Here is a 71,241-nt window from a genome sequence, read left to right as displayed (position 1 = left end):
TTTGAGATGTATATACCTATTAACCTGTCCTCTAGGGGACCCTTGTCTCTCCTTATATACTCCGAAGAGACAAGGTTACAAGTAAAGTATCCAATTTGATACTATTACAATATCTAGTACAACTTGTAATCTTGATGTGCACGCCTTGATCTTACGGGCCGGGCCACCTCGGATGGTGTGGCCCATGTACCATCTTGTGGTACCTGGGGGTATATCCCCCACAGCTAGTCCCCGAGCGCCATGTATTCTGATGCGACACGCCATTTTAACCTTCTCCGAACAATGAGGCTTGAGTTCTTAACATCTCCGACCACCATTGTCGCCGGAGAAATAGGTTGTCCGAAGAATGTATGGTGCTCTTAAGAAGAAAGAAAAAGATTTCTATCCTGGGAAGTGTGCCCACTTGAATTTATGAAAAGAAATGTAAGTGCGTCTTGAAGCGTAGCGTCTTTGATCATCAAAGGCGTAGGGGTCAAAAAACAAACACATTCACCGCAAGGTGAAGTGTGCCCACTTAGTTCCCGAGCCTGGTAGTAGGTGACATAGGCACGTGGTGCCAGGGTCTAAAAAGAATTCTCAGTTAAGTTGAGAATCCAATCGTCGTACAGGCGATACGAGATGCACCGGCAGGTGCATCGTACCGATGTAGTCCCTGAGCTTGCTGGAAGGCGAGGTATGAGCCTTGTAGCAAGGTCTAAGTGAGAAAAAATACCCCAACTGTATGCGAGTCGACAATCGTATGTAGTCGAGACGCAAAGTCCCCGAGCCGTGGTCGGAGAGTGGTCGAGGCAGTCCCCGAGCATAGGTCGAGGAGCGAGCGATGAAGTCCCCGAGCTGTGGTCGGAGAGTGATCGAGGCAATCCCCAAGCGTAGGTCGAGAAGCGAGCGACGAAGTCCCCGAGCATAGCTCGAAATTCCTGCAATATAAATATGTAGAATGGTAGTACATGATGTACAAAATAATAAATTATGGAGAAAAATCAGCGGTGAAGAAATAGCGTATGACGCTCAGTAGTCATTTGCAAATGAGCATGATGTGATAAAGCAGTTGGTGCTTTGTAAACATCAGTGTTAATGTGAAGTTTGTGTTTATACTTAATATAAACTGCCCGACCAGTTAGTATGTAGCTGAGTCTCTAGCCCTAGCTAGCTCGTTAACCATAACGCGGGGCGCGGAGCCCGTGCACGTGTAGGAAGAACAAAGCGTCGCTAAGGAGCCGCTGCCGACCACCCATAACGCAGAGGGCAGATGCTCGTGCACGTGTAGGGAGGAGCCAGAGACAGGGCCGTCTCTGGAGGCATCGAGCGTCAACATGACTGGTCGAGGATTTGCATTAAGTATAGCTGTATGTTATATTTAAGATGGTATACATGGACAAACGTTATTTGAAGAATGATCATGACAAGGACGTTGTGGAGAAACGTCGTAATGAAAATTATATTAAATATAAATATTAGAAGTGTACTTATCTTTGGATAGAAATCTGGTCGATGGCGATAAAGTTGTCCGATCCTCGTACTTTTCGGCCTGTTGTGATGGTGGTCGCGGTTGTCATAGCGCCGTTCTTTGTGGCGATCATCATTGCGACATGGTCTGGTGGTCTGGTGGTCGGAGCTCGGCTGAGCCGCTCGCGACGTGGTCGACGTGGTCTGGTGGTCGGAGCTCGGCAGAGCTGCTCACGATGTGGTCGACGTGGTCTGGTGGTTGGAGCTCGGCGGAGCCGCTCGGGACGTGGTCGACGTGGTCTGGTGGTTGGAGCTCGGGATGTGGTTGATGTGGCTTGGTGATGGCTTGACACGAGTGGACGTCTTGCTTCTAAATGCTCCAGCGGATGTACACACATGCACATATATCCATATACGACGATGATTACATCACTGCTGTTAGCAATAAAAGGCAGGTGTACATATATCCAGAGATACATAAAAATATTTAACCAAAAGAAAAGTCGTGACTTAGCTTTTAGATCACATGAATATGCATCGCTCCTTGCATGGGAATGCAGATTGTACGAGCTTCTAGTTTGTATGTGTACATGCAAATCCAAATCTTCCTTGTTTGCATCTCGACGACACGGCGTTGCCCAAAAATCCATCAGGTGGTGTTGCCGTGATGGGTTGAGACCTTCCCTGACATAAGTGGTGCTAGCGAGGTTGGGGAGTTGTACGCCGCTTCTTGAGCTGGTACATGCCGATCTGATCTGCCTGTGTGGCAGACGCAAGAAGCACAACGAGCCCCGCTGTAGGTCATCGTGGATCGTTGTTGAAGGATGTCGCAGATTGTCCATCGCCAAGATGTCACAGTAGCAGATTGATTCCATCATGAAGATGTTGCACGCGAATATATCGCTGAGTTGTCATAGAAATTGTTGTTGACAGACGTCTGCTTTGGGAAGCAGTCGCTGTGGATGATGTTGATGAAGAAAATCGCCATCTGGCTTCACCAAAAGATCAGCACGCACAACCCCTAAAGGGGATAACCCCTAGAGAGGACCCCTACCTGACGCGCCACTGTCGACAAAATATGGTCGGCAGTCCATCTAGGGGTATGCCCATGATGGTAGATTGTTGGCAGACAGGTGCGCAAGACACGAACCGGATGGTTACAGAGACACAAGACATAAGATTTATACAGGTTTAGGCCACCAGTGTGGCATAAAACCCTACGTCCTGTGCTCTGCTATTTGTATTGATCTGGGGTGAGATATGTTGTCCCCCCTGAGGGGACCCCTGCCTCTCCTTCTATAGTCTGGAGGAGGAGGGTTACAAGTAAAATATCCTATTTGGTACTATTACAATATCTAGTATAACTCGTAATCTTGCCGTGTATGCCTTGATCTCATGGGCCAGGCCACCTCGGATGGTGCGGCCCATGTACCATTTTGTGGTACCCGGGGGTATATCCCCCACAGCTAGTCCCCGAGCGCCATGTATTCTGATGCGACACTCCATTTTAACCTTCTCTGAACAGTGAGGCTTGAGTTCTTAACATCTCCGACCACCGTTGTCGCTGGAGAAATAGGTTGTCCAAAGAATGTATGGTGCTCTTAAGAAGAAAGAAAAAGTTTTCCGTCCTGGGAAGTGTGCCCACTTGTATTTCTAAAAAGAAATGTAAGTGCGTCTTGAAGCATAGCGTCTTTGATCATCAGAGGCATAGGGGTCGAAAAACAAACACATTCACCGCAAGGTGAAGTGTGCCCACTTAGTCCCCGAGCCTGGTAGTAGGTGACATAGGCACGTAGTGCCAGGGTCTAAAAAGCATTCCCAGTTAAGTTGAGAATCCAATCGTCATACAGGTGATATGAGATGCACCGGCAGGTGCATCGTACCGATGTAGTCCCCGAGCTTGCTGGAAGGCGAGGTATGAGCCTTGTAGCAAGGTCTAAGTGAGAAAAAATATCCCAACTATATGCGAGTCACCAGTCGCATGCAGTCGAGACGCAAAGTCCCCGAGCCATGGTCGAAGAGTGGTCGAGGCAGTCCCCGAGCGTAGGTCGAGAAGCGAGCGACGAAGTCCCCGAGCTGTGGTCAGAGAGTGATCGGGGCAGTCCCCGAGCGTTGGTCGAGAAGTGAGCGATGAAGTCCCCGAGCATAGCTCGAAATTCCTGCAATATAAATATATAGAATGGTAGTACATGATGTATAAAATAATAAATTATGGAGAAAAAATCAGCGGTGAAGAAATAGCGTATGACGCTCAGCAGTCATTTGCAAATGAGCATGATGTGATAAAGCAATTGGTGCTTTGTAAACATCAATATTAATGTGAAGTTTGTGTTTATACTTAATATAAACTGCCCAACCAGTTAGTATGTAGCTGAGTCTCCAGCCCTAGCTAGCCCATTAACCATAACGCAGGGCGCGGAGCCCGTGCACGTGTAGGAAGAACAAAGCGTCGCTAAGGAGCCGCTGCCGACCACCCATAACGTAGAGGACGGATGCTCGTGCACGTGTAGGGAGGAGCCGGAGACAGGGCTGTCTCTAGAGGGCATCGAGCGTCAACATGACTGGTCAAGGATTTGCATTAAGTATAGCTGTATGTTATATTTAAGATGGTATACATGGACAAACGTTATTTGAAGAATAATCATGACAAGGACGTTGTGGAGAAACGTCGTAATGAAAATTATATTAAATATAAATATTAGAAGTGTACTTATCTTTGGATAGAAATCTGGTCGATGGCAATAAAGTTGTCCGATCCTCGTACTTTTTGGCATGTTGTGATGGTGGTCGCGGTTGTCATAGCGTCGTTCTTCGTGGCGATCATCATTGCGACGTGGTCTGGTGGTCTAGTGGTCGGAGCTCGGCGGAGCCGCTCGGGACGTGGCCTGGTGGTCTGGTGGTCGGAGCTCGGTGGAGCCGCTCTGGACATGGTCTGGTGGTCTGGTGTTTTGATGAAACTCGTGTCGTCCCCTTGATCTTGATGAATGTGTGGTTCAACGGTCCATGTAAGCTGAAGGTGTACGTCGTCCTTCCTTGCTGGGTTGCATGTCCGTCGTGCATGAATACAATGCATTTACTAGTTGACGTCACCTCTTGCATGGAGTTGTAGCTCGATACGTCTGCCTTTGTCGATTGCTTTCCTTGACCGCATGTTGTGATGACATGAGGACCCGGTACAGAGAGGTCTTGCATGGCAGTCGAAGTCGGTAGATAGCACGTATGTCCGGTCTTCTTGGTTTGGCATTGGATCGGCCAATAAATAGACACATGACCAATTACGTCTTGCGCGTTGCGGCATCATCGGAGAATCTGATATTTGCCTGCTGGTCGGAGTTTGTAGAGGTTAAACGCAGGGATCGAACGAACTTGTTTTGAGATCTTGAATTGTCACCATGGATGATGTTGATGAAGAGGATCGCCATCTGATTCACCTAGGAGTCTGTACGCACACCCCCTACCTGGCGCGCCACTATCGACAAAATATGGTCGGCAGTCCACCGAGGGGGGTGCCCGTGGTGGTAGATTGTCGGTAGACGGTGCGTGTAATCAAGAACCAGATGGTGACACAAGGCACAGAGACAGCGATTTAGACAGGTTCGGGCCGTCTGGTCGACGTAATCCCCTACGCCTGTGTCTTTGGTGTATTGTATTGAGATGTATACCTATTAACCTATCCTCTAGGGGACCCTTGTCTCTCCTTATATACTCCAAAGAGATAAGGTTACAAGTAAAGTATCCAATTTGATACTATTACAATATCTAGTACAACTTGTAATCTTGATGTGCATGCCTTGATCTTACGGGCCGGGCCACCTCGGATGGTGCGGCCCATGTACCATCTTGTGGTACCCGGGGGTATATCCCCCACAGACGTGTCCGGTCGCAATTTCGCCGCTCTAGAATCTTTCTGTACTCGATCAGACGTTGTTGTCCTGCATCTGGTCAATTTGCTGCCAGCATCCGGTCTAGCGTCTAGTCGCTGTTGCTGACGCCTGTTGCCGAGCCTCTAGATTGGAGCGTCCGGTTGCTTTTCGCCAGCGTCCGGTCCAGTGTCCGGTCACCTCTGTGACCTCGTTTCTTCGTGATCTTGCGTACGGCTTGATTTCTATTTTTGTGCTTGGACTTTGCTTGATATCTTGGGTCTTCTCTTGTGCTCCTATGGTCTTGCTTATGGTGTTGATCATTGGATCATCACATCGCCTTTGTCCAAGTCATGTCTTGCATCCTATTGAACTACAAAACAATCACTTGCAAATTCATTAGTCCAATTTGGTTGTGTCGGTCATCAAACACCAATATCCCAAGTAAATGGGCCTAGGGTCCATTTTTCTTATAGGTTAAGGGGGTGTAGTGTTATAGCTCAATTCAGTAGTCTTTGAAAGGATCAAGATGCCCAAGAGGGGGGTGAATTGAGCTAATTCTAAATTTCTTTGCAATAATTAAATCCTATGGTTAGCCCAATTAACCCCTTGTGCCTAGATAATGTTTCTAATTGTTCTACCGCACAAAAGACTTGCAACCTAAGTTCCAATCCTACTCTAGCATTGCAATTCTATGAATATAAAGACAAGAATTGAATTGCACAAAGTAAATGCTTAAAGTAAATAGAGAAGGAGGAACACGGCGATGTTTTGCCGAGGTATCGGAGAGTCGCCACTCCCCACTAGTCCTCGTTGGAGCACCCACGCAAGGGTGTAGCTCCCCCTTGATCCGTGCAAGGATCAAGTGCTCTCTACGGGTTGACTCTTCGACACTCCATCGTGGTGAATCACCCACAACTGCTCACAACTTGAGTTGGGTCATCCACAAGCTCCACCGGGTGATCACCGAACTCCCAATCACCACCAAGCCATCTAGGTGATGGCAATCACAAAGAGTAATAAGCATGAACTCTCATTTGACTACGAAAAGCCTAATGAGAAGGTGGATGCACACTTTGCTACTCTTGATCTTCACTAATGAGGGCTCTCTTTGAGATTCTCAAATCTCAATCACCTCACTAGGACCTTGCTCTTCTTGGCACTCTCTAAGGTGTTTCTCAGCTGTTGGAATGAGCAAAAGTACCCCCCACACGAGCAGAGGTTGTATTTATAACACCGGCTGAAAAACGAACCATTATGTGCCTCTGCGGGGTGACCGGATGCTCCGGTCATGTTGACCGGACGCATCGGTCAGTATACCCTGAGCTCTAGTGGTTATGAGTTGACCGGATGCGTCCGGTCACATTTTCTCCTCACTAGAACCTTACTGATGTCGATTGGACACTGGACCTTCAGAGTCCGGTCACTTGCTGAGCAGCGTCCGGTCAGCATTGACCAGACACGTCCGATCAGGATTCTCCCTCTTTGGGACCTTACTGGAGTCGACCGGACGCTGGCCCTCAGCGTCCGGTACCATGACCTCGCAGCGTCCGGTCATTTCCACATGATTTCACCTTGGTCAAATGAACTGACCAGACTCTGAGCCAGCGTCCGGTCACACCGGAGCCAGCGTCCGGTCAATATTTGACCCTCCATTGACTTCCTACTCTCGAACATATGTGAATGAAGTTTGCTCCATTAGATCAAAGGGCTGTTGTGGAGCTACCTAGTGCTAGTTTTAATAAGTGTGCACCGCACCTAACTCACTAGACTCACCTAGGTCAAGCTACCCGTTCATACCCCCCTTAATAGTATGGCCAAAGGAAAAACAAAGTCCTAAACTACTCTAAGTGTCTCTCCAACTCCAATCGACACTTAGAACTAGTCCATCCTTAACCTTGTCGTCCATCCTTTGAAAACTAAAACGATTTCCATCGTAGGGGCATGACAACTTTGATTGCCCAATTGATCTCCATTACCGTGACCTAACTCAATTGTTTCTGCAAAACACACGTTAGTCACAGTAATCACGTATTGTCATTAATCACCGAAACCCAACTAGGGGCCTAGATGCTTTCAATCTCCCCCTTTTTGGTGATTGATGATAATACTACCTCGAGTATGTGAAAGAGATGAGGTTTTTAACATGCTTGGATCATATAAGCTTTAGGCAATAAGAACAAAAGTGTTAGACAAGCTTATATGACCCAAGCCATCATGATGTACTCAAAAGATATGAAATATGCATGAGTATAGGTAATAAAGCTCATTTGCATCGGAGTAAAGCACGGAAGCAAAGGCAAATGAGCAAAAAACAAGTGATATGACATATAAAGAATTCAAAGTAGAGAGCACACATGTCATATATCATGATCACATAGATATCACTATCACATAGATATAGTAGTAAACATGAATGCATAATGTATCACACACACAAAAGCATAATAGTGTATCTCACAAATAGAAACTCCAAATATAAATAGATAAGCTAATATAATAACTAAGCTCCCCCTAGATAAGTAGCTCCCCCTAAGCCTAACATACTCGAACCCTCTCCCCCTTTAGCGTCAAACACCAAAACCTACGGGTCGGTCGGCAGGGCTGCAGCGGACGAGCTAGGCGCTGAGGAACGAGGAGCGAGGTGGAACTAGGTGCCATCATCGTCTGATCTATAGCTCTGAGCTGTTTGACCCTCTGTAGTTGGTAGTGATGCTAAAGTAGTCTGGGTCAGATCAGGAACTAGTGCTGCTGTAGGCTGAGCTGGTATAACTGAAGTAGTTGGCTCTAATGATGCCACGGAGGAGGGGAGCGTCTCTATCATCACTGTGATAGGTGCAGCCATAGAAGGACCTGGAACATGCAGGTATGGAGGAGTGGGCTACCCTATCAACTCACTGAAGGAAGCTCCAAGACTCCTGGAGACTGAAGTGTCTGGCTCAAGTAGCGATGATGTCTATGCCGGTGTGAAACCCATCTGGAGTGGTGTGAATTGCGGGGCTACCATGGGCAAAGCAACCACTGGGACACCTGCTCTATCGGTGAAGCATACTGTGCTAGTGGTTGTCCCTGACTCTGAAGCCCACTAGGCTATAATGCTGGAGTCATCGAAGTGGTAGCAGGCTAACCAAGCTAGGGCGAAGCCTGTGGCGGTGGGGCCCCAATTGCCTACACTACATGCTGCATGAACTCGAGAAGCTGCTGCTGCATGAGGATCTACTGCTGATGCATAGCCTGTTGTTGCTGCTATAGTGCCTGTGTCTGCTGCTGAATAACAAGCTGCTGGTGCTAGAACTCATCCTACCGAGTCTAGAACTATGCAAGTGTAGCAGTTGTCTCCTGAGCCTGTCTGGCCTGGTCCTGCCTCATCCGCTCAAGTATAGCAAGAAGAGCGGGGTCAGTCTATGGGGCAAGTGGTGCTGAACTAGAGCTACCGGCCTCAGCATCATGTCGTCATGGAGGCATCTATGGAATGGGATGGTAATCATCATTCGAACTGTCACTGGGCTCGCTAGTGACCAACCCCTCCTACTGAGCAAGCTCCTCCTCCTCTATAGCTGTAATACCCCTGATAATATCATCCTGCTGGGCTATAGTCTCTGGCACCTCTGGATAACGGCATGGCTGACTCGGTGCCTATGGGGTACTATGGCGGATCATCTAAGACAGGTTATAAGCAGGGAACTCTGTTGTGGCACCACTATACTCAGCGATCATCTTAGGTGACTTAACAAAAATAGCTTTATGGATAAGGAATGTGACCTAGTGAGCGTAAGGTAGCTCCCTATGACCTCTAAAGCCCTTAGCTATAGTGTCCTCCATATCTGATAGAAGAAGATCCCAGATGTTAAAGACTGACTGCTGCATCAGAGAGTTGAGAAGCCATAGCTGAATCCAAGTCAATCCTTCTCTATATCCCATCCTCGGGAGTAAAGTCCTCCTCATAACAGCCTCAAGCACATGAGCAGTGGGTGTGAGATCACTGGGGTTCCTCCTTGACCCCTTGCCAAAAGGCTCAGTGAAGCAGTGACGTACCAAGTCTATAGGGGGTACCATGCCACCATGAGGACGTCTAGGGGGTGTAGTCTGTCCATAGCACACCTCATGGAGCCTGACTGGCTGCTCTTGAAGCCTAAGAATCTCCCTGACCCTGGTGCTCATCAACCAATAGTCTCTGCCACCAAATGCAAAGTGAATAAACCTGTGGTGGGGGTCAATCTAGAGAGATGCATAGAACCGGCGAACCCAAGATGGAACATATAATCCGGTCCATCCAATCAGATCTATCAGCCTCGGTAGATATGCAAGGTAGGGGCAAATGTGCTCTCTAGCTGCTACAATAATAGACTCTATGTTGCACACTCTTTGTGGTCTAAAGACTGCTCCGCTGTTGAGATAAGCATTATAGAAGTCCTCCTGTAGGGGTATATAGAATCCCTCTGATGCTCTCTCGTCCCTCCTAGGTGGAAACCACACCTCAAACTCAACAAACCTCAATTGCTGCACCTGCTTGGCCGTGGTGGCCCTCAGGTCAAGATGGGTCACTAGAGGCGGACCCTGTGGTCAAGGTGGTGGACGAGAACCCCTCCTCTGAGTGACTGGCCTCGGTGAAACTAGGACACGAGTACGACCAGAGCAACGTAACTGTGGCTGAGGTGCCGGCTCTATCTCCTCGGCCTGCTGGATCTACTCACCCTCCTAAGACTGCTGTGTCGGCTATGGCTCCTGAGTCTGCTAAGCTGGCTGAGGCTCCTGAGTCGGCTGTGTGGGCTGAGGCTGCTGCTATAGCTCCCCCTGAGGCTGAACCTCGTCAATGGCAACACGCCATCCTCCAATCATGAGGGTCCTAGCTGGACCACCATGAAGGTGCTCAACTCGCTAAAGTGAAGCCATCGCCTCTGGTGAAAGTGGATCAGCAATCTGGACTCCACTGCGAGCACCTCCTCTCTCGGCATGCTCTGTGGCCTCTGCAACTACGGCGGCTCTCGCTGTATCTGCATCTGGATACTTGCGCTTCTTGACTGCCAGCTTCTTGGTCGCCTTGCCTTTAGGTTCTGTAGGCTGGCGATGCGGGGGCCTTGGATCCTCATCACCAGGACCACCTCTGACATTCTTTGTATGAGCCATCTGAAAGATCTAAGATGAATCAACTGCCCCTAACAAAGAAACAACTGCCTCTGACAAAGATCAACTGTCGCTGATAATTTCGAGGCTTGGCCTTGTTCCGTACTCGCGAGCTTGGCCCCGAGTTAACTGACAACTGCCACTGACACCTCAATGGAACTGGCTCGCTGCACGATGGAATAGAAAGGATATACAAATAAATACAATATATCTAATAGATGTGAAACCCTAGGAAGCAAGCAATTTAGAGACGAGATTGAAATGGAGGCTTGCTACTTGTCAAAACAACAAAACGGCGAGAGGAGGAATGGATCGGGGGACACTAAATCGGCTAGGGTTGCTGGTCGGCGAGGATCAGCAATCCGACATGGTGAATCGACGGCCGAGGGTAGCAGTAGCTAGGGCACTGGAATAGGGGCTCAGCGGCGACGTTAGGGTTGCGCGATAGTGGGGAGCAGAGAGATGTGGGGAGGCACTGCAGGCGGCGGCGAGGCACACGGCGGCTCTGGCTCAGCATGGGGGACAGCTGCTGACGGTGGCGCTAGAAGCTAGAGCAGCGGCGGCGTGGGGAATCGCTGCACGGTGGCGTAGAGGCGTAGTGCGGTGCGCGGTGGTGGAGCAGGGAGCTATGGGCAACGACGCAGGGAGTGGCGCAGCTGTGCGGAGAGCAGGGCGCAGCGATGCTGGTGCGGTGGCTAGGGCATGGCTGTCGTAGCGGTGTGGAACAGCGGCGGTGGTATGGGCGATGCGGTGGTGCGAGGAAGATGGATTAGGTTAACACGCGCTGTGATTAGCTTATAAGGTGGCACCCCGAACGGAACATAAAAGGAAACAGAGAAGAGTCCTGAAACCGCACGAAATCTACTGACTGGATGCTCTGATGGCAGCGACCGGACGCTGCCACCCAGCGTTCGGTCGATTCCAAAGAGGTCTAATTCCTCTAGAATCGCAACCGGACGCGTTCGGTGGACACCGACCGGACGCAGCCAGAGTCCGGTCACCTAGCCTTGACGTCTTCATGATCGACCGGATGCTGAAGCTCCTTCTGACTGAATGCTGGCAAAACACTATTCCAATATACGGCCACTCCTACTCGGTAGCTGTTCACCTCCTATGAACTGACCAGACGCTGGACATTAGAGTCTGGTGCAGCGCTCGGTCACTCCTTCAGCGAATCTTCAAATTCCTTCATGATGCCTGTTCCCAATCAAGTCCCAACTTGAATAAGATCCAAATAAACACCAATTGGGACTGATATGAGTGACCTCTCTCAAACCCTCAAGTTTTTCAAAATATTTTGCCTTAGGCTATAATTCTTTTTTAAGAAATTAGGCAATAAGAGGGCAATTTAAGATAAACGACAAAACAACATTCATGCATATGCAATACTTGGATGTAAATCTAGTTGCTTGTCAAGTTTGATCTAAGGTTAAGCTTCTTCACACGCTTTACGGCAGTTATCTTAACCATGTTAGACAAGCCCTATATGCATTATAAATCATTAAACATGTTGTATAATACAATGCAATGCAAGGGACAACACAAGCTCAATTTTTAGTGAAGTTACTAAAATCAAGCACATTTAGTTCATTCCGCAATCTACAAATTGTTGCCTCATCTAGCGGTTTAGTAAAGATATCCGCCAATTGATCCTTAGTCCTTACACCTTCTAGTGATATATCATTTTTAGCAACATGATCTCTAAGAAAGTGATGGCGGATATCTATGTGCTTGGTGCGAGAGTGTTGAACCAGATTATTTGCAAGTTTTACCGTACTTTCATTATCACACAAAAGAGGTACTTTATCTAGAACTACACCATAGTCTAGCAAAGTTTGTTTCATGTAAAGTATTTGTGCACAACAAGCACCCATGGCAATGTATTCCGCTTCGGCAGTGGACAAAGCCACACTATTTTGTTTCTTGGAGGACCAAGACACAAGTGATCTACCAAGCAAATGGCACCCTCCGGATGTGTTCTTTCTATCAACTTTGCAACCGGCATAATCCGAATCAGAATAGCCAACTAACTCAAATATAGCTCCTTTGGGATACCAAAGGTCAATGCTTGGTGTGTGCTTAAGATACATAAGGATTCTTTTTACGGTAATTAAATGAGTTTCCTTAGGATTAGCTTGAAACCTAGCACACATACACACACTAAACATGATGTCGGGCCTAGATGCGGTCAAATATAACAAGCTACCAATCATAGAGCGGTAAAGAGTTTGATCAACCGGGTTACCTCCCTCATCTAGGTCGATATGTCCATTGGTTGGCATTGGAGTCTTGATTGGCTTACATTCATCCATCTTGAATCTCTTGAGAAGATTATTAGTATATTTCTCTTAAGAGATGAAAATCTCTTCTCTCATTTGCTTGACTTGAAAATCAAGAAAGAATGTAAGCTCTCCAATCATTGACATCTCGAACTCCTTCGACATCAATTCACCAAATTCTTTGCATGAATCTTTATTTGATGATCCAAAGATGATATCATCAACATACACTTAACAAATGAAGATATGCCCATCAAGCTTCTTGGTGAATAGTGTGGTGTCGACCTTCCCAATGGTGAAGCCCTTCTCAATAAGGAAGTCCCGAAGGCGCTCATACCAAGCTCTTGGGGCTTGTTTAAGCCCATATAATGCCTTCGACAACCTATAAACATGATTAGGATATCTAGGGTCTTCAAACCTAGGAGGTTGATCAACATAGACTAGTTCATTAATAAAGCCATTTAAAAATGCACTTTTCACATCCATTTGATAAAATTTTATTTCATGATGTGATGCATATGCAAGGAGGATATGAATAGCTTCTAATCTTGCAACCGGGGCAAAGGTCTCTCCAAAATCCAAACCTTCAATTTGAGAGAACCCCTTTGCAACTAGTCTTGCCTTGTTCCTCACAACAACACCTTGATCATCTTGCTTGTTTCAGAACACCCGCTTTGTTCCAATGACTCTTGCACCTTTTGGTCGCTCTTCAAGAGTCCAAACTTCATTGCGAGTGAAGTTATTCAACTCTTCATGCATGGTATTTATCCAATCCGGATGTTGAAGAGCTTCTTCTACCTTAGTAGGCTCAAAGCAAGAGACAAAAGAGTGATGAGCAATAAATGAAGCAAGTTTTTGAGATCGAGTCATTACACCCTTTGATGGACTCCCTATGATGAGATCTTGTGGATGATCTTGAAGTAGGGGTGTATTTCTTCTATTGACCACTTGAGGGGGAGGTTGTGGAGCATCAACATCTTATGCTTGTACCACTATTTGTTCATGGGAGACATGAGTATCTTCATTTTCTATTCTCCCATCTTTTTCATCATCTTGTGGCACACTTGATGAAGAAGGTGGATCAATCACTTGTACATCATCTTCATCATCTTTAGGCTTGATGTCTCCAACCGGAATGTTCTTCATAGCCTCCCTCAATGGTTCATCACCTACATCATCAAGATTCTCATGTGCTCCTTGGGAGCCGTTAGATTCATCAAATTCCACATCATATGTTTCTTCAACCAAGCCGGTGGCATGATTAAATACTCTATATGCTTTGGACTTTGATGAGTAACCAACAAGAAACCCAATATCACAACATCTTTGAAACTTCCCTAGGTGTTGCCGCTTCTTGTAGATGTAGCATTTGCAACCAAACACCCTAAAGAAGGAGACGTCCGTCTTCTTCCCATTGAGCAACTCATAAGGTGTCTTGCCAAGAAACTTTTGAAGGAATAGGCGGTTGGATGCATAGCATGCGGTGTTGATTACTTTTGCCCATAGAGCTTCAGGGGTGTTGTACTCATCAAGCATTGTTCTTGCAAGAGTGATCAATGTCTGGTTCTTCCTCTCAACTACACCATTTTGTTGAGGAGTATACGTTGTGGAGACTTCATATTTGATTCCAACTTCATCACAATAAGCTTCTATGTTTGTGTTGTCAAATTCTTTCCCATTGTCACTTCTTATCTTCTTGAGCTTCACTTCAAATTCATTTTGTGCTCTCTTGGCAAACTTCTTGAAGCAAGATGCAACTTTGGATTTGTCATGAAGGAAGAATACCCATGTATACCTTGAATAATCATCAACAATCACAAGAAAATAAAGATTTCCTCCCAAACTCTTGTATGTTGTTGGTCCAAATAAATCCATGTGAAGAGTTCTAGCACTCTTGCGGTTGACCTAAAAGCTTTTGTTGGATGGGTATTTGCAACTTGTTTGCCGGCTTGACATGCACTACAAAGCTTGTCCTTCTTAAACTTCACATCCTTCAACCCTCTCACCAAATCATTCTTCATAAGCTTCTTGAGTGAGCTCATCCCAACATGAGCAAGTCTTCTATGCCATAGCCACCCAAGTGTTGTTTTGGTGAATAGGCATGTCTTCAAGTTTGCATCTTCGGAGGTAAAGTCCACTAGATATAGGTTGTTGTATCTAAATCCTTTGAATATCACATGATCATCATCCTTTTTGGATACAACAACCTCCTTCTCGGTAAATAAGCATTGGAAGCCAAGATCACACAATTGTCCAATGGATAGCAAGTTGAAACTCAATGAAGCAACATATAGCACATTGGAGATGGAGTGATCATTTGATATTGCCACTTTGCCCAATCATTTGACCTTGCCCTTTGAATTATCTCCAAATGTGATTCTTTCTTGTCGATCTACTTCTTCATCTAGTGAGGTGAACATACGAGGATCACCGGTCATATGTTGTGTGCAACCACTATCAATAACCCAATGACTTCCACCGGTCTTGTAGTTCACCTACACACAAGAGATCAAGCTTTAGGAACCCAAACTTGTTGAAGGTCCTTCACCTTCTCAACAAGTGACTTTGCAACCCAAATTTTCTTAGGCCTATTCTTATTTGGAGGTCCTAAGAACATCACTTTCATCTTTCCACTAGAATCCTTTCTAAGCATGTAGTGAGCATTGAAGGCAAAGGGTCTAGCATGCTTGGGCAAGGGTTGTGGTGGTGGAGTTTGACACTCATGAGCAAAGTGGCCTTCTTGTCCACACTCAAAGCATTGCTTTGGCTTTGGCTTTGGCTTTGATTGTTGTTGTTGAGCTTGAGCCTTCTTCTCTTTGTTTGCCATGTACCCAATGCCACTTCTATCCATCTTCATGATGGTGTTCATTAGAAGCTCACTTTGAAGATACTTGCCTCTAGTGAACTTGCTCAATCCAATCTTAAGATGCTCTTTTTCCAACTTGAGCTTCTTGTTTTCTTCCTTGAGAGCATCACTACTTTTATCTTCCTTGAGTGCAACATTGTTTCTCTCTTCCTTGAGTTTCTTGTTTTCTTCTTTTAGCTTCTCATTCTCAAGAGCCAAGTCACCATCAGGATCAAGAGTTTCTAGCACAATGGTGTTGTGGATTTTGAGCTCTTCAAACTCTTTCTTTAGCTTTTCATTGTCATGCTTGAGCTTGACATACTCATCATAGTCATTGCACTCAACCACTTGCTTGCCTTTGCCACTAGATCCCTGCTCAATGCTCTCATCAATTAAATCATCACATGATATAGCTATATCAATCTTAACAACATCGTTAGTAGCATCATGTGACTCATTGGGTAAAAATTCTTGAGCAATAATAAGATTGTCATGATTAATCTTGAGAGTAGTATATTCATCTTTTAGCTTATTATGGCTAGTGGTGAGCTCTTTGTGCACCCACTCAAGTTTATCATGTTTATCTTTAAGCTCTTTCTTAGAAGATTTGAGCTCCTTGAGTTTGGATGACATAGCATCATTTGCTTCTCTAAGCTCAACACTAGCCTTTTCGGCTATCTCACATTTAGCTAAAAGAGAATCATTCTTAATCTCAAGCTTTTCATTTTTAGCTCTAGTCTTTATAACGATCTTAGTGTGTTTCTTTAGCAATTTAGCAAGATCATCATAAGTAGGTGACTCATATTCATCATCATCGCTATCACTATCACTATCATCATTATGAGCATGATCATCACCACTACTATCATCATCATGTGATACCTTTCGTTCATCTTTGGCCATAAGGCATAGGTGTGTAGAGGATGATGGTGATGGTGGCGGTGAAGATGATGAGTCAATAGCAATGGCGGCCACCTTCTTGTTGTCACTATCATCATCGGATGATCCACTAGATGAATCAATGTCCATGACCCAATCACTGACGATGTAAGCCTTTCCACTCTTCTTCTTCTTGTGGAAATCCTTCTTCTTGCCATCTCTATTCTTGTATGGCTTGTTCTTTTTCTTCTCATCTTCATCTTCATTGCTTGAGTCATCTTTCTTGCCCTTGTTCTTGTTCTTGAACTTGTCTTTCTTGGGCTTTGTGCATTGGTGAGCTAGATAACCAAGTTCTCCACAATTGTAGCAATCCATCTCGGAGATTGGCTTCCTTCTAGAGCTAGTGAAGAACTTCTTCTTCTTGCCATCAAACTTGATGCCACTCTTGTTAAGCTTCTTTAGCATCTTGGCGGTCTTCTTCACCATGAGAGCAAGACTTTCATCATCAACTTAATCTTCACTTGAGCTCTCATACTCAAGTCTTGCTTTGCCCTTCACTTGGCTAGCTTTGAATGCTAAGTCATTATCTTTCTTCTTGGTAGAGGATGAGCCATCTTGTGGCGTGATGTGCATGTACATCTCATGAGCATTGATCTTCCCCAAGATTTGTGTCGGTGTAGAGGTGGAAAGATCACCTTGATGTAGCATGGTCACAATATGCCCATATTTGTCAATGGGGAGGACACTCAAGATTTTTCTTACAACATCAGATGGTTGCATTTGAGTGAGTCCAAGCCCATTGACTTCCTCTACAAGAACATTCAAACGTGAATACATTTCATTAGCACATTCCTTAGGAAGCACTTCAAAAGAGTTGAGCTTTTTCATGACAAGATGATAGCGTTCCTCACGCTCACTCTTAGTTCCCTCATAGAGCGCACAAACGTCCGACCATAGTGCATGGGCGTCTTTGTGATTCCTCACCCGATTGAACACATCTTTGCAAAGGCCTCTAAAGATGGTGTTTCGAGCCTTTGTATTCCACTTCTCGTAATTCACCTCATCGCCTTATAGGTTAGTAGCATCCTGAGGTTTTGGGAAGCCTTGTAAGGCGGCTCTAAGTATACCAACATCTAGAGCCTCTAGATACACCTCCATGCAAATTTTCCAATAAGGAAAGTCATCTCCCTCAAAGATAGGAGGAGGTCCATCCCCGTGAGACATCTTGCTCTAGGCGGTTAAGCCTAAATATGTGAGCACAAGGCTCCAATACCAATTGAAAGGATCAAGATGCCCAAGAGCGGGGGTGAATTGGGCTAATTCTAAATTTCTTTGCAATAATTAAATCCTATGGTTATCCCAATTAACCCCTTGTGCCTAGATAGTGTTTCTAATTGTTCTACCGCACAAAAGACTTGCAACCTAAGTTCCAATCCTACTCTAGCATGGCAATTCTATGAATATAAAGACAAGAATTGAATTGCACAAAGTAAATGCTCAAAGTAAATAGAGAAGGAGGAACGCGGCAATGTTTTACCAAGGTATCGGAGAGTCGCCACTCCCCACTAGTCCTCGTTGGAGCACCCACGCAATGGTGTAGCTCCCCCTTGATCCACGCAAGGATCAAGTGCTCTCTACGTGTTGATTCTTTGACACTCCGTCGCGGTGAATCAACCACAACCGCTCACAACTTGAGTTGGGTCACCCACAAGCTCCGCCGGGTGATCACCGAACTCCCAATCACCACCAAGCCATCTAGGTGATGGCAATCACCAAGAGTAACGAGCACGAACTCTCACTTGACCACGACAAGCCTAATGAGATGGTGGATGCACACTTTGCTACTCTTGATCTTCACTAATGAGGGCTCTCTTTGGGATTCTCAAATCTCAATCACCTCACTAGGACCTTGCTCTTCTTGGCACTCTCTAAGGTGTTTCTCAGCTGTTGGAATGAGCAAAAGTACCCCCACACACGAGCGAAGGTTGTATTTATAACACTGGCTAAAAAACGAACTGTTATGTGCCTCTGCGGGGTGACCGGACGCTCCGGTCATGTTGACCGGATGCACCGGTCAGTATACCCCGAGCTCCAGTGGTTATGAGTTGACCGGACGTGTCCGGTCATGTTTTTTCCTCACTGGAACCTTACTGATGTCGACCGGACGCTGAACCTCCAGAGTCCGGTCACTTGCTGAGCAGCATCCGGTCAGTAACCGGAACCTGATCAGCGTCCGATCAGCATTGACCAGACGCGTCCAATTAGGATTCTCCCTCTTTGGGACCTTACTGGAGTCGACTGGATGCTGGCCCTCAGCGTCCGGTACCATGACCTCGCAGTGTTCGGTCATTTCCAGACGATTTCACCTTGGTCAAATGAACTGACCAGACTCTGAGCCAGCGTCCGGTCACACCGGAGCCAGTGTCCGGTCAGTATTTGACCCTCCATCGACTTCCAACTCTCGAACATATGTGAATAAAGTTTGCTCCATTGGATCAAAGGGCTATTGTGGAGCTACCTAGTGCTAGTTTTAACAAGTGTGCACCACACCTAACTCACTAGACTCACCTAGGTCAAGCTACCCGTTCATACCCCCCTTAATAGTATGGCCAAAGGAAAAACAAAGTCCTAAACTACTCTAAGTGTCTCTCCAACTCTAATCGACACTTAGAACTAGTCCATCCTTAACCTTGTCGTCCATCCTTTGAAAACCGAAATGATTTCCATCATAGGGGCATGACAACTTTGATTGCCCAATCGATCTCCATTACCGTGACCTAACTCAATTGTTTCTACAAAACACACGTTAGTCATAGTAATCATGTATTGTTATTAATCACCGAACCCCAACTAGGGGCCTAGATGCTTTCAGTCTCATATACCATCTTAAGTGTAGCTAAGACCATTTAGGTTTTGTAGCAACGGTTTAGTCGCGGTGGGAGCTTTAAAAATCATGCACAGCACGTCTTCGGCCTGTTTCCCTGAGAGGGCGCAGTCATCGCGCCTTAGGGTCATGACATCATCGCGTCGGTGCATCTTGAGCGCGCCCGCGCGCTGTCCATGCTCAGCTAGCCTTGCCGGCCGGCCGATCCGTCAGGGGCGCTGTGGTGTGGGGCCGCTGCTCGTGCGGCCATGCGGTGCTGCCCCTATCCCGCCAAGGCGCGCACATGCCAAGCCATCGGCCATACCCCACCACCCTCTCTATGTTTCTTATCTCTCTACCACCATCGAGCCGTGCCCATGTGTGAGCCAGAGAGTGGTCACCTCTACTCAATTCCGCCCGTCTACACCTTTGCCCTCCCATCTTCTCACCACCCGAACCCACACAGCCATGATGACGCCCTGGCCAAGCACCAATTTGGCTCCTTTCCACCGGTGTGCTGTTAAGGCTGCTCCTCGGCCATGACCGAGGGTAGACCTCCATTCCTCCACCGGAGCCCAATTACTTGTGCCACTACATTCGCTTTGCTCTCCTCTTAGCCCTGCGCACCCCAGTCCAGTCGCTACCGCCTCTACTCTACCGTTGATGCGACCATGCCACCACGGTACGCTCTCACATGGTTCGGCAGCACGTGGACGGCCTCTCTCCGTCGCTTTCCGCTCCAACCCTTACTGCGGCTTAGATTATTGTAGTCCCTTGATGCTCTCACGGTAGCTGGTTGGGACCGTAGCAGCTCTAGTTTGTCGGGGCAGCTACACCACCATCGTGGCTGACCATGCACCACCGTAGCCATCTCCATCTCGTCCCGTAGCCCTATGTCGCTGCTAGGTGTAGGTAGTGGAACCCTAGATGAGGGTGGGCCCGATCAACGGGATGGAGTGGACCTCTGGTGGCCAGCGTAGCTTCTCCATGCCGCCACTCGCCGCGCCGCCACGCACGGGGTCATGAGGGGGTGTGCATGGGAAAATTTCTAGAATTCCAGGGGGTAAGCGAGAGTAGCTGTGAGTAATAGGAATAGTGATAGGACTCTAGTGCAGTTTGGGAAGAATCTGAGGTGTTGGTCGCAAAAGTGCCTCATGCGCGGGCTCTCTCTCTGTCGCGGGCCGGCCTGCGTTGCGTGGGTCAGGTCAGAGGGCCGCGTGTGCGTGCGCACGCTGCACCGCGCATGTGGGCCACGTGGAGAGATTCGTTTTTCATTTTCATAAGGAATTAGAAATAGTTTTCTAATTTAATTTTTGAGCTGATCTTTGGTAATTAATACAAAATCATGTAGGTGTTCAAATATTGTGAAACAAATTTTGTTAGGTTTCTAAAATTGTGCTCTATCTGTTGGTGTATTTAGTTTATGTTTATATGTGTTGACATTAGGGGCTATTAAATCAATCAAGGATGCTTAATAATATTAAGTTAATTATTGTAGGAATTTCTGAGATAAATTGGTGATAGCTTAAGTCCTAGAATTTTTATAGTAGCTTCATTATATTATTATGTGCTCACTGTAATTTTTATGGCTTTAGAATAGACTAAGCATTTGGATAGTTAAATGCTCTTTGTTTCAATATACATTAAATCATCAATAGAAATAAAGATATATCCTTCATTTGCAAAGCTAGGTGTTTGTTAGTTGAACCCAACACTTTGCTTCGTAAAGATGATAGTTAGCTTAGTACCTTGGTCATTAGAGCTAGCTTAGTAGCTTGGTATGCGTATTCTTAGTCTAAGAGTTGTTGTTGCCTAAATGCTAAGTGTTGCATCATCATCGCATGCATGTAGAGAACGAGTTGGCGGAGATCGTGACCACCGGCGATCATGAGTTCAAGGAGATCATCGAGGAGTACGAGGTGGAGATTCTCGTGCAGGAGGAGGTCCCAGAGTAGCCATTGACTGACTCAGCTGACACCGCGCCTGCTCAAGGCAAGCCCTGGTGCATAACCCCTTATTTTTTATAATCACTATTTATATATGTTATGTGCATTTACATTAACACAAATTTTATGGAAACCACATGCATAGATATACATGTCCTAAGAGTCTTACTAGTGCAGGTTCGAGTAGCTACTATGCTTAGGTTTTCGGAAGCGTGAGTAACCTGTCATTACTCACAATAGGTGATTATTATTATTACTCTCATAATAAAATGATGAAAAGAAAATGGGGACCGGTGTAACACCTCTGGTGTTACGAGCTCGCTTAGCACTAAGATTATGGCCTGAGAGATAGATCTATAAATATAGTGAGTTGGTTACGTAAATGCCTGTATGTGTTAATGAAAAATCCTAACGCGAAGCGTAGAATAAGTAGTTTTAATTGTTTGGCACAAAAAGCAAAAAAAATTATAAACAAAATAGAATATAACTTGTATTTAGTACTTGAATAAAATCTGGAGTGCAAGTTTAATATATGAAAATGCAACTCTTGTTTTGGTGAATAAAAGTTGTTCAATACTATATCTGATAGCTCAGAAATAAGAATCGGACATTTCAACTAGACTTTTCATGAATCGGCCGGAAGTTGAAATTATAATTAGGATGCTATTTTTGACTAATTATATTAAGCAAAATAATTAAGAGGTGTTCAAATGTTTTGCTCCTGTGGGTTAGTATGGAGTATGGGCTATGTCTTGCTATGTTTGTTAGTTGAAATCGTCGAGGTTTAGACCTTGCAATAATTACGGCAAAGTGCTTAGGAATGTTAATTCTAACTGAAACCTTGAATTCTTTTAAGTATGAAATGATAGTAGACAATGTCATTTTGGCAATTGATTTCTGAAAATTCAGTTAAACACTAGTGCCATGTTTTTATTTAGTGATTTACACCAAAGTGGGTACTTTGTGATGATGTGATAGTTAGTGTTGTTAGAGCTTGGTTTAGCTATTAATAAAATGCTTTTAAGTACCTAAAATGTGCTAGGTTTGGCAGTTGAGCCCTTTGGCGTGGTCATCGTGCCCATGTCGTCACGTGAACCGCGTAGCAAGCTGGTCGGCTACGGCCGTCCACGTGTTGGCCGGTCCCGGCCTAGCTATGGTCTGGCGGGTCGTGTGCTGCTATTGTGCTCAGCTACGCCACTGCCCGGCCTCACCCCACCCTGTTGCACGCGATCACAGCCGCTTGTCTCACCTACCCCCTTCTGGCTCCTGTGTCTGGCTTAAGGATAGGGTGAGCCCATCCACGGCCCCTCGCTCGCTCTCGCGCTCCTCTACCCAGCTTCCCTCTCTGCCTCCCCTCGCGTTCTCCCTTGCTTTGCTGCTCGCAAGCATGCCATGGCCGCCACCAGCTAGGGCTCTTGCCGTCGTTGCGCTCCTAGTCGTCCTTGCCGCTCTGCTTACGTCCGGCGTGGACGTTGGGCGCAAAGCCTGAGTCCGGCGTGGACGGGAGATTCAGGAGCGTGAGGCACAGGGTGGTGGTGAACAGCGAGAAGTCCCGGGTGTCCATGGTCTTCTTCGGCGGCCCACCACCCAGCGAGCCACGTCGGCCCAATATGGCCCAATAGCATACTAGCGATGGGCTTACCGTCTCTTCTCACCTTAGCCATTTCAGTTCCACTTTCCTAATTTATAGAATCTCAACAACCCGCGTCCCTCTCTCCATTCTCAGTTTCTTTCGGTGGCACAGTTTCTCTCGGTGGCACAGGAGAAAGAAGACGGCACAGTAATTCATCGCCTGCAAACGGCACCAGGATTGAAGGTAACTGATATACATCTCTCCTTCATATTCATTTGATGTATGCATTTGTGCTACTACGACGATCTCCACGATTCAAGGACGAAAACCATGTACTGCTATTGTGCCACATAAACATCATTGCAATTAGTACTAAGATCTACTGCTATTACACATGGCTTCTGATTTGTGAGACTACGAATGAGCATTAGTGTCAACATATAGAGACGAACAGTAAAGAGTAATTTTCCTGATTTGAAATAGCAATGGCTACGGCAGAATATAGAGGCCAGCCGAGTCCATCGTCTGGAATCGGCACCATGGATATGGCGGCAGATGGAGGCCAGCTCCGTACTCCAATCGGCAACCGGGTTCAAAATGAGTCAAAGATTACTGGTAAGTGATGCATCCCTATTCCAGTGATTAGATGTATGAATTTGTGTTTGTTCGGGCACTAGGATAGATCCGCGCCCACTTCCAAGTTTGTCCTGTTATTTTCCAACCAATCACTATTAGTTGCTGATGATGGAGATGACGTAGTGCAAAAAAGACAACAGAAAGAAGTACAATTTCAGACTGCTCACACGATAGCTGTAAATCATGACATAAATAAATGAAATTCACCTGGTATGGCTGGAAAGATTTTCAGAATCGTCCTTCTCTACAAGCACGAGATCAAGCTTGTCAATGTTGACCTCAATTGGCTCTAATTGCACATTTGATACAAATGGTAACTGCAGTGGTAAACAAAAGAATTCAGTTACCAAAACTCACAAAAGTAAGGTTATTAACCACACCGTATATGTTGTTGTTAACTGCAACTCAGGATTCACTGCAAATTGAACGCCAAGTGTCAAAATCTAGACGAGATGACCCCCAGGCCACTATAACCGTAAAACATCTAATTTAGAAAAACACCAAACCCGTCCTTTACGGCCGTAAATGCCATAATTCTGAAAACAGGTCAAAATTTAACACAAGTGCAGGAAATGTAACATGAATGCGGAGCTAATACAAAGGATAACTTCATGGAACCATCGTGTTAACACAACCGCGACTGTACAACTCTAATTTGCTTAGCTGAGAAGACAATCTATCGTGACTGTCAGTCAGAATCACAAGTTCAACGCAATTACCGCATTCTACTGCCCACGAAGTACAACTAGAGTAGGGGGGAAACAAAATTCACTGGAACATATCAAACGTTGGCAACTTGACTGCAACGTGGGCAAGCATCTGCCAACAATGCGGCCCATAAGCCCCGACTCCTGAGAGAGAAACAGCAAGGCAGCTGATATACAGAGAGTTACAAGCGGGAGGGTGGCGACATCTTATCTTACCGTGATCTGGAGCTTCCCGACACGCGCTGTGTCGACGGCGAGCACGGGAGGCAGCCCCAGGCTCGCATGCAGCGCATCACCATTGATATCTGGGACGCCCGCGCTATGATAGTTAGAAGGATTAGCATTCCTTTTTCCAGGCACAAACATTGCAGCGAACTCTAAATGGTGGAATAAATTTAAGACAAACAAACAAGAACCAAGATATGCAAAGGAATATAGTAAAAGGGCACCAAAATGCTGAAATATAGGTAAATACCATGTTGCATCTCCTCGACGGCGAGCCCCTCCATGTGTTTCCAGTAGCAGTTTAACAATCCCTACTTGCACTGTCGTTCCATCTGCAAAAGAATTGATCTTTACAAACTGAAATCTATAAAGTCAAAAGATTAACAAAGTCTGAAAATTTACATGCGGGGCGTTCATAATATTTTATATACTGGCATGGGATGGAGAAAAAATGGCCTTTCATTTCACAAACGTGAGTCTTACAATCCTTGTTAATTCCAAATATCTACATACTCATTCAATAATTGTTATATGACAGTGCACTATTTCACTTGTATAGACACAAATGCAAGGATTTAAACGGAGAATATGCACGAGGTTGCTCATTTCTGATCGCAACATGAGACGACAACAATCGTACCAAAATCCTATCACGGTCTGAACTTTTAATTCATATTAAAAATGATCCAAATGCATCAACTTATACCAGACTGTACAAAATATGCTGGGTCTAACATTTTCCTTGATGATTCCTAGGAGGAAGAGTACTATGCAAACAATCTGGATGAACAACGCCAGCACGAACAGGCTGAAAATTCAAGCGATGTTTAAATAATAGAGACTAAAACTCCAAACCCTGAGGCCAGCACGAAAGAAGGGAAAGGAACGAAAGGAGGGAAATGAACGAAAGGAACAGGATCTGAAAAAGGAATAGGAGCTCAAAATAGGAAAAGAGGACTACCGCCAATAAAATTAGTTGTCAACACTCCTCCTATTGTCGCAGATGAATTTAGTAGCGAATCTATCGCTAAACGAGTTCAAAGGGCCAAGCATCTAGGGAAACAGCAGACCACCCTTTTAGGCCTTTTTAGAAGTAATGTGCTGTCTATTTAGTAAACTATATTTTATCTTTATTTTGTCCAGATGGCTAGAACGATGTGTGTTCAGACCTAAACGATGTGCTAAACTAAATTCATGTGTGTTCAGGCGCAAATACTTAGTCAAACATTTTCTTCAGCAATTCCTGCAAATTTTTGCAGCGGTAGACAAGGCTACCCTCTACAACAAACATGTGCCCCCATGGGAAGAGGTGTAAGTAGATGCAAACTGTGCACAATTGCAAGCAACACAGCTGTATAAGAAAATATATTCCCAGCACAACTTCTAAGCTGTGTATAATTCTAGTGATACATTCAAGGCAAACAAAGTACTTCAAACCTTTGTAGCTTTCGCTGGGGCATGATCACACTTTTGGTCTGGAGCTTGACCACAGTCTATACCATGCTCCAGTTCCACGGTAGCCTTTTCTACAGCGGGTTCACATCTTTCAGATTTCTGGTACAGTTCCTCAAGCTTCATTTCAGAAGCAACCTAAACAAGTATAACCGATTTGTCAAGTTTCCTAACAACGACATTCATGATACAGCTGACTTGGCTACAGAAATAAGATGGAAAACTCAACCTGAGAACAATACATGAACATTGTTGTAAACTACCCTCAAGCTAATTTGGGAACTGGCTGAGAATAATGGAATAAATAAATTCATTCCTTACCGTTCCAAGCAAGGATGACTCACTGGAGCTGGTACCTTCTGTGTCAAAGATCACTTGCTGTGAAGAGCTCCGAGATTCAGGATGCTTCTCTTCTATTCAAAGATCCAATAAAATCATCACAAAATTGCATCAGAGAAAGAAATCATTCAATCTATTCATTGAGAAATCCAAAGAAGCTTCATGTTTGAGTTGCATAATTCAGTAAAATTAAATAAGCAAGTACTCCATCTGTCTTAAAATATCAAACAAGCTAACTATATAATTATTTTCATCTACTTATCTTGTACCAAGTAGCTACCGCTAGTACGTTATTTCAGTTGTATGCGGTCTCGGAAGCTAACCATTGTACGCACAGCAATGTGTTTAGGCTCTATGGGCTACAGTATTGACAATCATTGGCAGACAACTGCTAATGAAAAAAAAAGAACACACGATCAGTCAGTTATGAGCCAGCCTGCCCTGACATGGTACCAATCTACTATCGTATTGCCCACAGATCATATCATACATTCAACCATGAATTTAAGAGGTCTGCTACCAAGATAGTGCCAAAAGATTCATTGCAGACTCATGACACAATACAAAGAAGTTCGCACTTGCATAGTAAACTGCATCATGATGAAACAGAATGAAATAGTAAGCATAGTATAAAATGGGAAAGAGAAGGTCACCTCATCTTCCTAACAACATTCGCCATCTCCTCTCTCTTCTTTGCTCTCTTGTGAGTACCAAGCTTCCTCTTAGCCAACTTGAGTGCACGCTTGTCCTTCCCAACTTTGAGAAGCTCAGCGATGCGTTTCTCATAGGGAGCAAAACCAGCAACCTCCCTAGTCAAGCTTCTGACGAATGTCACCCTCTTGGTAGCTTTCTGAAATAAAAGGGCCATGACAAAGATATAAGACCATGATGCTAAAAAATAAAAATAAGAAGTCATTAACAAACAGAAAACATTAAGAAAAACTAAGATAGCATCATGTCAAAATTCCATCAACTGATTCAGGAAGTTGCATTTAGCGAGATGTTTTAGAAACAAAATCAAAATGTGACTTAGCTTATATGTCATGTCTCGCCAATAAATATTTGCCTCTAGAACTAGCGACATGAAGTAATGAAATCCTCCGATTACCAAAGGTGAGATGAGACATGATGATCAGTATGAACTTTGGGGCTGCTTATTAGTTACAGTAATGATCCTGGTATCATTTCCACAAATGTTTTAAAACTATTCCCAAAGCACCACACATAGCTTAGTAGACTGGCCAATTCAGATCATTCAGTGGCAAACTCACATTATGCCTCAATTTTACAACCCAAACCAGTCATAATGTAAATTAGGTAAAACTTCTGCTTAGGAATCATGTGCTAAAAAAGTGCATTTAGTAAGAAGTTTTAGAAACAAAATCACAATGTGACTAAGCTTCCACGTTATGTCTCACCAATTAATATTTGCCTCCAGGACTAGCAACTTGGAGTATTGGAAAATCTCCAGATTGCTAAAGGTGAGATGAGGCAAGAAACACAACAAAGCTGTTTAAAAAAGGACTATTCAATGTACAAATGTTTCTACGCCCATAGTTTTTTCGTCCAAAAGCAAGAGGCTTGTTTGACCTAACAATTCGAATTATTCAATCATCAAACCTCATTTATCTAACATTAATGATACACCAAAAGTAACATTGCAGTTCAAATACGCAAAACCAAGCAAGTCATGCACTAGAGTATGTGATCCAGCAGAATCCACCATACCAAAATGCCAATCTCTTACCAAGTCAAAAATAAAATTATTGCACAAAACAGTTAGCGTTCTTTTATGTCCAATACACAAATCATAAAATCATAACCTGCAATTCAACTAAGATATATACAAGAAGCACGGCACAAAATAGCAGGATTTTGCTCCTTTAGGCTGGATTACACCTGCAATTGAGATCGCAGAGCAGTATTAAGAGATCGGAGGCTTCAAAACGGATATTCTTACCCCTTGCGATCGGACGGGTGAAGCGGCAGCTCTCGCTTGGTGACGACGTGTCCCTTGTTTATGCCAACGAAGAGACCTGACTTGGCCTGCGTCGGTGCCATGGCCGGTCTCAAGCTAGCTCTGCTGACCTGAAACTAACGCAATCGAAGAAACCAAATCGAATTAGACACAAAATGAAGCTGAGATGAAACGAACGCATTCAAAGAAACCAAATCGAATTAGACACAAAATGAAGCTGAGAGACTTGTAGCTTCAGGTGCAATTGGGATTGAAGACGACGCTTGAGGTTACCTAAGTGGGGCACGAGCAAAACCCTACGTCGCAGGGCCCAGATCTCGCCTCCTCCACCGCCATCGCCGGATCTACGCGGTGCCGGTGTAGGAGCCTGGCAACCCTCCTCGTCCTCCTCCATGGTGTCGATCCCCGCCATGGCTGCTGCCCGAACCGCCACGTCCGCAAGTGCACCTCGCCGCCCGCACCCTCCCGCAAGCGGGGACGGTCACCGCCGCCACGAAGGGGAGCGCAGACGCCGCCGGGCCTGGATCTCGCCTCCTCCATCGCCATCGCCAGATCTATGCGGTGCCGGTGTAGGAGCCCGACAACCCTCATCGTCCTCCTCCACGGTGTCGATCCCCGCCATGGCTGCTGCCCGGACCCCCGCGTCCGCGAGCGCACCTTGCCGCCCGCACCCTCCCGCCAGCGGGGACGGCCACCGCCGCCGCAAAGGGGAGCGCGGACGCCGCCGGGCCCGGATCTCGCCTCCTCCACCGCCATCGCCGCCAGATCTACGCGGTGTCGCCGTTCGCCAGGGACTGGTGAGGAGGGATGGCATGCCCTGGAAGCAGCAGCCCTGCCCTCGCACTCGCCACCGCAGCCACCGCCCTCGTCCTCACCCCGCCCGCCGCCGCAGCACACAGAGAGAGAACAGAGCGACTGAGAGAGAGGGGCCGGCCTGCGTTGGTCCGAAGAGAATTATACGTGAAAAGACGGCAGTACTTCAATCATCCCTACTACTCTAAACATTAATTTTCTACCATTGATTTACTGTTCTACCCTCAATTACGTAAAATAATTTTAAAAATAGAAAATTTCCCATTTTTTTCATGTGCTGATCCGATCAATTTTAGTATGCACCCGGTGCATATGGTCCCACCATTTAGTACGCACTTGGTTCCTCCCGGTACCTTTTAAATTGGTTCCTCTTGGTTCCTTTGCCTTTTTAGCCGTCGGATCGGTCCTCGTGAGCCGTCCATTTTATGACAACCATTGTAAAAATTCTCACATCAACTTACAAGATGAACGTGATCAGTTCTTCTTGGCTTCTTAAAAAAACGGACAGTTCATTGTGAATTCTATGTATAAAGACCTTGCCAACACTGGAATTAAAGTTTCACAGGATATTTGGCATCTAAAGACACCACTAAAAATAGATTTTTTTTGTGGTTTACTGTGGCTTCTTAACCAAAGATGAAGAAACTGAAACAAAAATACGTCTTTTTTTTTGCGATAGGGATGATACAATTCAACACCTTATGTTTTGAGCTGAGTGCTTGTACGCTAAGCTCCTTGGAGGGAACTTCATCTTAGTTTAGGTTTCAAATCCCCCTTGAATGTCCATGATCTTTTTCATAATTGGCACAAACAAGGTAACAAGGTGTTAGATCAAATAAGTTCTTTTTGATAAGAGGTGTAGCCAATTAGCCATTTGTTGGATATCATGTCTTACATGAAATTATATGGTTTTTGATAAATGCCAACTCAAAACTACTTTGCCGGTCTTATTCAGAGAAATACATGGACTTTGACATTGAGCACAATTACTACGGTGTGATGACAACAAGAGCACGTCTCCCAAGTTAGCTGACGCTAGAAATTGTGGCAAGGCAATTCTTTGTTTAGTTTGGATGACCAAATAATTTGAAATTGAATTCTTAGTGAATTTTTTTTATGTGTGGTGTTGCTAAACCTTTGTAATAAGTGGTATGCTTACCTTGTTTCTTTTTCGTTTCTCAGAGATGAACCCGTAATCTTCTCTTAAATTAAAGAAACGGTTAGAGCATCTCCAAGAGACATTCTAAATTCCACACTCTATATCTTCATTTGGCTAGCCATTCCATAAAAAATTCTCTTATATAATTGAGCATACTCCAACAGACTAACCATCTCTCACACTCCATATTCTAGGAAAGGAGGAGAAAGGAATGGAATTTTAGAGCAACGCAAACATGATCTAGCCGTTAGTGTCACATACGCTACATATAGCAAGGCACACCAGGCCAACCAAATTTGGCTTCCGACCCTCACAACAAGCGCATCAAATGGAATAGCAAAGTGTTGGCTAATCTATTGGAGACCTGATTTCTTATATGATAACTAAAAATAAAAATAGCAAGTTGGATCCTAAATTCCTAACTCTCTTGAAGACACTCTTATGTATATATTATTATTATTGTCTAAACTGTGAAGGAAACATGGCCACGCGCAAGGGCCAAGGCCCAACGCCTGCACTCGGCAACCACCTCACGTCCTCAAGGCTGGGCGCCTGGGCCTGTTTTGCGCTCCCGCACCGACGACCAGACTGGATCAACGCCTAAAAAAGAAAAAAAGAAGAAGAAAAAAAAAAGACGCGTGGTGGATGGTGGTGCTCCAACGGAAAGGCAATGGGGAAGGAAAAAAATATCGGAACTGCTGGTGCTCCAGTCCGGACGCTCGTGCCAGCTGCGCCTACGCGCGCGGGCCGCGCGCTCGCTCACACGCCTGCGCCTGCTTTAGGTGGAGGTTCACGCCACTCCATTCCCGCGCATGCGCGCCCCCACGCGGGGCCAATCTGAGTCACGGCATTGCAAGTTTTTTTACTCTCTCTCTCTCCTATCAAATTTTTGACATATACATAGAGTATTAAATATAGATAAAAAAATAATTAATTACATAGTTTGATTATAAATTACGAGATGAATCTTTTGAGCCTAGTTAGGCCATGATTGGACAATAATTGTCAAATATAAACGAAAGTGCTACAATGTCCAATACTGATTCGTAACCTCAATCTAAACAAGGCCCACATCTCGATCTGCGCTCGCTCTCATTTGTCATTTCCCACGCTTGCCGCTCGTGCCGCTCCGCTTCCACACGCGTGCACGCGGGCTCAGCAGCCGCAGGCAGGTGACTGTGGCAGGTGGCTACAACATTCAAATATTAAATTTATTTTTGCAACATCTAGATAAAACATTTACAATATACGTTTAAAATAGATAAAATATTTGGGACATACAGTTGAAAGATCATTGCAACATATGCAACATCCTGATCTACTTTTGAAACATCCTGATGCAACACTTGCAACATACAAAAGTAGATAGATGAAACACTTGAGATGTGCATATGAAACACTTGCAATATACATGTACAAAAAATAGATGAAACATTAGGGATAGACGCTTGCAACATACGTGTACAACTATTGCAACATATGCAACATTCCCATCTCCTTTTACAACATCCGCATAAAATAATTGAAACATACATCTGAAACAACCGAAACACTTGAAATATAGGCTTGCAACATATCTGAAAAAACGTCTAGAAACACTTGAAACACACCACCACCGCACGGACATGACCTACCAGGTGGGAAACAACGATGGCGCAGGTCTCCCCTTCCTTCCGGCGGCGCGAGGTGGATGGGGGCGCAGGCGTAGGCCTCCCCTGCTTCCCCTTCCGCGACGGGAGAGGTGGATCGGCGTGGCACTAGGTGGTGGCGCTCCTGATCTCGTACTGGCACGAGCTGTCGCCGCTTCGGTGGAGAAGGCCGTGGCGGGTCCGGCGCGAGCTGTCGCTGCTTTGGTGGAGAAGGCGGCCGGTGAGCTGGAGAAGGCCGTGGCGGGCCGGAGACACAGTGGAGAGGGAGGAAGGCGAGCAGCCTGGAGGCGCAATGGAGAGGGATCAAGGAGGGCGGGGCGGCGCGGCGAAGCGCAATTGTAGTAGATGACCACCATGGAGAACGTCGGGGCGGCACGGCGAAGCGCAATTGTAGTAGAGCGCGTTTGCTTGAGCTACGGTGATTTTTATAGTTAGAGGCTTCTGGACGAGAGACTACGACTATTAAATCATTGAGCTGGTGTCGTTACGGCCACGAATGGGAGCGTCTAAAGGATCGGACGTCCTCACCTTGGTATTTCTGAAAAAATATACGTGGTGTACGTGCGCATGTGCCCCTGTGCAGATTGGATTAATGAAATTAGGCTATTGCTCTATTGGACTTGGGTCTTCTTCACTCCAGGTCCATGATCAACCTACTATATTATACCTAATCAGGAGAACTAATCTGGTGGTATATATGACTTCGTCGGCAGCTCCATCAGAAAGGGTTGCATCCCCGGTGACGACGACCTAGCAGTGGTTGCACTCTTCAGTTTCATGGAGTTCTCTGTAGATCAGGTGAATGCTTTTCTAGACTTAACAACCGTGCATTATGTATATTATCATCTATAATCCTTCAAAAGAAGTTGACAGCAGATTCTGAAACTACTCATGTGTCGTTCTCCATGTGGATCGTAGTCCTACTAGTCCATCACATGTGCCCTCGCGTCGGTGGTAAAATAAATAAAGCAGCATCATAGGCACACGGTTATATATACTGAAAAGGTTACAACAGCAGCATAGTGCATAGAGACATGCTTAGATTTTTTCTGCCGGAAACCTTGAACCTTATGCACAAGCAAAATAAATCCATACATACAGGAAATGAAATTAAGGGATCATCATGAGAAATATAAGGTGCCAAAGAAAATAAAGGGGATTTTTTTAGGTTACCATACCAAGACCAAGCAAGTTCAGGGAGGAAGAAATAGAGCATAGCATGGATTTACAGAGGTGCTATCCATTCGTAGATGTACCGAGATGTGTTCCCATTTCAAGGAAACGAATGGATCCATTGATACGTGCATCTGTGTTTAATAAATGGAGAGATGGGATGGAGATTTAAGCAAACCATGTAGGTTTTCTTGTTGAATCCGTCAATCTCTATCATAGATCAGAAGAGAGCCCATCAAAAGAAGGGACAGAGATTAAGGGAAAGCAACTACCTTTTCTTCTCGAATCCGTCAATGTCTAGCACAGATCAGAAGAGGGAAATAGAGGCGACCGTAATAGGACTAATAGAGGAGAGTGATGTTCTTGCTTCACCTAGGAGATAACAAGCGAACGGAGCAGAGGGAACTGTAGCGGAGGCACCGGAGGCCATAATCGTCGGGGCTAGGCGCGCCGCCGCAGCACCTGCCGGGGGCTCACCGCCGCCCCACCCGAACCCAGAGTGGGGAGCCGGCCATGGCGGGGGGGGGGGGGGGGGAGGGGGGTGGCCGCGCCCACGCCGTTACGCCGCCGGGCCGGGGAGTGGCCACCGCGAACGACCGAGCCATGGGCGTCGGCCCGCCCGCGACGGTAGCCGGCCGGCGTGCGGCACCGCGTGGGTAGAGAGAGAGAGAGAGAGAGAGAGAGAGAGAGAGAGAGAGAGGGGAAGAGTAGAGGGAGGGAGCATCCCCGTGGTTGGGGCGCACGGAGCAGCCATGGCGGCGCTGGCAAGGGCGGCTCGGGGAGGGGAGGAAGAGGCTGCTGGCTGGATGTGGAAGCGAGGACAAATTTCTGGAGAGCCAATATTTTTTAGAGCAACCACCGATAGGGTAACACGTTGAGCAAACAGGAAAGGGCGTTGAAAGTAAATCTGGACCGTGAAATTAGAATCTGACGGATGAAATCTTTTTTACTACCGTGGATGTCCTGAACAGCGGCTAAAAGCCGCCTGCTTTGATATATTAGATGCTATTTCCTACGTTTTGCTCCAACAGTTGATGCCGGTAAAAGGAAACGATGTAACTAAAATAATGTTTAATTTCATATACTTTTTATTTTCTCCTGCTCTAATATTTTTTAACTAAATTGGGATAATTTTGTACAATGGTTCTTTAAAAGGTGGGCCAGTAAAATGATGTTACTCTTTGTCGTATCCATGGTATTATACATTGTTTATCTTAATTTATCCCTCAAAATCCCACAACAACGTATTGTAGTCCCTTCATAAATTCTTTTCGTGTACAGCACAACAAAATTCTCGCAGCAACGCGAGAGGCATCGTCTAGTTTACTTAAATAACTAATTACACTAAGAAACCATTACTACCACTTCAGTTTGCTTCAATAAAGCAACCAGAATTTTTTTTAAAAAAAATAAAGCAACCAGGAAACCGATTCTTCTATACATTTCAGGCTATTGAATACTGACACGATTACTACCGGCGATAAGAAACTCAAGAACTGCTACTTGTACTTGGAAACAATTGAACAACTGCCCGAAATTACACTCCACCGAGAATTGTTCATCTGGTACCGAGTATCTTTCATGCTTCTATTTGAGTCAGTATGCAGTCAACTTTTATTTCTTTATCTTTTTCGCAGGTGAGCCGTGAGGCATACTCCTTTCACTAAATTTGTATTGGAAAGCTTAGATAAACACGTCTTCTTGTTCCAGCTCTGCTAAATTATCACTTCTTTCGCAGGTGAGGCATAGCCCTTTTTTTTCTGGTCGCAGTTATAAGACCGGTGGTGAAAATGTGGCAAACTGGCAACTGACATTGAAAGCGAAATGCAGGGACCGGACTTTTAGGGGTCGAACTCTTTCTTACTTCGTATGCCCGTGTCGTCTGAGGATGCCGACGCCGACTAACGCGAAGTTGGCACCGACGAGCACCTTGTCGCCGGAGAGCTCGGGACTGGAGTACGGTGGCGCGGGCTCGGAGAGGTGTCCTCTGCGACCAGGGCTGCTACCATGACTAGGCGACTAGCATTACTCCTGGCTCTCTTCTCTATTATACGACTAGCTGACACTGTTTCAACAAGGAATGAGGGAAGAGATGCTAGTACCAACTCACCATACGGTTTGCATCGAACAGATTTGCGAACTGGCCTTCTTATTCTTGCTTCCATTTCTTTTCATTTTGCAATAAAATACATATTCCTTTTGTTTGTCCTACAATGTATCGGATATTGATGCATATTTTTTGGGTCTTATAAGCAAAATAGCCTCCATAGCACCTTATAACAGATGAAACACGAGCCAAAGGCAACAGGTGCTTTAGCCTTCTGCAACTGTCGAGATATAAACATAGTGATTCCCAGAGCTCCATGGCGCCGTTGTCGCTAGAATCCTCGCAACTCACAAGGTAGCCGCATCTACCCCTGCTCCAGTCCAGTATGCCGTGCCTACTCCGGGAAGCCAGCCGGATCATCCCAGGGGCTCGGGGCAAAAACCTAGAGAAGATCTATTTGCTTCTGCACAATTTCCCTGACGAATCTCATCTTGCTGGCCATTCTTCCTGCCAATTCATCCAGGAAGGAACAGGCAAGCTAGTTCACCCAAGAAGGAACAGGTATGCACTGAAGAGAGTGTAATGCTTTTCTGATGCTTGCAAGCTCCAATTTTGAAGACATGAACTGTCGTGGGAATCAGGTTTCATGTGCTTGGCCAACATCACTCACAAAGCAGCAGCAAGTGGGGCATCTTTCAAACAAGTATTGGTTGATGACCTATGAATTCTCAGGGAAGACGGTCTGGATGAACTTCAAGAAACGGTCCGAGTAGAACTGGGGGTCCACAGCAGAGATTGAGACCGAATCATATTGCATGGACTTGACAGCATGCTCGATTTTCTTTGTCATGTTGTACTCTTGCAATATGTCAATGATGCCTAGGTAGAGGACGACATCATACACCTCACGAAATGGTTTGCTTTCATCTTCCTTAGGGATTTGCTCTGCCCTTGCAGGCATGTTAACTCCTAGCTGGATCTGAAGCCTGACAAACATAAGAAAGGCATTAAAAAAAGAAGCTGCTGTAATTCTCCCCCTTTGAAACTACAAGCACTGTGCCAGTGCAACAAAATTTCCACAGGCTACTCAGAGTATTTGAACTACAAACAATTACCTGGCTGTACCAGGCAGCAGAAGGTCTACTTCACCAAATCCAGCAGCTGATGCACGCAAACGGCTGCCTCTTATGTGAGGACCAACAACAACACTGTTCTCACCACTGCTTTGAACCAAGACTAATCCTTCTGGATAGCTAAGGGCATCATCTTCTTGAGCATCTGTGCCAACCATTTTTGACCAAACATTAGCGCACCAGTCTTAAAAAAAATTAACATGGAAATGCACAAGTTAAAGCAATAAAAACAGGCATTGCAGATCAATAGCAACTATCAGACATATTTGTACATCACACAAGACAACTTAAGGCTGCCTAGCTCAAACATGATTTGGAAATTAAGAAAGTTTAGGACTACGCAACATGCTAAGGATTTCCAGGTAATTTTGGATGTTGGGATGCATAATTCGAGCTCCTTTTGAACAAAAACTAATTTAAAATGATCATTAGCTTGGCAACTACAGCCTACAGGCTCCAGCTGGACACAAAGAGTAGATATACTTCACTATTGAAACGAATCAATGAGTATTTTCCTTACACTCAGGGAGCAACATTTTATGGAAGGTGTTAGGCATGTCCTTACTCCTCACCTTCTTCTGAAACAACAGTCAACCTATCTGCTGCCATGCTCCGGTGATAGGATGCACGTGTCCGCAAGTGCTGTGGAGCTCTATAATGAACACCAAGCAGTAGGCTGTAATCCATTATCCGCTGTGTTCTCAAAAAATCACTGTCTGTTTCAATCTGCCTGAAGAATAATCAACAGTATTTGAGATAAGTGTAATGTGATCACATAACAGAACACACAAGAAGCATGATTTCTAGAGAAAATATGCTCACTTAAGTAGAGCCTCACGCCAGGAAGGTTCAAGATAAAAGGAATAGTTAAGATCCAAATCCTTCAGAGTTGTGTTCTCGTCAATTTCAATTTTCTCAGTAGAGCGGCCTAAAGATGAGCCTTTCAAATCAAACCTCCGGTGAATTCTCAATTCAGTGCAAAACATGTTTCCCATTACAACAAACCGGAACTGCAATTTGCAGATATTAAAGAAGGACCGTTACATTAAAAAGGAAGGGAAAAAACTAAACTAAAGAAACCTTAGATGAAATCGGTGCTGATGTCAATCATTACCTTTTGACCACTAGAAGGTTTCACCCTGTGGAGGCCAAAAAACTTAGTTATGAGGGTGTTCTCATAGGTACGGACATGATCATAATAGTTTGGAAGCATTCGTAAAAGAACCTACAGGATAGTATAGAGTCATGAAAAGTTCAATTTCGCTTCCTAGGCAAATGGTCGTACTATACATGCACAAACTATCCAACAATCATGACAGCTAAGAAATACAATCTCTGTAGTCTAAATAGATAATGGACCTGCACTTCAGATTTTCGGAGAGTCTTAATCATGAACCTATCATCTTGTGACAAGAAAAAGACACTTCCACTCTTTCCAGGGGAAGATAGTTCCCTAAGAGCAGAATTTCCGCATATGGAGATCATATAGTCTGCAGCATCAATCTTGAACATCTCTCTCAAATTCCTACAAAAGTGGATTGATATTGTGTTTTAAAGTATGAGTCTGGAACAGAGAGAAATTATAATTTAAGTCAGGAGAAACAACAAAAAGAATATGTCAACAAGAGGTCACAATGAACAAAATTGTGTTAGCTAAGTGTGTTGAATCTAAAGGTTACTTGATCTGCAGTGGATAAGGACATCGCATCATTTTTAGATGCACATATTGGCATAAATGTCAGAGATGCGGACCTGAAAACCATGGGACAGTAGTCTTTCCATTTAAAATCTTCCGCTGAATGTGAAGGAGTAAGCCGAGATCCTTCTTTTGGGAAGTTCATCCAGAAACTTGCTCTTGGTCCAAAATCTGAAGCACGAACTTCACGTTTTTGAATTGGTGTAATCTTTCCAACTGTGTACCTAAGTACAACAAAACGTTGCCGATTTCAAATATACTTAAAAAACAATCTGTAAACATCATACTCTGGATTTAATTAAACAACATGTATGTTGCAGGAGTAGCAGTTCCTAACACGAAAAGCGCAAGTTGCAAGCTAGAGGCAGTAATCACTACTTGCAGTAGTTCATACTTCTCAATGTACCATGCAAATGGCACTACAAACTTTGAATGGGGCGAGTTCCAAACCATATCTGTAATGTGTTTATGAGAGATACAATCTTTTGCATTTTTTTTTCAAAAAGCAACCACTACTTGCTGGTGTACATCACTCAGACCTTACATCATTGCTCTCTAGAAGCTAAATAATAAATGATACCAACTATTTTTTTTAAAACACATCATTGGTTGCACAAGCCTGATGACAAGGGACCTGTTATTATATGGCATGATATTACTATATGGTTGCAAGAGAGGATTATTCTATAAACAAGAACATTCAGTAGGGAGTAGCTAGGCCAGTAATAGCTGAACAAACAATGTACAGTAAAAAAAAGAACGCAAACTGAAACCATGATCTCAGGAGGTGCTACCTGATTCCAAGCTGCAGGCTGAGCATTAAATCATAGCTTCTGTGTCCCTTAATTATTGTCTCTCCAGGCTTTTTTGTGTCCCTCACTATTTTCTTCTGGTGGCGTTTTGTCTTCTTTGAGGAGTCTGAAAAACTCCTGTCAAGAACCACCTCACTGATTAGAACACCTTGCATGTATTCTCTTTCAAGTATGGGCAAACGTGAATCACTCAAGTTTTCCAAGCTTTCTAGGCCAGAACTTTCACTCGATTCATGGCCAATAAACTTTTCAATAGCCACCTCAAGACTCCACCGTCTTTCCAAAGACACATTCTTCAAAGGAGGCTGCTCAGTTGAATTCCTTTTGTACACAACATCTGAAGATTGCCTAGTCATACCAACCTTCATATTCCCCATGTCAACCGAGGAAGAGTGAAGTATGCGTGAACCATGATTTTGCTTTCTAATGTCAGGCAATACACCACGGTTTCTTAGATTATTGATATACAGCTCATCGTTAACAGGAACTCTGCAACCGTTCGGATAGAATTTACCTTTCCCATCCTTCAGTCCCCTTGTCCATGTTCCAATATAATACCCGCATTCATTCCATGTATAGATTCCATACCCATGCATCAAGCCATCCATCCAGTTACCCTCATATGAGTCCCCATTTTTCCATGTAAGAGTTCCTTTCCCTGACATCTTGCCACTTTTCATGTTGCCAACGTAAGTGTCCCCATTCGCCCATGTGTACTTCCCATGACCTACTATTTCTCCCTGAATCCACGAACCTTCAAACATGTCTCCATTTGGATATGTCTGATGTCCAAGCCCATGCTTGCGATTCAACTTCCACCGTCCCTTGTAGACGATTTTATCTGGACCCGTATAGGTGCCTTCACCGAATACGTAGCCACTAGAATACTCACCCTCATAGGTGGCTCCAGATGGCCATCGCGTCTTTCCTTGCCCATGCCTCATCCCTCTCCTCCACTCACCCTCGTAGGTGCAACCATCTGACCAGCGATACTGGCCTGAACCCTCTGGTGTGTTCCCCAACAATAAAGGGGCAGACCCAGTGCAGGAGGCTCCCACGTGAGTGGGGTCTGGGAAAGGAAAAAACCGAGGCAAGCCTTCCCCCCGCAAAATCTGCGGAGAGGCTACTTCCAACCCGTGACCTGGTGACTCAGTGAGATAGCTCTCACCACTGCACCAGGCCTGCCCTTCTGTGTTCCCCAACAATGTGCCGGAATAAATATCTCCATTAGCAAATCTGATCTCCCCAACTCTGAAACCATGGCCATTTCCCAAACTGGCCAACACCTCCTTTTCTATGTTGCAACTAGTGTCTCGGAATAAGTCAACCCTTGCAGAATGGGAGACCGCTTCTAGATCATTTGGAAGAGCCACAGGGGCTGTCATGCATAACCCCTGGGAGGACTGATCCACAAAAATGCAAAAGCTAATATCCAAAGCACTGCCTGAGAAAGGTTAGATGAGATATGTAAGCCATACTATATATAAGACACACTGGTATTAACCAAGTTATAAACATTCCATTTTTAGGAACTTTTTTCCACAAATTGTTATAAGATTAAAGAAGGGCGCAGAGAGGCTACAATGAACAAACAATCTGTCCTACTGAGAGAACAATATGAGACACCCTGGCGTTAATTTGGAATACTTGATGCTTTACCTTATTTCACCTTATTAAGGTGTTTGAAGGAATTTTGCTCAATCTTGCTGAATTTACTATGGTTCTTTCTTAGTTACCATATTTCATGCATAAGCTGAAAGTCCCTACTGAATATTTGATCAATCCTGATTTACCTCAAGGTGTTCCCTATTGTTCTTCCTGTAGGGAAGATTGTTTACTGTAGCATCCCTATTTGTGGAGAACAATTTCTAAACATTTCAATCAACGATAGATTGCAATTAGGAATTTGTAGGTATATATCAATTCATATATAACATATATGAAAAGAAAAATAGGCTCAAAACTACCTCTAACCCATGCTCTACACAGCTCAGCCTAACCATGTGCTACACATACTAAAGCAAGTATACTAGAGACAACACCGACATGGTTCAGAGTCTGAGAATCATGAATATAGTCTTTTTCTTTTCTTTTTACCTTTTCTTAAGAAAAGCAAAACAACTGATCATGTCTGATTCAGTGAGCGGAAGTACATACATGATCACTGTAGTTTTGCATGGTTCTAATCGACAACTGTGAGTTTTATTTTCAGAAGAGTTACATGAGTCTACAGGAGACGTAAGGAACGGGGGCAGGCTTACCTCACCACTTTGGAAGGGGAGCTCGCCGGAGGGATTGGAGAGGCCTCGTCGCCGGCACTACCTCGCAGACCTGCAGAGAGAGAGGAAGAAGAGGTGAGGACGGACCGATGGCGAGGATCCGTGCGGCTAGCGGAGAGACAACTAGTCTCCATGTGAAAAAGAAGAAGGGGGGACAGTGGAGGAGGGGGTGCGCTGCAGGCCTGCAGAAGCAAGGGGAGGGGAGGAGCGGTGCTGTACTGCTGTGGACGGCGCAGACCCGGGCCACCGGATCCACGAATCGCGCAGACCCGGGCCGACAAGGATCCGGCCGTGGGAGGAGGCGATGCGCCTAGACTCACCCGGAACGGAGGTAGCGCGCCTGAGAGGAACGGTTTTCGCCGGAGGAAGCGGTGAGGCTCGCGGCGCCTGGAGGCGGCGCAGTGCAGCCTGGGAATGAGGAAACGGGAGGCGTGCCCGTGTGTTGATCGGCGGACGGAGCCACGGAGGCGTCTGGCCCGCTGAGGCTGAGCTGCTGCGGCCGACTCTCTGCAAGTCCTCCAGTGGACGCTGCGGCCTGCGGGCTCTGGCGTCTGGCCTGTGTGGGGAGAGCACCTCTCGTAGTAGACGTGGTCGTGGGGGGTTAGCGATTGGATTTGGCCTCTTGGTCTTTGGACCCGCTCGCCGATCGTGGTCGTGGGGGGAAAAAAGGGCGAAAAGCTAGATGATTGAGAGATTGAAAGGGAAACAACAAACTATTATAAGTACTAATTAAGTATAATGGACGACGTTTACAGTATTTTATTGATGTCTCTACTTACTCACTAATCTTTCCATCTTTTGGCTGCGGTGCCTATATTAGCCCAAATTAAGTAAGTAGGCTGGTGTGACATGTCATTTTGGCTGTGATTGGGTATGAGGCCAAAGGCAAAAATTTCATGTACTACCAGGACTTGCACTGCTAAAATAATACTTCCTTCGTCATGACACGTTCCATCAGAGGTAAAGTCATGCTAAATATATTCTGATTGAGCTTTAATTTTTCTTATAATATATTGTCAATTGTTAAAAGAATTAATGTCATCTTATAGCCACTCTGAACACATATCTATTGATTTAAGTTTTATGCCGTAAATTTGCATATGATTTAACTAACTGCTGATTAAAGGTTGTAAAAACAATTTGGTAGTTAAATATGTTTATTATTTCTTGACGGAGGGAGTATAAGATACTCTGTGGTTGAGTGATTATGTTTATTTGGCTTGATTTTCAAGACAGAAGCAATTTTCTTTGCCATTAGCTCGGATGGTCCAGCATAGAATGTAAAGAGACACACAGCTGGTTCGCTGGTTGATTTTTGGGCTGATAAGTCCGACTGGTGCTAGTTTATTGTGAAAAAAAAATACTATTGACTGACTGATAAGCCCTGACTGAAATCAACACGCGAACAGGCTTCATTGGTGGGAGCAGGTTTTGATCCCGAGGGAGGGACGGAGTATGGGCAGAGTGGTGCCTTGCATTTTTTTTTTGAGGAAGCCTTGCATTTCTTTTGTTTCGTTTTCTGTTACCTAGGCGATCGAAGGCTAGATAGAGTACTTTGTTAATTGTACGAAGCAAGGCGGGGTAGCAATAATCTATTATCCATTTGTTGGATGCTTTCCTAGGGCAATTGTGTTGGGTCAGCACAACACATCAAAAGTCAACGCCCGTATGAGCCCACCTGCTAGTGGCGTTGACCTAGGTCTGTTTGAATCTATTAGCACTGCCTGTTCAGAAATGGTAATAGTATTTGATAGAAGAAATATCAAATTTTATAAATTTTAACCAACAATTAGTCAAATTGTATGAAAATTTAGAGCATAAAACTTACATCAATAGATTTAAGTTAAAAGTGTCTATAAGCTGATATTGATTTTTAAGCCATCGACTTTATATTATAAGAGAGATTAAAGATATAGAATCCTATAATACTATTATCGTTTTTGAACAGATGGAGTAAAAATTAATAGCTAAAATTAGTACTGGCGGATCTAAACAGACCTGCTAATAAATCTGCTAATTATTAGTTGAAGAGATGCTAACTATTAGTTTCATTAGCATGATTAGAGTTGTTAATAGGTGCTAATAGTTCATATACATATTCAACTCACTGTCCAACTACCTATTAGCAAGTGGATCCAAACAACGTCCTGCTAAAAATTAGCAGCTATAGCTAGCTAATTTTTAGTGCTAATAGATCAAGCAGATCCTTAATATATCTATTAATTAGCGCGTTATCCACGCTAAACGAACGCCCGCCCATATAATGTATTGACATGGCACATAGTTAAATAAGGGAGAAGGAAGTTGTATCATGGTAGAAATGAAGCTTAGCATAGAACCCAAAATTAGAAAAAAAAAAGTGTTAATATTTTTGGTCTATTCATATAGAAGTACTCCCTCCGTCCTGGAAAACTTACTATTCAATCAAAATTTGTCCGTGAAACTTGTTATTGCAGCATTTGGACAGCTATTGACCTCCGCGGTTATCAACTCGACCGCTTATCTTTCTTCTGTTTGTCCAACCCCCATCTACATAGCTTCGTGCAGATCCTTAATTACAGTTACATGCATAGTAATTAACTGAGCCAATTAACCATGTGTTTCTATAGAAGATGTCTAATAAATAGAGATACCATGGTCATTTGAGTTACACACCAATACGATACAAAATACTCTAGAATGACATTTTTTTAGGTAGAGGGAATACATAACAATTAGGCCCTGTTTGGATGCAAACTATTTTTAAAGTATTGGAGAAATACTATGTTTTTACAAAATACTTTTGTTTTTTAAAGCGACTAGGTGTTTGGATGCAACAAATCTTATAGTTTCTAAAATCATGTTTTTGTCAAAACTGTGGTATTTTTGGAGTTTTAGAAACTTCACTCGTGACCTCTTTTTTCTAAACCATGGTTTTGTGTCTTTTTGGCTTATAAAACCATAGTTTTGTGATACTACAATTTTCAAAACTGCATCATCCAAACAGGCCCTAATTGTGTTCAGAGGCTTACAAAAAACAATAATATGATACAATGCATCATATGAATTAATTTTACATGCCTATTCAATGTTATCATAGGGACGTGATAGTCTTATTGATAGCATTATACTCCCTCCGGCCGAAGATGAACTAGATTTTCAGTTGTCCTAAGATCTAGATTTGACCAAGTTTGTATAAGACAATATTAACATCTACCATATCAAAGAGCTAAATTATGATAATACATTTTATAATGTATCCATTGAAGCTTATTTGATATTATAATAATTATTTTTCTATAAATTTAATTAAATTTAGACCGATTTGGCTCAGTACAACTAAACTTTTCTGATACTCTCTTCATTCCAAATTATAAATCGTTTTAGCTTTTTTCTAAGTAAGTAAATATCTTTTGTTATGTATTTAAACATATGTATTTAAATATATAACAAAAACTATATATACTTAGAAAAGCTAAAACAACTTGGGTCCTATTTGGATCCCACCAGTTTTTAAGAATCTGGTTTTTGAAAACTGGGTGGAATCAAACATGCTAGTTTTTGCCTAGTTTCTTCTATTAGTTTTTGTCAGATTCTTAAAAACCAAGAAGATGTTGATATCCAACTTTTGTCAAATTTTTTGACCTTGCGAGCAATAAATGAAGCAAGATTCTTAAAAACTGGAGGATCCAAAGACCCCCACTAGTTTTTTCTCAGAATCCAGATTTTAGAAACTAGAGGTAAAATCTGGGTTTTAAGAATCTAAAATGCATCCAATCTAGATTTTAGAAACTAGAGGTAAAACCTAGTTTTTAAGAATCTAAAATATGTTCAGCTGATAGTTTTTGCGGCTGATAAGCCGGCTGCTGCTATTTTGTTGTGAAAGAAAAACACTATACATAGCTGATAAGTTCAAGCAAACAGTACGTAAAACTCATCCAAATAGGCCCTTGTAATAGCTTAGAGCCGAACCCCCCCCCCCCCCCCCCCCCCCACCTGCCGTTTGCAAGCGAAGGTTTAGCAACATGTTCGCGTGCTCGTATATGATCGTGGATTATAAGTTAGAGCATTATTTTTCTCTCGCACCAAACCAGCCAGCAGTAAATAATCCACGATCATTTACGGCCTGCCAAACAGGCTGTAGATCAATCGATGGATCAGGTCTCGGGCGTAGTTCATTAATTAAGTACCACCGAGGAGATGCATGATTAAGGCTCAATCATCGATGGATAGATAGAATAATAAAATATATATTTGTTGGAGTTGCAGATATATAGACTATAAAACTACTACTGTATACTATAATTTTGGAACTCAGAAGTCTGCCGCTCTTATCACGGCCGGCTAAACCAAAGGAAGCAAACTTATCGCAGAGTGCTTCCTCTCTTTTTGAATAAATCAACCTAAAAAGTTATCTTACGTCAAAAAAAAATTTGAGGTCTGATTGAATTTATAGAAAAAAAACACTAAGATTTATGATAACATTAGATATACCATAAACTATATTTTCATGATATGCTCATTTGATATCACAAATATTTATAATTTTGTTATAAATTCGCTAAATATAAAAAAATAACTTATGACAGCTCTAGCAAGCAATTGATTTATTCAGGGACGGAGGTTATATATAACAGTAGTATCTATTCTATTAGAGAAAGCAATCAACAGAGGTCACTTTCGGGTGTGCCGCCGTGCCGGCAACACATGTGATGTCCAATGCATGGATGGAATTACGCGCAATATGTATTTGGAAGCACCTCAGCTGCCTCCTAACATCGTCCATCTATTTCCTTCGTGTTTCTTATGCATGCTGTGATACTGGAAACTAGATGTAGGCACTGACACGCATGGTGTGGATCATCTTTACTTGTCTTGTAAACCACCGCTCGCCACTCTACGCGTAACACGCGAAATAGACATAAGTGGATAGTGTTGAATTTAATTGGGCTTAGCTTATCATATGTTCAATTAAATCAAAATAAATTTCAAGGCCTAGAATAAATACTATGTGCAATAAAGGTGTAGTCCCATATGGGGACTGGCTAGAGGTTGAATCAACTTAAATATGAATCTATTGTGAAATTGAGAGAGGTGGAAGGTATCCTACACGAGTCATGGCTGATCCAAGCAACAATGCTGTGTCGTGCCTTCGGCACTGGTTCTGCTTCAAGGTACATTCTCGTTTGTTTCTTTTTCATATAAATATAATCAGTATGCTTGTTAGCATTGTTAGCGGGTTAGTCATATCCAAAAAGAATAAGATCACACCTACACATGATTAGCACGATTACCTTACCGTTTTTCTAGATTACTTAATTGAGTTTCCACGCGCCCTCTATGGCTCTATGTACACAACCTTACGAGTTTCAGCAAGGATCGGAGTATTTAATTTTTAGTTTCTTCATCATTTGCATCCCCCCTCCAATTTTTGGCTTTTGGCTTTTTGAGAAATGACATGGTTAGGACGTTCGGATAGACGCGCGCGTCTGGACGCCCACGCAGCCTGCCCCTGTCCGTTAATTCCCCCCGCCCTGCACGCGCACTCCGCCCCCATCGCTGCGCGCACATGTCCAGACGATTCATCTTTGACGCGCAGCCCGCCCCGTCCGCCTTGATTAGACCCGCTCCCATCCGTCTGGCTATTCGCCCTGCCCCCGCACGCACACCCCACCCCGTCGGCCCCAGCGCTACCGCGTGCCACGTCCGCCGACTCGCCGGTTCGCCGCGCCCCATTCCCCAGCGCCTATGACGTGCCACCATCACTCCCCGCGCCCCTGACTCTCCGAGCAACATGAAACACTTGAGTGCGACATACGTTGTCTGAAACAGATGGAACATGCATTTGCAACATTTGTGCGAAACATATGCAACATTCAGATAAAAACACTTGTAACTTGCAACATGAAAACACTTGCTGCAACATAAGACTGAAATAGATAAAACATACTATTGCAACATATGTTCAAAACATATGCAACATTCAGATAAAAATACTCACAACTTACAACATAAAACATGTGCTGCAACATAAGGCTGAAACATATGAAACATACTGTTGCAACATATGTGTGAAATATATGCAACATCCAGATCAAAACGCTTGCAACATACGTTTGGAACAGATGAAACATTTTTAACAAACACTTGCAACATGCCTCTGAAACACTTGCAACATGTGCAACATCCTCGATATGCTTTTGCGACATCCATATAAAAAAAATTGCAACATACCTCTAAAACATCTAAAACACTTGAAAGATACATTTGCAATATAGGGGAAGGGAGGCCTGGGGGTCGTCGGGTGGGAGTCGGTGACAAGCAACGACGCGCGAGCACCACTAGCATCCAGTCGCGCTCGTGGGTACCCTTGGGTCAGCTGGGGACGACCCGAGACGCCCTGACACATGCGCCCAGTGGCCATCGGTAGGGGCGGCTACGGCGAGGCATCCCGGCGGCTTAAGGGGTTGGGGAAGAGGCCGCATCATCGTTTGAGAAAACAATCATTTTGCTTTTCAAACAAAACAGTTTAACATATGACTTCTGACGAAAAAAAAATCTATGTTAGTTCCACGTGGGGGCTGCCTTGGGCTGATTTTTTTTTTTTGAGCAAGCGCCGTTTGGAATCAGTTCTCCTAGGATTCTATGCTTTATTACGATGGAAAAACCAAAGCTTAAAACGCTAGTTGCACAATAAAGAACCAAAAAGGACCGAACAGAGCATCATCATCTTCATAATTTATTGACTCAAATTATTCATAACAAAGGGTATTATAAAAGGATAATGCAACTTGACTACTTGAGCTACCTATTAACGATGACTATATATTCCTACTACTTACGTAGTTCACACATAGGGTATGATTTCAAATTGTGGACGATACTTAAACTAGAGTTGTTAGCAGCTAACGCCCGGCCCATGGCGCGACAGTGACATATTTGAAACTTACTGACACGCTAACAACCATTCTCGTTTCTTAATCTGTATAATCAGGTTGGCACTTGCTCTGTACTGGTTTAAGAGGAATCGTATAAACAAAGTGGCGATCTGCAGGAATAAGATACGTAACACAAATAAAACAAACCGTATCATCACTGTTAGCTTATGTATTCTGGTACATTGCATCTAGGACTAAAGCAAGCTTTGATCGGATGCTGCATATATTATTACAAGGGAAAGCTATCTTTCACTCAGTCAAGTGGTCTGCACCTTTAATTTCCAAGACTCATTGCTTCAACATCCCAGGCTCAGTTCACACACCGGGCTGTCGTTTGGATTTTCGTAGGTTAGAGTGCAGGTTGGGAGATCACCAGAGTTTGCTTGGGGGCATAACATGTACTACTGCAGAAACATTTTTGGAGGTGCTATTGTTTTCAGGAAACAGATTGACTTTCAAACCGTCCCTAGAAATACAGTATAAGAGGTCAACTAGGAACGGTGTACATCAGGCTTTAGAGTATCTTCAATTCCATCCATTGCGCCTACTTCCATTTCTACCAAACTTTGGTATATGACATGTAAATTGATATCAAGTAGCCGCGGGACACTAGAAAAAAGTACATTTGACTAGTGGACACTTCGACTTGAGGCTAAATTTCTTATGAACACCATCATGATTAAAATAATGGTTTTTGAGCTAAGTAGAAGAGAGAAAGGTGATGAAATGCCTCATTTGCCCCTGGCTCTACTGGTTAGACCCTTTCTTTTTCCTCCATTCCCTTTTCTTATGTCTCCTTTGGAATGGAGGAATTTTTCTATTTCCTATGTTTTCATATGAAAATGAATTGTTCTTGTGAAATTCCTTCGCAATATAATTCTGTGTGCATGTGCACGCCCTTGTCGAAGTCACGTGTCGCGCTCTAGAACACTCTTAGGTACATCTCATCCGAGTACGAGCTCATTAGCAGCAGGTAAAGTTGAAGGAAAGGAAGCTCCTCAGTGGTAGAGAAGGGCACCGTCCACAGTGTAGCAGGCACAAGTGAGAGAAAAGATGTGGGAAGGGGCGGAAGAGAGACGAAAAACCTTGATGGAGGCGTTGAAGGGAAAGAGAGGGTTGGACACTCAGACATCCTCCATGAGGGTGAGGGTTGGTACCACTCATTGGTACCACTAGAGAGAAAGATGGTTATGGGTTGTTATGGGCTTAATACTAAGAAAATGAACATCCATAAGGCATGAACCCTAATGTTTTGAATGCATTTCCTTAATTGATTTCCAAAGCCCATGAATATCATTAGTACCTCCAATCCTATCGTTTCTTGTTTGGATTAGCGATAATCTCTTCTAGAAATTCATGTTGAGAATCTTCTAGTTTTGCATTAGCACTGCTAGCTTCAATTTATGATTACTTATGAGGTTGGTATGTGATGCCAATTCCCTATGCATGAGAAGAATCTTCTAAGTCTGTAGTTTTAGGACAAAATTGGGCACAAATTTAATCATGATTCAACTTCCAATCCAATTGAATTTAACATTTCTAGATGAGGAATTAGAGAGAAGAGAAAAGCTCGAAATGTAGATTCACGGTGGGAGAAAAGCTCAAATTGTAGATTCATAGTGGAGTCTTCATTAGCTAGATCTTTGGAGAGTGGTGGGGAGCTGCCGGCTAAAGTGCTATGAATGCTGGGAAGAATGAACAAATGTCGGAACACTAGTAGAGAAACAACTTTTGATCCACTTCGAAATTTGGCTTTAGTCCTGGTATTTTTCGCGCCGGGACTAGAGAAACCTTTAGTCCTGATTGGTAGCTCCAACCGGGACTAAAGGTCCCTGCTCAATGGCTACTGCAGCCGGCTTTTGCTGCAGGGGACCTTTAGTCTCGGTTGGAGCTACCAACCGGGACTAAAGGTTAACTTTTACTCCCGGTTGGTCCCTCCAACCAGGAGTAAAAGTCTACTCCCGGCTAGAGGCTCCGTCCGGGACTAGAAAGGGGCCTTTAGTCCCGGTTGCTATCTCTAACCGGGACTAAAGGTCTCCAACCGATTGAGCTCTGTGGAGTGTCAACTACAAATCATCAATATACTAGAATGGAGTGTCAACTGGGACTAAAAGTCTAGGAATCAACTGATCGAGCAGGTGAGGCATCAATAGAGGTAAAGCTAATGTAGCCTCGATGGACCGGCTAGACCTGAATCCCACACATAGTGTCAGGTTCATAAACATGGGGTCCCTCGAGGACCGGCTTCCACGCCCGAGCTCGGCCCAGGAAAACAACATATAGTTCATGGGCCGGCCCAAAAATCTAAAACACAGCGGGCCAGAAGGGTAGTCCGGTCACTGACCGGAACGTCTACCCTTAAGAACAAGCGCCCGCTCGTCAACTTCTTCAGCCCACCTCTCCGACTGGAGCGCTCGCTTCGGGCACCAGCCGTCTCTGAGCGGTTTCTCCAATTAGAAGGCCTGAAACACTGCTTCCTACTCCGACCCCGTGACCAGGGCTCGTGGGAACCCTACTCACCGCTCTTCTTCGACCGACGCACTGAGAGCCGACTAGAGCCATCCGACCGGGGGCTCCCCGTTCGGAAGGAACCAGAAGACGTGCGAAGAAAGGAAAGGCATGGCTCACAAGTCAAAACCACTATACCAGGGACCATACCCTACACGAAGCAGTGCTCTGTAGCCACCCTAACACAAAGTATTGTAGGGCCCGCTAAAAACTCCCATATGGTAAGCCCCCGCATGTCTCTGGACATCGATCACAGTATGGGCTCTAGGATTTGCCATACCGGGTGAACATAGCGTGACTCCTCACATGCCACTAGGCATCAAGAAGTATTTGCAGGTACCGGCATCCATCCTTCCTGAAGAAGATATCTTGACCTCCCGTGCACATCTGACATCCTACAGCGACATCGACAGTATTGGGGGGCGTCAACCATTATTCAGTTTTCATCAGCGTAGGCAACAAGGCTTAGAAACATCCATACTCTCTCCCTCTCACCTGTAGAGCCATCCCCTTCATCTATAAAAGGGCATGCACTCCCTCCAATGAAGGAAGGTCGACTTCTTCAAGCTCAGACTCACTAGATCGACATCAACACCTCACAACCACAGGACCACCAAGTTCCGACTATAGCCCTTCTGGTCGGAGCCAACCGAACCTCTTCTACACCCCCTCCTTTCTCCTTCTCGTTTGTAACCCCACTACAGACTTTGAGCACCTGGGCTCAGGAATAAAGTCACCGACCGACCCTGACTGGACGTAGGGCACGTTGCCTGAACCAGTATAAATCTTGTGTCATCGAGTGCTAGGCCACCTCCGATCACAACGTACAACAAAACTACAAATATTTACTAGTTGGTCACTTTCTGCACCGACAGTTGGCGCCGTCCGTGGGGAAGACGTTGTACGTTCAACACTCTTTTGGTCATCGGATGGCCCATTTTATGCCACCCCCACTGTGGTGGGCTCGGGCGATACGATTCGTTTCGGCTCGCTGGAGTTCCTCGCACTCTCGCCGCCGGGATGTGGGTTCCACCCGTCTTTGAGCCATCCTAGGCCTTCCTCTTTGGAAGCTTGGACTTTGTCGCCAATAGGCTCGGCGTACTCCACCTCCGCGAGGAGACTCGTGATCCAGCACCCGTCGGAGGGACGTCCTCCATCGACTCCAGGACACGCGACTTTGACTGCGTGGCATCTACGCTTCATTCCGAGCAAACTCTCTACTCAAACCCTGCTGTAAGTAATATGCATACTACTACTCGCTCTTTATTTACTATCTCTCACTAATCACCCGGAGGGAATGTACCGCCCATGCTACAAATGCCGTACGATCAGTTCCCCCATAGCCTCGCATCCTCCATGAACGCATACGCTCAGGGGCTCCGAAGGATGCTGGCGCCATCCCCCCTCACGTCTGAGCTCGTGGAAATGGCAGACTGCGTTCCTGCCACTTCTCACGAACTCCCAGATGGTGATGGTGAGAGCGATGGTTCCAGCATTGGTGACGTGGCACCCCACCACTATCCGTCCTAGGAGTGCACTATGGCGGACGCTCTAGGACAACATCTGATGGTTATGGAGTCTGCGCAAACTCACACCCCTCCAGACCCGTGTGCGGAGGCCCTCGCGTCTGCGCAAGCGCAAGCTGAGGAATTATGACAACGACGACAGAGCCAGTCGTCGCCTGCGCTGGCATGCTCGGCGTGGCACGTTGCGCCCCATGCGCATGGCCCGGTGGGTGGCGCCTAGGGTCACGCTCGTTAGGTCCAGCATGACATTGTGAACAAGGAGAATGATGTCCCACAATTCACCCGGGCCAGCCAGAAAATCGCTGCCGCAGCAATGCTTCTCCGTGGTGTTCCTGAGCCCGTCGACCCTCAGGAACGGGCAGTCTACCGGAACCTTTGGGTTCTAGTAGAGGCCGCCATCATCCAACAGGTGGAAAGCTCCGCATCGCGACTTTGACCCGCGCCCTCTCTCCCCACCGGGGGACGGGCACGCACCGGCTGGATCGATCCGTTCGCTCATCGCCGCACTTGTCAGGCTTGGCTCGGGGTGCGGCAGCCGCGCCACGGTCCGACCAGGCGCCTGCTCCACACCGACCACACCAGAACGCTCGTAGCATCATCAGCGACCGGTGTTGGGCCCAACACGGCGATGACGTCTGCCATACGGCAACAGGTGACACGGCTCTTGGCTGAACCATCGAGGGAATCAGTGAAATGCACCCTAAGCGCGGTTGTCGGCCAGACGACCGGAGCCCCAGCCCTAAGGGCCTAGGGCCATGGGCCTTCAGCCGGTGCATCCGGAGAGCACCATTCCCACAACGTTTCTGGCCTCCCACCAACATCACCAAATACACCGGGGAGACAAACCTAGGTATTTGGCTCGAAGACTTCTGGCTTGCCTATCGAGCCGGAGGAGTGGATGATGACTATTTCATCATCCAATATCTTCCCATTTGTGTGGGGGAACATGTTTGGGCATGGCTCGAATTCTTTCCACACGACAGCATCCACAATTGGGCAGACCTCAAGAGGGTCTTCATCAGGAATTTTGAGGGGACATACGTCCGCCCGGGAAACTCCTAGGACCTCAAGAGCTGTTAGTAGGAGCCCAGCGAATCCCTATGGGATTACATCCGTAGGTTTTCGCAATGATGTAACTCCCTCCCTGATGTTGTTGACACATACGTCATCAGCGCTTTCCTCTCTGGGACAAACTGTGAGTCCATGATCCACAAGCTTGGCTGCCTAAAACCCCACACCACCTGCGATCTGCTCGATGTTGCCACCAACCATGCCTCTGGTGAGGAGGCAGTGAGAGTAGTCTTTAGTGGAGGCCAGGACAAAGGCAAGCCCAAGCACGTGGATCCAGACGAAGGCCCCTCCACTCAGAGGGGTAAGAAGAACAAGAAGGATCGGCGTCGGTCGAACGACACCACGTTGGTTGTCGTAGCTGATCGCACACCCAGGCAGCCCCAATAGGGACTGCCTAACCACTTCAATAAACTCATGGATGGTCCGTGCCCCAATCATGCCTACCCCGTCAAACACCTCTACAAGGAGTGCGAGCTCCTCAAACATTTCCTCCGATAGGCCGGCGTGCTAAAGGAGGGAGACGGCAAGGAGCCAGTTGTCAAGAGGGGTGGCGTGGTAGGCAAGGACAGGGATGGTTTCCCTAAACCTGAGGAGTGCATCATGATCTTCGGCGGGTCCAATGCCATCAGGTCCAAACGCCAGCATAAGGTACGCTACAGGGAGGCGTGCATCGCCGAAACGGCCGTCCCCTCCTTTCTTAGCTGGTCAGAGTCCCTGATCACCTTTGATCAGAGGGACCATCCCTCCTATGTTGTGAGACGGGGACGCTACCCACTCGTTGTTGACCCCATCGTCTGCAAGAAGCGCCTCACCAAGGTGCTAATGGATGGGGGCAGCGGCCTCAACATCCTGTACGTCGACACCCTCGATGCCATGTGCATCCCTTGATCAAAGCTCTGCCTGGCGGGCTCCCCCTTCCACAGAGTAATCCTAGGAGCATAGGCATACCCGCTCGGATAGATCGATCTACCCGTCACGTTCGGTAGCCGGGCCAACTTTCGCTCGGAGGTCCTCACCTTCGAAGTGGTAGACTTTCCGGGGTCCTACCACGCCATCTTGGGGCGGCCATGCTATGCAAGATTCATGGTGATCCCCAACTACACCTACCTCAAGCTAAAGATGTCGGGACCAAACGGCATCATCACAGTGAGTAGCGCCTTCTCACACGCCTTCGAGTGCGATCGCGAGCACTACGAGCTCGCCACCGTGGTCGTCAACTCATCCAAGCTCCTGCAGCTCGGTGAGTCATCAACCCTAGCAGTCCTAGACTGCAACAAACTAACCTCCTCGACGGCCTTCCGCCCGCTCAAGGAAACCAAGGCGGTGGGTGTCGACCCCATCGACCCAGCCAAGATGGTGTGAATCGGGACCTAGCTCCTAGCCCAATAGGAATGTGAGCTCATCGACTTCCTGCGTGACAATCATGATGTCTTCGCATGGCAGCCTTCTGACATGCCAGGGATACCACGGGAAGTCATCGAGCACGTGCTACACCTTATCCTGGGCTCAAGGCCCGCCAAGCAACGCCTGTGTCATTTCGATGACGAGAGGCGCACGACCATAGGCGAAAAGATCGCCAAGCTCCTGACGGCCGGATTCATTAGGGAGGTTTTCCACTCCGACTGGCTCGCCAATCCTATCCTTGTCAAAAAGAAGACCAGTAAGTGGAGAATGTGCATTGATTACACCGGGCTTAATAAAGCGTGTCCGAAGGATCACTTTCCTTTACCACGCATAGACCAAATAATTGACTCCACCTTAGGTTGTGAGATCCTCTCCTTTCTAGATGCTTACTCAGGCTATCACCAGATCATGATGAAAGATTTTGATCAGCTCAAGACCTCGTTTATCATCCTGTATGGTTCATACTACTACGTGACCATGCCTTTCAATCTGAAGAATGCTGGCGCCATCTACCAAAGGTGCATGCAGCAATGCTTCACCGACCAAATCGACCCGCCTAATCAGCCTGATCAGGCTGAATGGTTGAAACCAACGATCACCGTCTATGTTGATGACATAGTGGTCAAAATGGCTCGAGCTTGTGACCTGATCGCAAACTTGGCCGCAACGTTCATGAACCTCCGAAGGTTCAACATCAAGCTAAATCCCAAAAATGTGTTTTTGGGGTTCTAAAGGGAAAGCTGCTTGGATACATCATATCCGAGCACGGCATCGAAGCCAATCCTGAAAAGATCATAGTCATCTCCAACATGGGCCCCATACGCAACATAAAAGGCGTACAAAGGCTCACTGGCTGCTTGGCCACCCTTAGTCGCTTCATCTCCCGGCTTGGCGAATGGGGGCTGCCACTTTATAAGCTCCTCAAAAAGATGGACAGCTTTGTCTGGGTTGAGGAAGCCCAGTAGGCTCTCAAAAGCCTTAAAACATCCCTGACGTCAACCCCGATCTTTGTCGCTCCCGAACAGGGAGAACCCCTCCTCCTTTATGTCGCGGCAAGTAACCATGTGGTGAGTGCCACCCTGGTCATCGAAAGGGAGGAACCGGGACACCAGCTCAAGGTACAGCGACCCGTGTACTTCGTTGGAGAAGTACTTACCGACCCCAAGGTCTGGTACCTGCAAGTGCAGAAACTCCTATACGCCGTGCTAGTGGCCACAAGGAAGCTCCTACACTACTTCACCAACCACAAAGTCATAGTCGTCACTTCATACCCACTCAAAGACATCATCCGCAACTATGATGCCGTGGGATGAATCTCTAAGTGGGCCCTTGAGCTCATGGGCCATGGCATCAGGTATACCCCCGCACCACAATTAAGTCTCAGGCTCTCGTGGATTTTGTCGCTGAATGGACAGAGGTCTAGCTACCGACCCAGGATGTCTCCCACGAGTACTGGACAATGTACTTCGACGGGTCCGTAATGGTGCCCGGCTCGGGGGCTGGAGTGGTTCTAATCTCCCCAGACAGGAGTAGGCTCCGCTATGCCATCCACCTCCACTTTTTGGCTTTAAACAACACCGTGGAATACGAGTCCCTTATCAACGGACTACGCATTGCCATCAAGCTCGGTGCTACGTGACTCTACGTCCGCTGCGACTCGAAACTAGTTGTTGATCAGGTCATGAAGGAGTCCTCCTATAAAAGTCCCCTCATGATAGCATACTACCAAGAGGTGTGTAAGCTCGAGGACAAATTCCAGGGAATTAAACTGCATCACATCCCTCGAAGGGACAACGACGCCACCGATTTCCTCTCAAAACTAGCCGCCAGGCGAGATCCGTCCCTGAGCGAAGTCTTCATCAACGACATCCATGAGCCGTCCGCCCGCATCCTGGAAGGTCCGACCTAGACACACCCTGATGGCCAGCCGGTGCTCGGGGGCTCTAATCCCAGTACCTCTATAACGACGTCACCCGTGGACATCGTCGTATTGGCACTCGATCAAACTGATTGGCGAGTACCACTACTTGTCTACCTCCTCGAGGAGGTTCTCCCACCTGAAAGAACTAAAGCTCAATGAATCGCTCAATGCACCAAGACCTTCATTGTGCTCAGTAACGAACTCTACAAATGGAGTCCATCAGGAGTGCTCATGAAGTGCGTTCCTACCAGTCGGGGAAAACAGATCCTCCTCGAGGTCCATTCCGAGATCTGCGGGCATCATGTAGCCCCAAGGTCCCTGGTTAGAAAAACCTTTCACCAAGGTTTTTACTGGCCCATCGTGCTACGAGATGTAGAGGAGGTCATCCGCAGGTGCAAAGGATGTCAGTTCTACGCTCGGCAAACCCATTTACCAGCGCAAGAGCTCCAAACCATCCCAATCACCTGGCCATTCGTGGTCTAGGGCCTCGACATGGTAGGACCTCTCAAGAAAGGTCTATGCAGTTTTACTCACCTACTTGTAGCAGTCGACAAGTTTACCAAATGGATAGAGGCCAAGCCCATCACTAATCTCTGCTCGAAAGAGACGGTCAAATTCTTCCTCAACATCATCTATCGATTCGGCGTTCCTAACTGTATTATCACTAACCACGGGACTAACTTCACCGGGAAGAAGTTCCAAGACTTCAGCAATAGATATGGCATCAAAATCGATTAGGCTTCGGTCGGACATCCGTGAACTAACGGTCAGGTCGAATGCACCAATGGCATGGTCCTCTAAGGACTCAAGTCGCGCATCTTCGATCGACTCAACAAACACGCCGGGCGGTGGGTTATAGAGGTCCCAGTGATCCTCTAGAGCCTAAGAATGACCCTAAACCGATCTATAGGATTCACACCTTTCTTTCTGGCCTACGGAGCGAAAGCTGTGTTGCCCTCTGACCTCGACCACAGCGTACCGAGAGTAAAAGCTTTCAACCGCGACCGAGCCACGGTGGCTCAACAAGACGCAGTCGGCCTGCTCAAAGAGGCCCGCGAGACAACCGTCATCTGCTCCACTCGCTATCAACAAACCCTCCACAGGTACCACGAAAGGAAGATTAGAGGAAGGATTCTCAAAGTCGGTGATCTTGTGCTCCGAAGGACCCAATCGACGAAGGAAAAACACAAGCTCTCTCCACCCTAGGAAGACCCTATATGGTAACCGAAGTAATCCGACTAGGCACCTACTGACTAGAGGACAACAATGGCAATGTTCTCAATAACACTTGGAACATTGAACAACTATGTCGTTTTTCCCTTAGAATTGGTCTAAACACCTTCAGTTAATGCACATGCTCCTGTAAGTGCGCCCCCACCCGAACACTTTCAACCCGGGTCACTCGGGGGCTCCATAAATATACAAATATTGAGTATTGCCTCTTTTTCTCTTTACTTTCATATAGAGAAACTCCTTCTTACCCAAACAAAAGGGCAGTTCATTCCTTTGTTTTACCTTACGTAGCTTTGCTTTGAAACATTCTGACTGATTGCACCCCACCTTTTCCTACGGTTATGACCGGCCAAGCCTCACGGGCCATGACCCGGGCTCACAAAGTTATAGCCTATGGAACAAATGGGCATGTACAAGAAATAAAGAAATTTAAAACAAAATTATGCTAAGGGAGAACTAAGGAACGAATGGGAACAAGCTTCCCCGAATGGAGCAACTCCATCACAAAAACAAAAACCGATTGCAGTCATTAAAACACACATGAACGTTTTACACAAGGGTTCCCCTCCCACAAACTTAACCATTACATTTTCTACTATTACAAAAACTACTACGGCCACTCGACAACTCCACTTGAACGCCAGAAATCGCTTGGTTCCGTTCCTTCAAAACTTTGGCAAAACACAATAGGTACCTCAAGCGTGTCGCACCTATAGATGCTCAGCAGAAGAACATGGAGCTCCTGACCTTCTTATGCAGTCAAGGCAGCTCCTGAGGGGGGACACCGCTACCGAGGTAAGGTCGCCATGGCTGGAAGAAATCTCATCAAACTTTATGAACTGGCCAACTTGAGCAGCTGTAGGCATGAAACCCTCCACCAGCATAGTCATGAGTAACCTCCCCTCCGACAAGGCTCGCTCGAAAAAGATTCGCCAGAAAGTCTACACACGGCTCCATCCCGAAGGAGGCCTCGTAGACTAGATCCAGCGTCACCTCCAATCTGACATCACGCTTTGGGTTCGCAAAAGGATCCATAAGTCCTCCCCCTCGCTCACTCTTCCTCTCACTTAGGAACCACCGCAGCGTACAGGCACTCTTGGTGAGAAAGAAGAAGGAAGAGAGAGTGAGGAATCTCCACTAGAAGAGACCACCAGACCTCCCTGAGTCGATCGAGTCACCTAGGAGGGACACCAGGCGATAGGTAAGGAGCAAAGGGACGCCTCATGTAGGCCATGCTGACTCCATCTCGAACGACGAGCACGGGTCCTGGTCGGACATTTCTGACTAAAGCCCTCCTAGCCCTGTCACTCTAGTCATCAAGGTAAACGTTACCAAAACCCCCTCTATTTCATTACAAATCATTCATACATCCATACATGCATTCATCTCATACGCCTGAACCCCCTGGACGATTAGGGCATGAATCGCCCGGGGGCTCGGGAACTAAGCATTGCACGTGCAGCGAAATGCACCAAAACGCTCCATGTTGCACCACGAAGCGGTGGCTTGGCTCATTCGACATGAGCAACCAAACAGAGCCAGGGGAGAAAACCGTAGATGAGCACCGTGCGGCCTTCACCTGGTCTAGCAAACTGGGTCATCTCAACCTTCTCGTTCGATCCTGAACCTCTCGCCAAGCCCACAGAATCTCCATCGAGGGGAGGCCATTAGGCCACTCGGGTTGGTCTTTGGAATGACCTAGGCATCTATCAGGCTATAGGTAAAGGAGTAGTGGAATGCCACAAGAGGGCTATGCCAACTCCATCACGAACGATGGACTCGGATTCCACTCGATCACACCCATTAGCGAGCCACCGAGCTAGTCTTCGAGCCTAAGCGATTGGGACAGGCGACGAAACTCAGCCCCTCTGGTTGTGAGGAACCAGATGGGGTAGTGCAAAACGACTCACACCAACCCCCGCAAAGGCCCGACAAGGCTCTAGGGCTCAAATGCCAAGGGGCCATGACTCCGAACCCGCATCGACTGGATCGGCGACATCCGGCTATGGCTCTTGGGACCATGACTCCGAACTCGCGTTGACTAGATAGGCAACATCTGGCTATGGCTCTTGGGACCGCAACTCCGAACTCGCGTCGACTGGATAGGCGACATTCGGCTATGGCTCTTGGGATCGTGACTCCGAACTCGCATCGACTGGATCGGTGACATCCAGCTACGGCTCTTGGGACCATGACTCTAAACTCGTGTCGATTGGATCGGCGACATCCGGCTACGCCTCTTGGGACCTGACTCCAAACTCGCATAACGGCTTCACTAACTAAAACTAACTCTCTCGATCCACGACGAGCATCGATGCCTAGGTCTACTCGCAACTCCACCTTACCTGATCCCACGGCGCTCACCGACGCCAAAGATCAAACTCTGTTGCATCCAAAGCTAAACTTCCTCGCCCGATCCCCAGCGCGCACCGACGCTGGTATTAGTAAGTTCTGTCTTAATCCAATCCCCACGCTTAAAAACACCTCGGCTGCACAACGACGCCATGGTTAAACAAAATTACGTCTTAAAACTCAAAACAGGCGCACCCACAGTCACAACACAAAGAACCCCCTAGCCGATTCCACCCGAACCACCTGGAGGCTCGGGGGCTACACCCACGGGTGCGCTCGCGCGCACCTACCAGCAAGACAAAAAATCCTCTAGACGATTCAGCTCAAATCGCCTAGGGACTCAGGGGCTCCTGTTGGGTTCATAAACCTAGGGTCCCTCGAGGACCAGCTTCCACGCCCGAGCTCGTCCTAGGAAAACAACATATAGTTCATGGGCCGGCCCAAAAATCTAAAACACAGCAGGCCGAAAGGGTAGTCCGGTCGCCGACCGGAAGGTCTACCCTTAAGAACAAGCGCCCGCTCATCAACTTCTTTGGCCCACCTCTCTAACCGGAGCACTCACTTCAGGCACCATCCGTCTTCATGCGGTTTCTCCAATCAGAAGGCCTGAAACGCTGCTTCCTACTCTGACCCCACGACCGAGGCTCATGGGAACCCTACTCACCGCTCTTCTCTGACCAGCACACTAAGAGCCGACTGGAGCCATTCGACCAGGGGCTCCCCGTTCGGAAGGAACCAGAAGACGTGCGGAGAAAGGCAAGGCATGGATCATAAGTCAAAACCACTGTACTAGGGACCATACCCTACACGAAGCAGTGCTCTACAGCCACCCTGACACAAAGTATTGTAGGGGTCACTAAAAACTCCCATACAGTAAGCCCCCCGCGTGTCTATGGACATTGATCGTAGTATGGGCTCCAGGATTTGCCATACCGGGTAAACATAGCGTGGCTCCTCACATGCCACTAGGCATCAAGAAGTATTTGCAGGTACCGGCGTCCATCCTTCCTGAAGAAGATAGCTCAACCTCCCGTGCACATCTGACATCCTACAGCGACATCGACAGTATTGGGGGCGTCAACCATTATCCAATTTTCATCAGCGTAGGCAACAAGGCTTAGAAACATCCGTACTCTCTCCCTCTCACCTGTAGAGCCATCCCCTTCATCTATAAAAGGGGATGCGCTCCCTCTAATGAAGGAAGGTCAACTTCTTCAAGCTCAGACTCACTAGATCGACATCACCACCTCGCAACCGTAGGAGCACCAAGTTTCGACTGCAGCCCTTTCGGTCGGAGCCAACCGAACCTCTTGTACACCCCCTCCTTTTTCCTTCTCGTTTGTAACCCCACTATAGACTTCGAGCACCTGGGCTCGGGAATAAAGTCACCGACCGACCCTGACTGGATGTAGGGCACGTTGTCTGAACCAGTATAAATCATGTGTCATTGAGTGCTAGGCCACCTCTGATCACAACATACAGCAAAACTATAAATATTTACTAGCTGGCCACTTTCTGCACCGACACATAGGAGAGAGCATATACCAGAATGGAGCGGCCCGGTACGCAATATGCTGGAATTGCTGGCCAGTCCCACCTATTAGCACCACCTCGCTTGCTCAGAAGAGTGAAAGCTAACTTAAAAGCTCAGCTCTGGAGCCATGCAGCACGATCTTACTTAGAACCGGATCTGATCTATAGGATCGTACCGTACCGCTGCATCCTTGACTAAAGGTACGTATATTCTAGCAGCTTAGTAGAATGTAGTTTGTATCGAAAACCAAAACGAATGAAAATAGAAAAAAAGCTCGGTAGCAGTGTAGAAAACGATCTCTTTAGCCCCGGTTGGTATTACCTTTAGTCCCGGATAAAAAACCAAGACTAAAGAAGAAGCCCTTTAATCCTAGATCCGTGCTCCCAGTTAGAAAACCAAGACTAAAGGGGTTTTTTAACCGAAAGTACAACTCGTTTCTGTACTTGTGGATGGGGTGTGTGAGGTGATTGTTGTGGATGGGGTGTGTGAGGTGATTGTATATAAGAGCAAGTATAATAGCAGGCTATAAGCCGACTAATGCTGAGGTGGAGGAGAGAGGGGAGGAGAGAGAGGAGAAGCGGACGGTAAGCTTACAGCCGGCTTGGGCACAAGAACCAAGAAAGTATGTGAGAGAGACAAGTGGGCCATGTATTAACTGTAAAGAGCTGACTATTATATGAGTGAGCTAAGAGAAGGCTGCAAGGAACCTTACAGCCAACAAATCGGCTGTATTATTAGCCTTGCTCTAAATGCCGTAGTGTAGGGCATCTATCCAATTTTAGCCTCATGTGGGTCTAAATTAAGAGAGTGTGTCTGGTGTTACGGGGTCATGGTCCTACCGACCCTAGGCTTAGTTAGGTCTGCTTTTGACACAGCATACTTATTAGGGCGTCCCCAACGAGGATGACTCAGCTAGTTATTTATATGTATAGATCAGCATGGAACCTACGTGGAGGAAAGTGAAGTTGCAAAGAAAATTGAGCCAGCCACTCCCTCGTTGGTCAGCTCGCACACAACACGAGGCAGCATCCTGTTTTCTATATGTGCATGGAAGTACAAATAGTTAGGCCATATTTAGTTTCCAAAAATTTTTTTATCTCCTACATAAAAAGAGCATGTTTTATTTTTTGCCGAGTACGTTCTATCGGGCACTCGGCAAATAGATGATTTGCCGAGTATAGTGAAGAAGACACTCGGCATATATATTACCCTTGGTAAAAAACCCGATTTGCCGAGTGTTGAATATAAGACACTCGCAAATAACAAGACGACACTCGGCAATAAATTGACACTCGGCAAAATACTATCATGTGACCGGCAGGTGCGACGGCCGTCTGACGGCGTGCCGGCCATTAGCAAAAGTGCTACTTTGCCGAGTGTTTTTCCCCAGCACTCGGCAAAATGATAAGTTTGCCGAGTGTTTTTCAGCAGCACTCGACAAAATGATAAGTTTGACGAGTGTTTTTCCCCAGCACTCGGCAAAGCCAAAACTTTTTTCCTCTCCTACCCTCCAAAAGTTTTCTATCATCCACATACAACATGTGGTACTACGTGTTAAAATTTGGTATATTTCTGGATCCGTTTGATATATTTAAGCAATTTATTATGTTTAGAGGAATTTTTTGGTATAAGTCAAATTTGAACTGCAATTGATTCAAATAATGGAATAAAATGAGTGGAAAAATGATATTCATATTATTGAGTCCATTTTGAGGCCTTGCTCGGGAAATGAAAAGAATTTTTGAACATCTTGTTCACGAAACCCGACCACGAACGTGTGGCCGAATGGTTTTTAAATTCTAAAAAAAGCAAACGAAGTCTAAAAATCATGAGATTTATGAAAATCTCATGATATCATACGTGGAGGGTATGGTAAAAATTTGACAAGGTTTCGGATAATCTGTGATGTACGATGTTTATAAACCGAAGTATCTCAGAAGAAGAATCGTAGCGTAGAGAAGGATCCAGTAAGATTTAGATTCAAAGTGACTGTCTAATTAGGGTTTGACTTCAGAACTTTTTGTATAGGCAATAGAGAACATAGATTGATTCATGTGTAATTTTAGTAAATTTATGAATCCGTTCGATAATTTTAATTTGTTTAGTGCAATTATAGAATTTTAATTAATATACATTGAATTTGAGCTACAACTATAACGGCATGAAATAATAAGTTTTTTCACTCCTGACCTTGAAACTTTTTCTACTCTCTACATGCAACATGTGATACTCCATGTTAAGATTTGGTGTATTTCTGTATCCGTTTGATATATTTAATTAATTTATTACGTTTAAAGGATTTTTTTGGTATAAGTCAAATTCGAACGGCAAGTGATTCAAATAATATAATAAAATGAGTAGAAAATGATATTCATGTTATTGAGTCCCGTGTGAGGCCTTATACGGGAAATGAAAGGAAATTTTGAACATCTTGTTTAGAAACCCAACTACGAACGTGTGGCTGAATGATTTTTAAATTCTTAAAAAAACAAACGAAGTCTGAAAATCATGAGATTTGTTAAGATCTCGTGATATCATACGTGGAGGCCATGGTAAAAATTGGAGAAGGTTTCAGACAATCTGTCACTTACGATGTTTACAAACCGAAGTATCTCAGAAGAATAATCGTAGCGTAGAGAATGATTCGGTAAGATTTGGATTCAAAGTAACGGTCAAATTGGGGTTTGACTTCAGAACTTTTTGTATAGGCAATAGAGAACATAGATTGATTCATGTGTATTTTTGGTAATTTTTTGGATCCGTTCGATAATTTTAATTTGTTAAGTGCAATTATAGAATTTTAATTGATATACATTGAATTTGAACTACAACTGCATGAAATAATAAGTTTTTTCACTCCTGACCTTGAAACTTTTTCTACTCTCCACATACAACATGTGGTACTCCATGTTAAGATTTGATATATTTCTAGATCCGTTTGGTATTAAAATGTGGTACATACAATATGTTAAGATGTGGTATTGCATGAAATAATAAGTTTGCCGAGTACCCCATATATGGGCCTAGCTAGGTGCTTCTTATTTTTTTTGAAGGTTATTTGTTAACTAGGCCTGATTTGCATTGGAAGTTTGTGAGTGCAGTTTCCAATACGTCCTCGTAGATATCAAACTTGCACAATCACATATCGAGGTGTGCGACTCGAAGAGATCGAAGGGAACTTTCTCAGATCAATGACCTACTCATGGTGCTAAGTAAGTAAGTGAAGCTAGTAACACATAATTTTCTAATCACATAGCACATTCTAATTTCATCGCCTTTCACACTTTATAGTGTCATGCTGAGTCAAGAAAAATATAGACGGGCATAGGAAGAACCATTTCGAGGCTCATTATATGAAAACACATACCCCTAGAACAGTCAATAACCAACAACAAATGTGGGTTCTACGTGATGCAGACAATGCATTAGTACCTCAATAAGAGCACAATGGAAGGAAATAAAATGGTGTGTATGTTTCTCATTTTATGTATATCAGTTAATTCAATAAAATACACTTCTATTTTGTCTAACACTTGTGCATGTTGATGTCATCTTGCTTCAACGATAGTGTGAGAAACTTAAAACCCCAAAAGCTATTAGACTTCGAGATCAAAGAATTACAAGCAAGCCGAACAATAATAAAATAAAATAATGAATAGGCATATGGAAAAATCAAATCAGTGGCTGGTGGTGCATACATAAGCCAACAATGATCATAGGGATATCACTGTCGATTGCTAAGCAAGCCAACAATGTTTATGGGCCCCACACATGCAGTACTTTAGTTGTTGAAAATAAAAAAAACAAAATGGGTGTTTGCCGAGTGCCCCTAATCTAGCACTCGGCAAAGATGGGTTTGCCAAGTGTCAAATCTAGGACACTCGGCAAACATATTTACGGGCCCCACACACGCAGTAGTTTAGTTATTGAAAATGAAAAAACAAAAGGGGGGTTTGCCGATGCTAGATCATGGGCACTCAGCAAACCTCCCTTGTAACCACCCCAATCCCCACCTGGCTGCACACACACGCACACAGTCAAACAGTCAAACACACAGCCATGCACCCGCGCCCGCCCACACCGCCAACCGGCCTCACCGCCCGCTGGCCTTATCGCTCGCCCACACCAGCCCCTGGCACCGCTGGTCTCATGTGCCGCCGCCCGCCCACACCCGCCGTCGCCGCTGGTCCCGCGCCCGCCCACAGCAGCCCCCGACATCGCCCGCCCACACCCGTTCCCTCTGGCCCTGCGCGTGCCCAGCGGTTGGCACCCCCTGTTGGCCGGCACCCGGTGCCCTCTCCCGGCCCGTGTGTACACATCGGCCTCCCGCGCCGCCACAGAAGCTCAACGCCGCCCGTGCCCTAGAAGCTCGACGCCGCGACCGCTACCATCCCCTCTGGCCCTGCACGCGCCCGATAGCCGGCACCCCCCGTTGGTCGGCCCCCGGTGCCCTCTCCTAGCCTCGCGCGTCCACGCCGGCCTCTTGCGCGCCATCCCCATGACCCTGCTGGCCTCCCGCACCACCACAGAAGCTCGACTCTGCGACCGCCCCGGAAGCTCGACGCGGCCACCGCCGCCGTCCCCTCTGGCCCTACACGCGCTAGGTGGCCGGCACCCCCCGTTGGTAATTATATGATCGATGAAAGGCTTACTGTCCCTATCTAGGTTTCTGAGAGGGAAGAAATGTGTAGAACCTTTATATGCATATTTAGATCTTCACTGCCTTGTTTTTCAATTTAGCACTAGGAACAACATGCATGACCCTGATAGTAGATTTGGTTTATTTCTTTACTTGATTTGTTTTAAAGGGCTGAAAGTAAGTGTTTGAGACACATAGTGTTACAGCGTCGGTGTGTCAATCCTGGACCTGATAATCCATTCTAAAACCTTACTAAACATTTGCTCATGAACTAATTGAACTGTAGATGAATGCCAAAGCCATCTATCTATACATATTATTTTGCAAGATAGTAGCTAACTTGGCTGCAGAACTAGGAATTTTCGATGAACCTGACAACTTATTACGACTGGAATAATGGGCAGCAATTTTTAGTTTGTTTCGAGTAACTTGTGTTCTATCTCAGTTTTGCAATGGTTTGCTTGGAGTTTTATCACAATGGTGGTGTGTTGAGTCAGGGCTTCTCCAACCGATCACAATATAGTAGGGACATCTATTTTCATGTGTCATCCAGGGCAAGAGGGCATGGTAGGAGTCTTGGGTCTGAAGTTATGTATGCCAAGTCGATGACTGGTTAGCAGTGGCATTGGTGTTTGATTTGTTTGCCTTTCAGCATCGAGATGTTTTTGTTCAATGTGACCAAATAATTTGTTACTAGACATGTTTTCTGTTTCTCTGTAGTGGTGTGCTATAATACTGTCCATTCATTAGCTTTCATGTTCATAGAGTGAACCGTAATTTCAATTTATGGATGGATTGATGCTTTGTAATGTTGATGCATATTCAATTTTTGGGAGTAGCCGTTGATTTGATGTGTATGTGGTTGTTAGCCATTGTGCCGTTGGTTTGATGTGTATGTGGTTGTCGACCATCATGCCGTTGGTTTGTTGTAGGTTTTGGTTACCTCACCGTGCATGGGGAGGTGCTGCCAAAATTTACAATTGACACTATTATGTTCATTTGTTGCAGGAGAGGCTATTGCAAGGATTATTCCCCACCGTTCTTGACTCGCCACTTTGCAGGATAGCAAGGTGAGGCATCCTACACCCCTCTTTCCATATCATGTTTGTATATCATATAACCTAGCTAGGCGTCTCCCATTCGAAAGAGATACGGTTGGAAATATGTAGATCTTTGCATATCTATAACCATATCTATTTTGAATTGTCCATGTTTTTTGGACAGTCAGAGGATGTGTAGATGGAGTTAGTTTCCATGCTCTACTCGGATCAGAGACAGAGTTTCAGCAGCATCTCCCTGTTGTTCTCTGGATACACAATCTCTCTACCAGGACGTGTATTTGGAGAACAACGGGGAGGTGCTACCGAAATTCTATCTCGGATAGGAGTAGAGCATGGAAACTAGCCCCATCTACACATCCTCGAGTGGGATTAAGACCTATCTTCACCTATTAGATAGTATAGGAACCTATAGATGTAATTGATTTTTATATTACTTGGTGATATGTTAGAGGATGGATGACCGTGAGTGGATGTACATGGGCCACTCTAGTCAGGGTTCATTGACCGATGAATGGATTGCGAAGACCAATGCTTTCTTAGAACTAGCATTTGCAAGGGTTAAAGGAGCGCGTGGCACTTGGTGTCCCTGCAGCATTTGTGCAAACACGCATCGACAAACAAAGGTGGTTATGGGTAAACATCTTTGCAAGAATGGATTTATGGCGGACTATACTCGGTGGATCTACCATGATGAATCTGATCGTGTGAGAGACAAGGTCGTGAGGCAACGCATCGAGGATTATGATGCTGACGCTAGGGTAGGAGACATGTTAAATGACTATCATAAAGCACACTTTGATGAAGGACGTAGGGAGAAGGAGCCAGAGCCAACCACAAAGGCGTATTACGATATGTTGTCTACAGCACAGCAACTCCTTCATGGGCATGCCAAGGTTTCTCAACTGGATGCCATTGCACGCCTAATGGCCGTAAAGTCCCAATTTAGCTTGAGTCGAGAAGCCTTTGATGTTATGTTGACAGTTATTGGTAGTCTGCTCTTGGATAGTCACATCCTACCAAAGAGCATGTATGAGGCACAGAAACTCCTTCGTACACTTAAGATGCCATATGAGCAGATACATGCTTGTCCAAAGTGATGCATCTTATTTAGGAAAGAACATGCGGAAGCAAAGTACTGTGTGAAGTGTAAATCATCTAGGTTCCTAGAGGTAGACTCTAGTGATGGTCAAAAGAGGTAGCTCACCATCCCCATGAAGATCCTATGGTACCTTCCATTCATACCAAGGATCCAATGACTTTATATGATTGAGGAATCCGCAAAACAGAAGACATGGCACAAATACGAACATTGATACAATCCTGAGAAGCTGGTGCATCCATCCGATGGTGAAGCATGGACAAGGTTTGATATGATTCATCATGAGAAAGCTCTAGAGGCTCATAATGTACATGTTGCGCTGGCAACAGATGGGTTCAATCCTTATGGAATGGCGGCTGCCTCATACACTTGTTGGCCCATGTTCGTTATCCCTCTTAATCTCCCCTCTAGCATCCTCTTTCAACAATAGAATATATTCTTGTCGTTGATAATTCCTGAACACCCAGGGAATAATATGAGTGTGTACATGGAGCCTCTGATTGATGATTTGATCCATGCTTGGGAGGAAAGGGTATGGACATACGACCGAGCTACAAAGACAAACTTCAAAATGTATGTTTGGTACCAGTACTCCCTGCATGACTATCCAGCGTATGGGATATTCTATGGCTGGTGAGTTCACGGAAAGTTCCCATGCCCAGTATGCAAGGCGTCTCTAATGTTCATTTGGTTGACGAAGGGTGGCAAGTATTCTTCGTTCGACAAACATCGACAATTCCTCCCTCTTGACCATCCATTCAGACGAGACATCAAGAACTTTACAAAAGATGTAGTAGTTGAAGGTCCTGCACCCCAGATGATGATTGGTGCCATGGTTCATGCCTAGTTAGACGCTCTCGAGGTCAATGACCAAGGAGATCATTTTCTAGGATATGGTGAGGAACATGCATGGACTCACAAGTCGTGCTTGTGGAACCTCCCCTATTTTGATGACCTTCTACTTCCACATAATATTGATGTAATGCACACTAAAAAGAATATCACCGAGGCAATTTTTGGTGCAATCATGGACATTCCTGATAAGACAAAGGATAATGTTAAGGCTAAATTGGATCTGGCGAGGTTATGCAACATACCAAAGCTAGACATGGCACCTCCCGGAGGTGGGAAGTCATGGAGAAAGCATAAGGCCGATTTCATTCTAATGAGGGCCCAAAGGAGGGAAGTACTAGAATGGTTCCAAACGTTAATGTTCCCTGATGGGTATGTAGAGAATCTAAAGAGGGGAGTGAACTTAGCTACTATGCAAATCAACGGGCTCAAGAGTCATGACTACCACATATGGCTTGAGCGGCTACTGCTAGTGATGGTTCGAGGCTATGTCCCTAAGCATGTCTGGATAGTGCTGGCGGAGTTGAGAAATTTCTTCCGCCAGCTTTATGCTAAGGAGTTATCTCGTACCGTGGTTGCAGACATGGAAAAAATGGCGCATGTGTTGCTCTACAAGTTAGAGAAGATCTTTTCACCTGGCTTCTTCAATCTGATGCAACATTTGATTTTGCACCTCCCATATGAGGCACGAATGGGGGGGCCTATGCAGGGCCATTGGTGCTATTCAATTAAGAGATTTTAAAAGGTTCTTTGAACTAAATGTAAAAATAAATGCAAAATTAAAGCATCCATAGCAGAGGCATACATTCTGGAGGAGGTGTCAAACTTAACAACAAAATACTATGCTGACAACCTTCCTAGTGTACATAATCCACCCCCTCGTTACAATGCTGGCGAAGATAAATCGAACCTTAGCATTTTTCGAGGGCAACTAGAAAGTGCAAGTGGTATGACTAACAAGACCTTGAAACATGAAGAGTGGTGCACTATTATGCTATATGTGTTGACCAACCTATCCAAAGTGGCGCCGTACATGCTGTAAGTTCTCAACAAATTTTTTCTCAAGTAGTCATAATTCTGTGTCCAACTCCCTTGTTTCTTGTTGGTACATGAAATTTTATGAACGATTCTGGCGAGAATCAAGGGAACCTACCCTGCAGGAAACTTTGACCCTTCTTAGAGAGGGTGCGGGAAATGGATTGCCCGATTTCATTTCTTGGTTCAAACAGAAGGTACTATCCATTTTGGCTCGTACTTAGTTTGACATTACAAGTTGCTCGTACGTGCGACTAATATAATGAACTACCCTACTTGAACTTGTAGGGACAAACCGATGCATCTATGAGTGTCGAGTTGAGACAGGTTGCTGATGGTTGTGCCTATAGGGTCAGGTCATTTACTAGTTATGATGTGAATCGATATTGCTTTCACACAACAAGCCACGAGCAGAGTCAGCCCAATCAAAGAACCACAAATACCAGAGTTTTTACGCATGGCTTAGATGGGGTTGAGTATTATGGAAGAATTGAAGAAATATACGAACTCATGTTTCATGGTTGCAAACCTCTTAATCTCGTTATATTCAAATGCCATTGATTTGATCCTGAAGTAGTGAGGCAGACCTCTAATCTTGGGCTAGTTGAAATTCGACAATCATCCATCTTACTAGGAGACGATGTCTATATTGTGGCTCAATAGGCAACACAAGTTTATTATCTCTCATACCCATGCCAAACTATAGACCATCTTAAGGGTTGGGATGTTGTGTACAAGGTATCGCCACATGATAAACTACCTATCCCAAATAATCAAGATTAAAACATAGACCCCAACACATATGACGGAGAGTTCTTTTAAGAAGATGGGCTCGAAGGGAGTTTTGAGATAGACTTAACCAAAGCTCAGGGTATGGAAGTAGACAATGAAAGTGGTGCTGACGAGGACGCCGGTGACGAGGTTCATAATATGAAGGACTTAGAATTACTTCAATGATTGCATCTAAGCAACGACAGTGATGACGACATTCCTCCTTCAGAGCACGAGGATGATTATATCGACATGCGTGATAGTGATTATGAGACCTATGATCCAGCTAATCCTGATGATGATGATTATTTCTAATACATGTATGATCCGTGCTAATTGATTTATTATTTGTCATACCACGTTATTTTCTAAGTATGTTTTGTTTATTTTGCATCTATTTTGATG

At 45.4% G+C, this 71,241-nt stretch overlaps 1 protein-coding gene across 3 annotated transcripts; it reads right to left on the bottom strand.

Moving 5' to 3' along the window:
• Positions 1–34,301: 34,301 nt before the first annotated feature.
• Positions 34,302–41,510, bottom strand: LOC136524512 (phosphatidylinositol 4-phosphate 5-kinase 9-like). 3 transcript variants are annotated; one of them, XM_066517871.1, is made up of 10 exons: positions 41,234–41,510; positions 40,896–40,965; positions 38,617–40,078; positions 37,879–38,046; positions 37,486–37,651; positions 37,241–37,351; positions 36,949–37,136; positions 36,704–36,856; positions 36,109–36,273; positions 34,302–35,979 (listed from the first exon to the last, which is right to left on the bottom strand). In XM_066517871.1, exons 3-10 carry the CDS (start codon positions 40,017–40,019, stop codon positions 35,712–35,714), a joined length of 2,622 nt encoding a protein of 873 aa, XP_066373968.1. In that variant the 5' UTR covers positions 40,020–40,078; positions 40,896–40,965; positions 41,234–41,510; the 3' UTR covers positions 34,302–35,711. The 3 variants fall into 3 exon arrangements, with proteins under 3 accessions (XP_066373968.1, XP_066373960.1, XP_066373964.1); XM_066517863.1 differs by having other exon boundaries at positions 34,305–35,979; positions 36,109–36,271; positions 36,699–36,856; positions 41,234–41,507; XM_066517867.1 differs by having other exon boundaries at positions 34,305–35,979; positions 36,109–36,271; positions 36,699–36,856; positions 40,901–40,965; positions 41,234–41,507.
• Positions 41,511–71,241: the final 29,731 nt, after the last annotated feature.

The sequence above is a fragment of the Miscanthus floridulus genome, chromosome 2 (assembly GCF_019320115.1).
Source record: "Miscanthus floridulus cultivar M001 chromosome 2, ASM1932011v1, whole genome shotgun sequence".
Taxonomy (NCBI): domain Eukaryota; kingdom Viridiplantae; phylum Streptophyta; class Magnoliopsida; order Poales; family Poaceae; genus Miscanthus; species Miscanthus floridulus.
This window is presented reverse-complemented; position numbering and strand designations above follow the sequence as displayed.

Coding starts and splice junctions, on each gene's coding strand:
- LOC136524512 (XM_066517863.1), bottom strand. CDS start 40,019: ATGACAGCCCCTGTGGCTCTTCCAAATGATCTAGAAGCGGTCTCCCAT. Junction 37,352..37,485: donor TCCGAAAATCTGAAGTGCAG/GTCCATTATCTA, acceptor ACTATCCTGTAG/GTTCTTTTACGAATGCTTCC. Junction 37,137..37,240: donor AACCTTCTAGTGGTCAAAAG/GTAATGATTGAC, acceptor TGCAAATTGCAG/TTCCGGTTTGTTGTAATGGG.